This window comes from Petaurus breviceps, unplaced genomic scaffold (genome assembly GCF_028583685.1).
Source record: "Petaurus breviceps papuanus isolate PSGF00001 unplaced genomic scaffold, PetGlider_PUasm1.0 91133, whole genome shotgun sequence".
Lineage (NCBI taxonomy): Eukaryota > Metazoa > Chordata > Mammalia > Diprotodontia > Petauridae > Petaurus > Petaurus breviceps.
This window is the reverse complement of record NW_027187419.1, coordinates 81,424,448-81,496,536: the sequence shown is the minus strand read 5'-3', so window position 1 is coordinate 81,496,536 and position 72,089 is coordinate 81,424,448. Positions and strand designations below refer to the sequence as shown.

The window sequence follows — 72,089 nt, the reverse complement described above, 5'->3', positions numbered from 1 at the left end:
CCAGGGAGTGCTAAAAATAAAAAAATACAGCGGGTAAAAAATCCCTTCCCTCCCTCCCATCCCCACCTTCCCAATTTCCTGTGCACAGGAATTGTGTTGTGAATTGATTGCCCTGGAAGAACCTCACTATAAGACTGTCTCGCTGGAGGAGAATTCATTATTGCTTGGGGTCTATCTTGGATACCATTTAAGGAGTAGAAAGGAGGAGCAAAGAGTTATCGAAATGCAAAAAAGTATCTTTTTATGACTGTCTCCCAGTATGGATAATGGGGGGCATTATTATGAAGTTACAAAGTATTCAGAGAAGGCAGAACCTACCCAGGCATAGTGAGGTGGAGAACTGAGAGTATCGGCATTACTCAGACCAAAGAAGCTGATGCCTCAGAATGGTTTCATTTTTATGCTACTCATATTATCATAATGGATGAACTCAGCACTCTCTATGTGCAGCCCACAAGGAAATTCAATATGAAAAAAACCCTTGGCTGATGGTTGACTAGATAAATCTTAGGGAGTTCCTTGAATCAAAGAGAGGTTAAATTCCTTGTCTAGTGTCAAAAAATAAGTATCAAAGTCAGGATTTGAACCCAAGTCTTCTTGGCTCCAAATCTACTACTTTATTTAATGTTTTATTCTGTCCTTTATACCTTGTCACTGTCTAGATCACGACTAACAAAACTCTGTATTATATATTTTATTATCTTTTTATCCTAAGGTCATATGGTTTTATAAACATATGATGATGTTCCACACCATATTTATGAGGAAAGGAGTTGAACATTATTGTCATTGTCATAATTATATGAATAGAAACAGTGGTCCACAAAGTGGGCAAATGACTAGGTCACATTCACAGAGTCTTTTTTTTTTTACAATAGAAATTGGTTATTCCCTACCCTCTCTCCTTGAGTCACAGAATCAGAGGATTTCAGAAATGCAGAGGTGTCAGAGACTATAGAGTCCAATATATAACAGAAAAAGAATGTCCTTTAAAACATTACTGAGAAATGGTCATCCAGCCTTTGTTTGAAGACAGCCAATGAGGAGGAACTGGTTACCTTCTAGGATAGCCCATTCTGCCTTAGGATTGTTCTAACTGGAAGGAAGTTTGTCCTTCCAGCAAGAATCAATTTGATTTTTAATGACTTCTCACCATTGCTTCTTGTATTGCCTTCTGGGGGTTAAAAAAACAGGTGCAGTTTCTTGTCCATGAGAAAATATTTTGAGTACTTGAAGACAGGTATTATGTTTGCCTGAGTCTCCTCTTACCCAGGCAAAATATTTCTATTTCCTTAAGTTGATTCTCATACAGAATGCACCTGAGACTACTCAGAATCCTGGTTACTTTCCTCTGGATGTTCTTAAGCATGTCATTCCAAAAATTGTGGTGTCCAGAACTGGACAAAATACTACAGATGTCATCTGACCATTGTTGAGTATAGGAGGGCTCTGACCTCTCTGGTCTTGGGTGCTATGTATCTCTTATTGAAGCCCAACATGGCATTCATTTTCTGGGTTCTATGTTATAAAATTGACTCATATTTAGCTCTATATACACTATACATCCATTAAAATCCCCTGAAGATTTTTAGACAAATCATTGTTTAACTAGGCCTTCATTCTACATTTTGTAGTTACGAACTTAATTTTTTGCACCAAAATAATACTTTAAATTTATTCTGATTGTTTTGTTTTATTAATTCATTACAGTTTGCTAGTTTTTTTAATGTCTTTTTGGATTCTGAGTCCAATGTATTGGGCTTTTCTTCCCAGTTTTGTGTTTTTTTGCGAATTTGATGAAGAGACCTTTTTACAAGTTACTGAAAAAAAATTGGGAGAGTGTGATCAAGGACAGATACCTGATTCACTCCACTGGACATCATCATCATCATCTTTTTTTTTCCTTTTTGGAGGGCAATTGGGGTTAAGTGACTCACCCAAAGTCACATGGCTAATAAGTGTCTCAAGTGTCTGAGGCTGGATTTGAACTCAGGTCCTCCTCCAGGGCTGGTTCTCTATTCACTGCACCACCTAGCTGCTCCTGCTGGACATCTTCTTCCAAGATGACATTGAACTCTTAATGTTTACTCTGAGTCTTCCCATTCAACCATTTCAACATCCATCTAGTTATACCATTGTTTAATTCATTTGTTTTCCACAAGAACAGTATGAGTCAACTTATCAATGCTTTTCTAAGTTCTAGGAAAACTTTGTAGTATTCTCCTTAACTAGCAATTCAGTCAAAAAAAAGAGAAGATAGCCTGGAATGACCTGATGATCGAGATGAAGCCATGCTGGTTCTTTGTGACCTCTCCTTCTTTGTGTAGGTGCTTGCTAGCCATCAGTTTGATAAGATGCCTTAAAATTTTCCCATGAGTTGAACTAAAGTTCATTCATTTATATTTTGCTGTTTATATTTTCACTATTTTGGAAATTGGGAAATTTGCTCTTATCCAATCCTGTGGCACCTCTCCTGTTTTTTACAATCTTTCAAATACTGACAAGTGCTTTGAACATCACACATGCCAGTTCTTTTAGCAGAAGAGAATATAATTCACCTGGGCCAGGTGACTTAACTCATCTAGGGCTGTTAAGTACTTTCTAAGGACCTACTTATTTACTAAGGGTATCAGTTCCCCATTAGTCATTTTTTGTTATATTCTTTCCAGTCTGTGACTTGGTTTCCTTGGCAAAGAAAACAGAAGTAAAATTTTAAAAACACCCCCCCCCCCAACTTCTGTTGTTTCTTTGTTGTTAATTACCATTGCCTTATCTACTCCCCTGACATTAGTATAGAATTATGCTATAATTTTTTTTTCTTAAAGCAATTGGGGTTAACTTGCTTAAGGTTACATGGCCAGGTGTTTCTGGGTGGGTGCTAAGTGTCTGAGCTCGGATTCGATCCCCAGGTCATCCCGACACTGGGGCTGGTGATCTTACTCTCTGTGCTACCTGGCCGCCCCTATGCTATACTTTTGAATTCATCTTCTGTTACTTTCCCTTGCGTCACATTTTTTTTTTTTTGTACAAAGCTTTTAAAAATCTAATTTGGTTGGTGAGTTTTCTGTGAGTCAATGTTCCTATCTTCAGATAATTCCCATTTTTTGTTTCCATTGGAATGTATTCCCTTTGTGTGTTCAGAATTTCATTCTTGAGAGTTTCACGTTAAGGTCTCCACCACCACCTTATAATGCTTCTATGCTATATTTTAGGTTGTTTTCTAAACTCCTTTATTTGTTCTTTCTGTCTCAGGGTTCTGTAGGATGCTACAATGACAAAAATTACATTCATTGATCTTCACTCAAATGTTTTCCACCATGCTTCCCCACATTGGTTTCTGTACAGGGAATATACCCATTCTCTTCTCCTCAATACTTTAACTAACAAATATACCTCATTAGAGTCACATTCCTGTCTGTGATCTCATATTGTAGAATCTCAGAGATCCCTATGACAAATTTGTCTTTTTATGTTATGGTCTCTAGTCCATTTTTTTTAAATTTCCTAAATTTTATGAATTTGCATATAGACACCTGAAGTTAAGGCTTTTATTACCTATTCTTCTTGGATTTTGTTTTCTGTGATCTTTGATGTGTCTTACCAGCTATTCTTCCCATATTGCAGTTTTTCTATATTGTATCTAGCTTGATGAATATATGTTCATATATAAATACAAGGTTATTTGTGAAAGGAGAGAGCATTGGCAGTAATGGGAATGGGTATTTATGAGCCCCTCCTTCCAGGGTTTATGAAGGTAATATTGAGCCTTGAAAGAAGGTAAGGATTATGAGAAATGGGGATGATGAATATGTTAGGACTTGGAAGGAGATAGCCAGTTCTGATGTAAAAGTGGAAGATAGGATGTCAAGAAGTTAGAGGAACAGTTAGTTCAATTTGGCTAGTATGTAATGTTATAAAGTGGAATAATGTAAAACAATGCTGGAAATATAGATTGGATACATATAATTTTGTTTTTGTTTAGCATTTTTCAGTCATGTCAGATTCTTTGTGACCCCATTTGGGATTTTCTTGGCAAAGATAGTGGAGTGGTTTACCATTTCCTTCTTTAGTTCATTTTCTAGATGAGGAAACTAAGTGACTTACCTAGGGTCACACAGTAAGTTTCTGAGGCCAGATTGAACTCAGGAAGATGAGTTTTCCTGACTCCAGGACCAACACTCTTATCCACTGTGCCACCTAGCTGCCCTATCTATATCATGAAGAGCCTTCAATGATAGGTTGAGAAATTTATTATTTATCTTAGAACAATAGGGAGTCTCTGAAGGCTTTTGAGTAGGAAAGTGATGTGGTTAGATGTATGCTTTATGAAGATCATTGAGGTAACTGTATGGAATATGGATTGGAGATAGAGGAAAACTGCAGATTGATACCAGTTAGAAGTTCTTAGTCTCATTTACCTCATTCAGAAATGGGGACAAAAATAGCACATACCTCACAGAGGTGTAAGGATCAAAAGACAACTTATATCAAATACTTTGTAAAACTTAAAGTGCTATGTAAATGTTAATGATTGATATTATTATAGGCAAGAAGCAATGAGGTATGAACTAGAGTGATGCCTGGGTGAGAGGAAAGAAGATAGATGTAACAGATGTGATGATAACTTAGGCAATTGATTAGGCAACAACCTTTAGGCAATTGGTTGAATCTAAGACATAAAGGCTGCAGTTAAGCATTCCAGTGGATGGAGTGTTGGTCCTGGAGTTGGGAAGACTTGTCTGGCAAAATCTTCTGCAAAAATAGTACCCAGAGCAGAGAGTGATGAAGAACTATTTTTCCTTTTTTTTTTAAGCAATTGGGGTTAAGTAACTTGCTCAAGGTTACAAGGCCAGTTATTTCTGGGTGTGGTGCTAAGTATCTGAGCCCGGATTCGATCCCTGGGTCATCCTGACACTGGGGCCAGTGCTCTTACTCGCTGAGCCACCTGGCCACCCCAAACTATTTTTCTATAAGACAGTTTCCTCATCTATAAAATGAGCTGGAGAAGGGAAATGGCAAACCATTATAGTATTTATGCCAAGAAAACCCGAAATGAGGCCATAGAGAGTCAGATACAACTGAAAAATGACTCAACAACAACAACAGACAGAATGAAAGAGGGAAAAGTTTAGGATGATTTGGAGGTAGTGAACCTGGTTACTTGGAAGAATTGCTGTTTCCTTACCAGAAATAGTAAATTTTGGAGGAGAGGTAAGTTGTGGGGGAAAATGATGTGTTCTATTTTGGACATATGGAGTTGGGGACACTGATGGGACATGCAGGTGCATGTGTCCAAGTGCAGGTAATGAAGAACTGGAAAGACATTAAGGCTGGATATGGAGATTTGGAAGTTATTTTCATAGTGATGATAATTGAACCCTCTGGAAACTACCAAGGTTACCAAGGGAGGTAGTGTAAATAGAGAAAAGAAATGTGTTCAGGACAAAACACTGGGGTATAATCAAGATTAGGGGGTGTAGCAGCAAGCACCCCAAGCGTCCTCAGGGTTTGCAGCTACCACAGGTTCTTGGATCTGCTTTGTTAAAGGAAAGCAACTCAAAATGGGTTAACAAGCTTACTTTAATCAGTCAGACATATATCGTTTACCTTGTTCAGGAGAAAAGGTCGGCACCCTGAACCTCAAAGTATACAGGCATAATTATCAAGACAGAAACATCAAGTAGACAGATTTTCAAACTGTCCAACCATTACATCCATACCCAGTCAACATCTGGGTTTCCACATTCTGGGTTTTTCAAAGCCGGGGGACTCTCAACAACGGCTTCCCAGAATTCAGATCAAATCACAGAACACTTCTCAAAGTAAGTCCCAAAAACAAAGCTACACATCAGGGCTTATATAGCCTTCTCCTGGCTCAGAGAATGTAACAACCTTATTGACTCACTGGCCAATCAAGAAGTATCTACTGAAAAACAAGCCTCCCTCCCCAGGCTTCAGGTACATTTTAGCCTAGGGGCAGGGAAGATCTTCCAAATTTGCATTCCCATTACAGGGGGCCAAAGGGGCGGCCAGGTAGCACAGCGAGTAAGAGCACTGGCCCCAGTGTCGGGATGACCTGGAGATCGAATCCTGGGCTCAGACACTTAGCACCCACCCAGAAACACCTGGCCTTGTAACCTTGAGCAAGTTACTTAACCCCAATTGCTTAGGGGTGGCCAGGTGGCTCAGCGAGTAAGAGCACCGGCTCCAGTGTTGGGATGACCTGGAGATCAAATCCGGGCTCAGACACTCAGTACCACACCCAGAAATAACTGGCCGTGTAACCTTGAGCAAGTTACTTAACCCTGATTGCTTAAAAAAAAAAAAAGATTAGGGGGGCCAAAGATGGATAACATACCTGATAAAGGGATCAGGAAAGAATCAAAGGTAGGAGAAAAACCAGGACAAAGCAATGTCCAAGGGAAAACAAGAGAGGAAAGAGTAAACAGGAAGAAAAGGGGGTCACAGTGTCAAATGTTGCAGAGAGGTCAAGTAGGATGAGGACTGAGGAAGGGCCTTTGTAGTTAATACCAAAAACACAACTCCTATCCTCAAGGAAAGTACCTTCTAGTTGTGGAGCTCCAATACACTCACAGGAAGAAAAAAATACACAACTGAAAAACCCATTCGTCAAGCAACTGAACAAAAAATTATTAGTCACTTTGGAGAGAGCAGTTTAGGTTCAGTGTTGGAGTTGGAAGTCAGATTGGAAGGGGGTGGGAAATGAGTGGGTATTATGGAAGTAAAGAAGGTGATTATAGAAGACTCTAGGAGTTTGATGGCAAGAAGGAACAGAGATACTCAAGACAATCGCAGGGTTGAGAGAAGATTTCTAAGATCTAGGCATGAAATAAATAAAATGTAAGCAAAAAATGCAACTCAAGAGAGAGTCCTAGATGGACATTAAATTTTTTTCTTTAGTAGGCATATACGAAACTATCCTAGCACAGCAACAATGTCAATCACATTTCACTTTTTGAAAACTTCATCTTGTCTGTCCTTTTCTGTCCCCCCTCCCCCAAACAAAACAAAACAAAACAAAACCTCATTCAGTTTTCCTGGTGTCACCCATCAGTCCTCAGCTGCTGTGAATTAATACTTATGTTTGTCATCTATCTCATAACTGGCAAAACCTTCTGCAAAAGTGGCACCCAGAGCAGAGAGTGATGATGAGCTGTGTTTTAATAAGACAGCTTTCATATGTCCCGGTCACATTTTAAAGCATCAGGCTACATGTACATGGTTCATCAGTGGAATTCTGGTACCCTGTAGAAACAGATATGTTTGTGGTATCTAGACTTTCTTTATTTTTATACATTGTGGTAGTACCTATAAAGATAAGTAAAGCTGTGGAGTGACGGAGAAGGAGGAAGAGGAAAAAGAGGAAAAATCATGTTCATTTTCATAGCTTTTTACATAAACTTAACAAATTCTTACTTTTAAATTGTGACAACGCAAATTATCAGTCTCTTTTAAAGAAAAAAAATGCTGTGGAGGAAAAATGTGTGTGTGTATGTGTGACATGAATGTATGTATGATCCTTTTATGTAGCGGGGAGAAGTATGCAAACACATATGCATCTGAATATATATATGTGTTGTATGTATACATACATATTTCTCTTAAAATAAACATATGCTTTCAAAAGATTAGACAAAATAAAGGATCTCATCTTAAAAATCTGTTAAGCATAAACAACCATTTTGGGGGACTTTATAAAACTCAGAACTCTTCTAGAAAAATCAGACATTTTAGACTTTATATTTTTAAGACTATGATGAAGACAAATGTTTTGTCCTCTGCAAAATTTATGTATTTGGGCAGCTGCTCAAGTTACTCTTTCAAGGTTATAAATATTTACTAAAGAAGAATCAATCTCTAATCAAAATAAATTATAATTCAAGTACAAGATAATATCATGTTTAGAAATTAACAATCAAAAAATCAGATGGAAAGGAGCTGTTATGGAAGACCTTGTTAGAGTAACCTGCATTTTCTCATTATTATCAAAGGACAAAGAATTCGTCACCTAGAAACTTTTTTGAATAGTCATAAACACCACGTGAGCTATACAGTTTTCCTATCTAGAATCAAGGTCCTTTTCACTTTCAAAGCTTCTGGTTAGCCAGTCAGCAAAGCAAATTTATTGAGGATATTGTGTTCTGAGTAGCATAAGGAGATGTTGAAAACATAGTTCTTGTATTCGTGAAATATACCTCAGAGGAGGGGCACTTAAACACAAAGGAAACACACATATACAATATATACATATATATTTATATATATTTACATATACACATATATAAATGAATATATGTATATAAACTAATATATGGTACAATTTCATTTTAACTATTTTATATTGATGTGGGTTGTCCACTTAATCTGTAGCCAATTTTTCCTTCCTATCACCCACCATATTTCTTGGCCATTTCTGGGGCAGTTGATGTGGCTTCAGAGGATGCCAACCAAATTAAGATTATCCTCTGAAAAAAGTAATTAAGAAGGGAACTCTGTTACAAATACAAATAATCATTAGGTAGATTTCAAAGCTAGTGTAATTTTAAAATTATCTGCTATTTTGTGCCACTATTCCTATCTTTTTGCCTAGAAAATTGAAATTTAGACTGTGTGTTGTTCACACTTGATGATGACATCAGGATGTAATTCATGGGCCAGATTCAGGATGAATCCCAGTTAGTTTAGTTTTGGTATTAGAATGGAATGAGACCCTCATAGGATACTTCACAATTAACAAAAGAAGGTTTACTTATCTATAGCATAGAAAGTATATTCAACAAGGATATTTTAGCCCTTTGAGTAGTTGCCCTCTCTTCTCTTCCTTTCCCCTACCTGTTCGCCAACAAAGGAAATCCAGCAGGGCAGGATGTCATGATTTACTAAAATTTTGGACATCTTTTTTCAAATCTGAAGGGCCTCAAATCCACAAGTTAGATTTTTTTTTTTTTATGAGGAAGCTATGCCAATATGGTCAGAGGTCACCATGAAACTGTGTCGAGCCTTGGGTTTGCCTCAGCTCCTGGGACCAATCAAATCTTAAGAACAGCTCCTTTTCCTTAGAATAAAAGAACTAATTTAGTTTACATGGGGATTGTGATTGAGGGACTGGGAATCCCGGTTGATAGAAATCTTATCACTGATGGGCAGTGATCACTTTTTCTGTTAATGGCCCTGGAATCAGGAAGACGAGTTCAAATTTGGCTTCAGATACTTATTACTCCATGCCAAATCACTTAACCTCTGTTTGCCTCAGTTTCTTCAACTGTAAAATGGAGATAATAATAATAAATAATAAAAGTACCTACCCTGCAAGGTTGCTGTGAGGATAAAATGAGATAATATTTGTAAAACATTTAGCACAGTGCCTGGAACATAGTAGGTGATAAATAAATGTATATTCCCTTCCTATCCTCACCTTAGTGGGCATGCCTGAAGAACACATTAACATACACTGATTTCTCACAGCAGAATTGAATAGGAGAAAGAATATAAGTTGGATTGCATTTGGAAAATTACATATCACTTTCAGTGATTCCAAGCTTCTTCTTCAAACAAAATCCCATATTTATCAGCAATATTCTTTCAGAGAAGTTAAGTGGCTATGAATAGTGAAATCCTTTAATCTATGAGGAACTGAAATGGGGGGTCACCCAAAGGCCAATGAAGACATGCATGCAGGGTATAAATAGGCTGCAGCACATTTAACAGTGATGCCTGGTGTGCAAGAATTCACTTCAAAGATATTATTGGGATATACTTAACTGGAAAAGGAGTGAGCTAGTCCTATAACAAGAGCAGAGTATAACAGATGGACAGACTGCCTACTGCGTTGGTACCCATGTCTTGTTATGAAACCAAAAGAAAGCTTCTAGTATGTTGGTTGGAGCCCAATGGAGTTCATTTGGGAGGATGTGGACAAGGACCTCACAGTGCTTGAGCCCCTCTAGAGTATATGATGCTTTCTGGGGAGCTTGGAGATTGAGGTTCTATGGTTAATATTTTTTCATTTAACCTTTATTTTATTTTTCCTCAAATACATGTAAACAAAATTTAACATTTGTTTTTTTTTAAATCTTGAGTTCTGAAGTCTCTCTCTCTTTCTTCTCCCCTCTCCTTGAGAAGACAAGTAATCTGATATAGATTATACATGTTTAGTATGCAGAATATTTCTGTTCTGTGTTAATCATGCTACAAAAGAAAACAGACCAAAAAACCAAAAATAATGAAGAAAATAAAAAAGTCTGCTTCAATCTGCTTTTAGACACCATCAGTTCCTTCTCTGCGGATAGCATTTTTCATCATAGGTCCTTTTGGATCAATGTATTGCTGAGAATAGCTAAGTCATTCACAGTTGATCATTGTATAATATTGCTGTTACTGTGTACAATGTTTTCCTGGTTCTGTTCATTTTACTTTGCACTAGTTCTTGCAAGTCTTCCCAGGTTTTTCTGAAAGCACCCAGCTTTGCATTTATTATAATACAATAGTATTCCATCACATTCATATACCACAACTTGTTTAGCCATTCCCTAACTGATGGCCATCTCCTTAATGTCCATTTCTTTGCCACAACAAAAAGAGTGGCTATACATATTTTTTTTATATATCTGTCCTTTTTATTTTCTTTGATATCTTTAGGACATAGGTCCAGCTAATGCTGGGTTAAAGAGTGACCTTTTGACATAGTTCCAAATTGCTCTCCAGAATGGTTGGATCAGTTCACAACTCCATCAACAATGCATTAATGTCCCAACTTTTTTACATCCTTTCCAACATTTGTTCTTTTTCCTTTTCTCTCATATTAACCAATCAGATAGGTGTGAAGTAGTATGAGGTTAAATTTTTTAAAAGGGTGAGAAGTTGTAAATGATTTCATTCATATACTTACAAATTGGAGAGATCACCTGAATTAAGGAGATAACAAATCCATTAAGTATTTTGATTGACACTTCATTTGTCAATCAGGGTCAAGGATTGAGAAAATTGGGATCAATGAGTTTTCTCAAAAACTGAAGCTTAAGCCTTTAAATGATTACTTTATTGATAGTTGAAAAAAATCTTCCTAAAGTATATTATATTCCTTGACAGTAAAAATACAGGATGAACACAATTAGCCTTTAAGGTAGCTCAGGTCATCATTGTAAGTATTTGTTATTATATTGTGTTATACTATAGTGCTGTCCTCAGAGGACATTATTACTGAAGTGTATTGAGCTCTATTCCCCTACACTAAATGACCCCAGACTAATGTGATTTTGTTGGCAATTTTCCTGCATTAAAAAAAAAACTATCCATAATTACTAAAAATTTATTAGCAACCACATTTATTTTGGTAGTGATAGGCAGTAAGGAATTGTAATTATTTGTTAAGTAGGGGAATTGAATGGTAATCAATGAAGGCTGACAAAGATTATTTTAGCAATAGGTTCTTTAATGGAAGCTCAGTATAGTAGATGGAGGGCTAACTTTGGAGTTAGTAAGATGTGGGGCAGTTAGATGGTGCAGTGGATAGTGTGCTGGGCCTGGGGTCAGGAAGGTTCATCCTCTTGAGTTCAAATCTGGCCTCAGACACTTACTAGCTGTGTGATCCTGGGCAAGTTTTCATTCTGTTTGTGTTAGTTTCCTCACCTGTAAAATGAAATGGAGAAGGAAAGGCCCAACCACTCCAGGATCTTTGCCAAGAAAACCCCAAGTGGGGTCATGGAGAATTGGATATGACTGAAATGACTGAATAACAACAAAAGACCTGGGTTCAAGTCCTAATTCTGACACATTTAAACTATATAACCATGGATGAATTACTTCATTTCCTAGGATCATGAGATTAGAGGTCTAGAACTTGAAGGGACCTTAGAGACCCAATTCCCTTCTTTTACAGATAAGGAAATTGAGGTGCAAGAAGATTAATTGAATTGCCCAGGGTAAGGGAGGCTGGAAAGAGAAGTGACTTAGGGGTATGAGAGTTTTACAGGACTATGTCACAAGAAGAAGGATCAAATAGACAGCTAGAGCTTCTGTGGAGACATTACAGGACAGAGGCGATAGCATACACTGTGAGAACAGGTGAATTCTTTGAAGGAGTTAAAAAGAAAAGAGGGCTTTGTATTAGTCAACATGCTGTATTGGCAAACTTTTATGAATGAGATGACATTTCTAGGTGCCTCACATTTTATCATTTCATCTCCTTCTTACAGCATCCCTGCAAGGTAGGTTGGTACGATTATTCCCATTTTACAGACGGGCAAACTGAAACTGAGGGTGCTTAAATGGCTTGTCTATGGCCACACAGTTGTATGTTTCTGAGGTGGTATTAGAACTTCGGTCTTCATGATGCCAAGTCCAGAGATCTGTTTACTCTGGTGTGTTCACTCTCACAAACCCTTTATTCTGTGTGACTTCAGAGTCAGGAGGTCCCAGACAAGAGTCATGAGACTGGGGGGTGAGTGGCAGAAAGCAAAGCTGACTGAAAATGGATGCTTGGGCCCAGCATAATGGTTTGTGGAGAAGGTGGATAAGGGGGCAAAGATGGTGGGGTTTAAAATGAAGAATGTATTACGGTGGTATAGGATTCTTTTTTCCCATTAGTCTGCTGCTTTTGCCTCTGATCTTGCATGCAGTAGCAGTAGAGCATAGCAGAGAATGAGAGATGAGAATGGATTGGTATCATGTAATGAACGGCCTCTGTAGAAGATACAGAGCCACAGATTCTTAGTCGCTCAGAAGTTGATGGAACATGGATGGACTCACTTTCTTTGGGGCAGCAAGTGATTCTGATGCTTAATATCAGCATCTCTCAGAAATGTGAAATAATTTAAAGTCTGAAAAGTACAATTACGGAGAGGAATTTGGCTGCATTGAAAGGGAATACATTTTCCCTTTAGCAGGAATACTTATGCAGTTTCTACTATGCCCTTTACCTGCCAAACTATATTTGATCTAAGTTTTTTTTTATCCTTGGGGTCTATAATAAGCTTTAAAACAATATATGAAATAGAGCCCAGGGACCCCAAAATACTGAAGCCAGCATTCATAAAGCATTTATAAGGAAAAACTGATGCCTCTCTTGGGTCCATCTCTGTTAACCTGCTGGTTGCTATATATGTCTGAGAAGCATATTAATATGCCTATTAGTAATAGAAATCTGTTTCATTTTTAGGTCAAACAGCCAAAAGAATATTTCCTTCTTTTCTTTTCTTTTTTTTTTTTTTTTCTGATCGCTCTACCTGGGCAGTAACTAAGGGAACATTTACAACTCTGAATGATATAATGCAATTAAGACTCTCTATAACATTCTAATTTGCATATCTCATTATATAGAGTGACACCATTATAAGACATGTGTTGAAGCTTTCAAAATTATTATAATATGTGAAGGTATTAAGGACATGAATATGCTTTGCTGAACCACTACTGAGCAGAATTCTCATGCGCATTTAGGCTCCAAGGTGCTCCCGAGGGAGGTGATTCCTGAGAACTAATGTCAATTAAACACTTGCTTTGCTCTCCTTTTCTATGAATACTACCAGTGAGGTAATATTTTATTCCCAAATCTACTACTAATGCCATGTCAACAAAGTTTTAGGAGCCAATAATCATTCAAACCTAAGCAACTGGTGCCAGATCAAAGAGATGACAGGGAAACACACATTCTGAGAAAAGCCACCAATTGGAATTGTGTATTTCTTCAATAGAAGGAAAGCTGCATTATGTATGCATTTGTGTGTATACATTTGCATATGTATTCTATGTGTATATATATTCTGAGTTTCATATGTGTGTGTGTGTATAAAAGTCAGAATCAAACAAATTATTCATTCCTACCAGTAGAGGTATTTGTTCAAAGAAAATATTAAGTAATTCACAAGTATGGAAAAAAAGAGAATGACTAAAAAGTAAAACCCCTGAAGAATATCAAAATAAACAAAGAAGAAAAATATATTCTGGCAGGACCACCCTTTTCTCATTACCCCCACCCAAATTCCAGAAAACATTAACTAGAGATGACTAGAAAATGCTTAGAAAATAATTAAACATGCTCAGAAGAACTCAAACTAATACAGTAAGAGAGGTAAGAAATGAATGGCCCATCTTTTGGCCTGGGATAGCCCAGCTATTAAATTCCTTGTCATTTTATCATAATTTAGCCACTGAGCCACACAAGATTGTAGTCTTTGAGAATCACCAATAGTTATTTTAGTTACCGATATATGAATTGTTTTTTTGTATTTACAAATAAATCTTTTGTAGAGAATTCTCATTCACTGATCATGTATTTAGAGCTAAAAATGACTACCTTCCTACAAGGTTAAGAGTGAGGGACCTGTAGTGAGACTGCAATGGGAACAGGTAGAGTATCTTTTATTGTAGGTGGAAGTGTCTCTTGCCATTTCTGGGTTTTTGAATCAGCACATAAGATGCTTAATTATGTCACTGTGTTCAACTTCCTTCTTTTGAGGGTATGTATACCTGGTTTCAGGGCCTTCAATCTGGAATGATTTCTCCTCTAAGTCTAGTTCTTAATCCCCTAAGGCCTTGGGTGGTTCCTATGCCAGGGATTCTGAATCTGTATGTGATCAGACTTATATAATTTGTGGAAACAGGTAGGCATGTTTGTTGCATGCCTAGCTAGGTATCAATAACATTTGAATGCTCTATTTGTTTTTAAAGCTAATTTTTAATCTAATATATGCAAATGGACCTCAATTAAAGACCTGAAAGTGACACTGTAGCTTAGCGGTTATCTGGGTTCTTGAATGCAATACAATATAAGCTTGGCATGTTTGATTAATCAGAAAAAGTTTAGAACATGAGCCTGGCAATGAATGGTTGTCCAAGGACCAGCCTAAGTGATTCAATTCAATTCAACAAGTATTTTTTAAGTGCATGCTATGTAATAGATATTATGCTAGGCTCCATAGATACAAAACCAAGAAGGAAACATGCCCTACCCTCAAAGAATTTACTCCAGGCAGTGTGGATATAATACTAGCTTTGGAGTCAGGGAGACCTGGGTTGAAGTACTACATATGTTACTTAGTAGTTATAAGACCCTAGGTAAGTCATGTAATATTTTTGAGCCTCAGTTTCTTTACCTGTAAAGTGGGGATTATATTAACACTTCCCTCTCATCATGAAGAACAAATAAGATAATACATGTAAGGACCTTTGCAAACTTTAAAAGATTACATAAATTTACATAAAATTACCAAAAATTACATTAAAATTACATAAACATTATTATTATTACTATTCTGCTGGGCAAAAATAACATATAAACAAATAAGTCAATACAAAATATATTCAAAGCAAATATGAAGTACTTTTGAGGCAGCAGGGAGGGCCTAAGTCCTTAGTTTCTTTAAGAATAATGAGATGGTGGGGCAGCTAGGTGGCACGGTGAGTAAAGCACCGGCACCAGAGTCAGGAAGACCCGAGTTCGGTTCTGACCTCAGACACTTAACACCCACACAAAAAAACTAGCCGTATAACCTTGGGCAAGTTACTTAACCCCAATTGCCCTCCAAAAGGCAAAAAAAGAATAATGAGATGAAGAAGATACAGAATTACTATGTAACTAATTTCCCAGATTTCCTCCCACTATCTCTGCCCTGCCCCCTTCCATCCTCCCCACCTAAAAAAAACCCCAAAACTCTCCAGAAGTTTGTTAAACTTTGAAATAGTGATCTCTTTCCTTCCCACTCCCATCTTCTTCCTAGGTATAGAGATAGTTCAATCAGTCAACCCCAAATCCACCAAATCACTTATTGGGTTCCATATGTCCTTACTGGTAGCTAGCTGACACAGTGGATAGGGTGCTGAGTCTGGAGTCAAGAAGACCTGAGTTCAAATCTCACCTCAAACAGTCACTAGGTAGCTGTGTGACCCTGGGCAAGTTACTTAACCCTGTTTGCCTCAGTTCATCATTTATAAAATGAGCCAGAGAAGGAGACAGCAAACCACTACAGTTATCTTTGCCAAGAAAACCCCAAATGAGGTCATGAAGAGTCAGACACAACTGAAAAACATCTCTACAGTACTGTCACTAAGAGTTGGACATAACTGAAATGATTGAACAATAATATCCTTACTCCTCCTCTAGTCCGGGATGAGTCAGCCCCTCAGCTTGAGTGCATAGCACAGTCCAGAGAAGCCCTAGAGAGTGCAAGAAAAAGTATCCTCCTCCCTAACAGCTGTTAAAAGAAGCTTGTCACTAAAAAGTTAGCCACGAGGTGAGGATTTTCTTTTTGGCCTCAGCAACTCACGAAGACTATCTATCAATGTGTTAAGGACTCATCATCTGCTCTGGTGGAAGGAGAACCTACAATGGCACAATTACAGATTTTTGAAATTTTGATGTCTGTAATTCAGATGAGAAATAATTATATGGCATTTAGGTGAATAGTCTAATACAATTTGATATAACCCAATTTGTTTTGGTTTGAATTTGGCCTAATATGTTTCATATCCATACATCAAATACATAAAGTTCATTTGCAAGTGCCAGCCGTGGCCCTTTCAGTCAGGTTAGATAATGTAACTTGGGAAGCAGATTGCTTATTAGCATACTGGCTGATCAATCTAATAAACTTTAAGTCAGTTCAGTTTGGCTTATTCCTCCCCAGGGTACAGTATGACTTTCTCCCAACTTGTTGAAGAAAAACTTGAATTCAGTAATTCTCAATGCAGTTCACGGGAACTTACCCAAGACTTCTCAGCCAGTCACAGGTTACACTGAGGGCCATTGATATAGTCACTTCAAATTTGACTGCCTTACTTGCTCAAGTATCTGTTTGTCATTTTCCACAAATGCTATTTCTGGGAATCTAGAGTTGGTAGGTTAATCCAGAATGGGTTATGAATGATCTGTACTATTGATATGGACACTCCAAGCCATTTGGAAATCCCAATATACAACACCTCATCAGTCAGGGTTCTCTTTTATTCTTTGTCTGTCGCTAATATGAGTGTTGTAGGCCAGGTCAGACTTAGGTTAGTCCACTGGTTCAAATTCAGGGCTGGAAGACAATAAGATACTTGTAGACCATATAAAAGTTAACAAAAGGAAATTCATTTACCTATGGCATGGAAAGAATATTCAGCCATTCAACACTGATTGAGTTTTGTCAGTTCCTTTGCATTTGACATGGTGGTAGTAGTAATGTCAAGGGAAGAGCTCCTTACTCTTTGTAGGCTGACTTTTGCCCATAGCCCACCAGGAAGCTACGTCAATAATTTGAGCTTAGTCCCTTGGATCAATTAAGCCTTGAGGATAGCTTCGATGCCTTTCTAGGAAAATGAGACTAGCCTGCTATGGACTAGGACCTTAGGAAAACCTAGCCGAGTCTATCCTGTACAAAGTCTTGTAGATGAGTCTAGTATGCTCTAATATCATAGTGACTAGGAGGAAACAGAAAGAATACACAATAATTTCGGAGAGAGCAAGATATTCCTATCATTATTGTGCTAATAAGGCCTCATGTTTATATAGTACTTTGAGGCTTATAATTTGCTTTCTTCACAACAACTCTATGAGGTAGGTATATTTTTAGTAACATGATCACTTTTAAAACCACAATATTCATGTTCCATATTTGGTCCACTCTGATTTTGACTTTATTTTTTTTGATCAGCCTCATGCAGATAATTCTCTCTTACCTTGTAGAATTTTGAATTTATTTTTTATTCTTCCCCTATTCATTTTAAATAAACAAGAATTCTTCGGGTACCTATTGTGTGCAGAGGACTGTACTGGGCCTGGGAGAGAAAAAAAAAGAGGTTAGCTAGCACATCATCCCACTCCTTCAGGTCTGGTAATTATGATAGCTTAGGCTAGGGAAACACTTGTCATCTTTCTATGTGGTCTATCAATAATAAATCAACAGGCATTTATTAAGTACCGACTATGTTCTAGGCAAACTGCTAAGTGCTAGATATACAAAGAAAAAGCAAAAACTACCTCTGACCACAAGGAGCTTATGTTCTAATGGGATGAGACAACATATAAAAATCATAATCCTTAAGATAAATACAGAGCAGATACTTAGAGAGGATGGTTCTGGCATCTGTGGAGGGAACCTGGAAAGGTTTTCTGGAGGAGGCACTGTTTTAGCTAAATCTTCAAAGAAGCCAAGGATTCTCAGAGTTGGAGATTAGAAGGGAGAGTTTTCCAGGTAGGAGGAAAAGCCAGTGCAAAGACATGGAGATGGGAAATGGAGTATCATGTGCTGGGAAGAACAAGTCGGCCATGATGACTGGATTGCAGAAAGCACAGAGAAGAGGAGGCTGTAAGGAGACTGGAAAGGTAGAGAGGGGTGAGGCTGTGAGAAGTTTTACATGCCAAACAAAGGGCTTCATATTGATTCTTGAAATAATATGTAGATACTGGAGTTTATTAAATTGGGAGTGGTAAGGCGGGGGTGACTTGGTCAAACTACATTTTAGGAAAATCATTTTGGAAATTACATAGAAGATATATTGGGATGGGAAGAGAGTTGCAACAGGGAAGCCAGTTTGAAGGCTATTGTCATAGTTTAGGCTGGACTAGGTGATGGGGACCTGGCCTAAGGTGATATAGGCCTATATATGTGAACAGAAGGGGATGTGTATGTGAGAGACGTAGCAGAGAAAAGAATATGAGATTTGGCAATGAATTAGTTATGGGGCACAGTGGATAGAGCCTTGGACCTGGAGTCAGGAAGACTTGAGTTTGAAGTGAGACTCATATACTTTCTAGCTGTGCGGCATGAGGCAGATTACCTAGCCCCTCAGCTTCAGTTTCTTGCTTTATAAAATGGGGCAGGTTATAACATCTACCTCAGAGAATTATTGTGAGGATCAAAAATGATAATACACATAAAACACTTTGTAGAACTGAAAGCACTTTACAACTGCTAGCAATTATTGTTATAAATTGTTATAATTAAGTTCCATAAAAGAAGGGATCATGCCTTATATAAAGGTCATCTACATATGTATATACACATATATGTTTACACCTATACTTATGTGTACATAAACATACCTACATACGTGTAGACACCCATGTATTCATGTCTCTGTATATTTCTGCGCATGTGTATATTTCTTAGCTCTGAAGATGGTTCTGTTATATACCAATTCCTCAGCTCTTATCCAGTGTCTCATGCAACAGTAACTCCTCAGGTCTAGGGATATTTCCACTCATTATTATGTCTCTGAGTTTTCCTATTAAAATAATAATAAACTCTATCTAAACTTAAAAAAAATCTTTTCCTGTTCTTAGGACAATGCTCTGCATACAGTAGAAGCCTAACACATTTTTTTTTTTGTGTGTGTGGTTTGTCCTTCATTCTCGAAGAAGACCCTGACATCAGGGAGATGATGAGACAACATGCAATTGACTTTGATTTAAGTGAGGGAGGACTGTGCAAAGTCATCAGCCTCACTTTCTCCTTCAGATACATCTGGATCCAGTGGTTAGGACAACTGGAGATAGCTCAGGATACAGTGGGAGACCTTGGATCTTTTTAAGCTAAGGTCTTTTCAAGTTCTCACTTTGAGTGAGGTAAGGCCCACTCAGTGAATAGGCCTCTTTAAGAAGTGAGTCAAAGGGTGGCCCCTTTAATTTAAGAAAAAAATCAAGCTGGGCAGGGAAGACACATTTTTATTGAATAAATGAAAGAATTAACCCTGTACAGCCTCTTTACCTAGCTAATGAGCCAAGATAGTGATGTAATAGTCACATGAGCCTGTCATGCTGACAGTACCAACTGGTTTGCGGAAGGCTGACTTTCACAACTGCTGCTGCTTTCACTCTGACTTGCTGATATAAGTGCCTCCAATAGCTTCAATACCTTTTTCATCTCAGGGTGAAGAAAATTGGCTGTGTCATTGCAGTGCTCATGGAAAGCCTTGCATGAGGAATTTCATGTGATTTAAGGATGTACCATTTATAGTCAAGAAGAAAAGGAGGAGCCATAGACACTCTAATAAGTTTTATCTCTAGGAGAAGTTGTAAGGTAGGTCACGACTATCCTTGACACTCCCAACTTTCATTTTCTGTGCTTCCCTACCCTTCCTCCCCCCATCCACTCAGGAGTGGCCTCATGCTACCCCAGAGACCTTCTGCCATAGTGGAAATCAATTCTATAAACTAATCTGCATTAAATTATTCCTGGCTTTGAAGGTGTGCTCCAGCTAGAGATATTTGTATTTTAAGAGGAGACAATGCATAATCCAAAGAAATGAATCTCAAATAATAGTAACAATAATGATCGCATTTATACATTGCTTTAAAGTTTGCAAAAACACTTTAGACACATAATTTCCTTTAATTCTGTGCTATTATCCCCATTTTACAGACGAAGAGACTGAGGCAGACAGGGCTTAAGTGACTTGTCCATGGTCATAAAGTAAGTGTCTGAGGCCAGATTTTTCTCAAGTCTTCCTGACTTTAGGTCTAGTGTTTTATCCACTATACATCTAGCTAGTGAAATTTTAGGCATTATGGCATCTGAGAATGGGGGGAGATATTTAAGGAGCTTTCTTCATACATATCACATAAGCAACCATCTCCTCTGCTTATGTTTAAGACTATTGACACTATTCTGATTGCACCCAAGGTTTTTGAGAAGGTTACAGTAGTTGTTAAAATCTTTCAGGTGAAAGTTTGGGTAGGCCTCCCCTATTTCTGCTTCAAGGGAAGGGCAAATTGTCTTGTTTTAAAGCTCCTTTCCAGGGATTTGGCCTGTGCCCCTAAGCAGGCTTCAGTTTTTCCCAAGTCAGAAATATTGCAAGCTTTTCTGCCGACTTCCTCAATGACATATGACCTATTCATTGACAGATGACAGCTGTCAGTCTCACAGGGCTGACTAGTCATTCAGAAGTCATGCACCAACGCAGGGGCCAGGCAGACTCCTTGGTGGCAGCTTGGCTAACTTCATTACATACCACTCAACCATTATAACTGTAAACCTTCCCTTTCTGTGACTAGAACCAATTTTTCAGACTATATCAATGAAATATCTTGTTGGGCCAGATGCAAAGAAGTTAAAATTCACCTCCAAATGAACAGACCAATTCTTCTCCCAAATCCCTTGACTGAAGAGAAATTTAAGAACATTTAATTTTTTAATTTATTTTTTTAAAGCAATCGGGGTCAAGTAACTTGCTCAAGGTTACATGGCCAGCTATTTCTGGGTGTGGTGCTAAGTATCTGAGCCTGTATTTGATCCCCAGGTCATCATGACACTGGAGCTGGTGCTCTTACTCGCTGAGCCATTTGGCCGCCCCTATTTTTTAATTAAAAAAAATTTTTTTTTGGCCTTTTGGAGGGCAATTGGGGTTAAGTAACTTGCCCAAGGTTACACAGCTATTTTTTTTTTTTTTGTGGGTGTTAAGTGTCTGAGGCTGGAACCGAACTCAGGTCCTCCTGACTCTGGGGCTAGCGCTTTACTCACTGCGCCACCTAGCTGCCCCTAAGAACATTTAAAAAAAAGATCTAGTCACCAAAATCTTCATTTTAAAAGGGATGCTCTTAAAGTTCTTTTAAAAAGAGGAAAGTTTTCTCTTTGTAGAAGGAGGAGGTAGGACTAGATAGATTTCAAGGTCCCTTTTACTCTAAATCTAGGCCCCTGTAACCCTATGATCTCTAATAAGAAAATTGAACATGTAAGCTATATGTACCAAAACACATCTTTGTGCCATCAATATTTGATCACAGCATTATTGCAGAGGAAATCTCCAATTTTCACATGCAAAAAAACTCTTCAAAATACATGCTCATCTCTTTTTTTTTTCCATTCAGTGGAAGGGAGTAATTCACTCCCAGATAGAGCTTTGCCAGTTGATAACCAACTTTCCTAATTATACTGAAAGTCACTCTTTGAAGTCAGACCACTTTTATGCATCAATTAACCTGATTCCCTCATGCAAATATTTAACAAACATTCAGGAAACAAATATTCAGACATTGATTGAATTAAACAAATATTCAGACATTGATTGAATTTAACTGAACCCATAATCCAGATTCCACATGTTGTTTGTTCTGTCTCCACCTGGAGTGGATGGGAGGGTGTTGGCCTGACTTTTCTTACACTCCAGGGGTTTTTAGCATCATTTTATGTAATTGATTTCTGTACAGACTGACAATTGGATGGAGATGGAGCATAACTATTTAATGCTTAGTCAGAGAAATGGGCCACAACCTCGGAGCACTAGGGCTGATCTTTCTTGACTTGCACTCTATTTTTTTCTGTCATGTTTAACCCTCAGAAAATGATAGACAGACCATAGGAAGTGTAAATAGGGCTAAAATTTGTGGTGCATAACATTGCATATATTTCTGTGCATATCAGTACAAATACTTAAACGTTTTCATAGTGTTACAAAAACTTACAAAATATTAGTGTTTGCAGAACTAAAAAATTATAATAAAGTTGAGCCAATGTTGAATTTGAAAAATTCTACCAAGTGTGTGACAAGGAGTCAGTGTCGCTCAAGAAACACAACTTCAAGTAATTTATTAAATTTTAACACAATTATATTTGATTATATTCTTGAAATATTTTAAATTGTCATACTAACTTTTTTGGAGGGCGAAGAGCAATAGATTGAAGCACATATATTGTATGTTCATCTTTTCATTGTTTTATTGCTCAACAGGGAGATGGGTGCAAATGTGCATCCCTCCATCTGATGCTTACTAGCTGTATGACTCCAGATGGGCAAGTCAGGATGTACTCTGAGAATATAAATGCTCACACCAATGAAATAACAGGCTCATTGAAATTGGAATTTGCTAAAATGAAGTTTAAAGGAAATAAAAACTCATTGTTATCTTTGCCAAATGGGACTATGGAGAATTTTATAAAATTTTTGAGAAAAGTATAACATTGTTTTTTTGGTCAACCTATAAATAACACTTGTTAAAGATACTTCAAAAAGGATTTGCAGCTGTTTATCTCACTTGTCAATATTTAAGAACTGCCAGTTAGATTCAAGCCAAATTAACAAGCATTTATTAAGTGCCTATTATGTTCTGGTTATTGTGCTTAGAGCTAGGAATATAGAGAAAGGCAAAAATACAGTGCCTTCACTCAAGGAGCTCTAGGTCTCCCAACATACAAACAACTATATATAAACAAGATATAATCAATCGATTAACAAACATTAAGTACCTTATGTGCCAGGTACTGTGCTAAACATTGGGGATACAAATATGAGAAAAAAAGACAGTCCCTGCTCTCAAGGAGCTTACAATCAAATGGGGGGGGGGTTAAGATAACACACAAAAGGAAACTGAAATGAGTGGGAGAGGGTGAGACAGTACTTGACTAAGTGCATGGTGCGCGAGTCAGTCAGAGAAATCTCAAAGAAGTGCAGTCAGGTAAGAAGTGATGTACGTAGGATAAATTGGAGACAATCTTAGCAGGAAGATACTAGCATTTGAGCAGCTAGGTGGTTCAGTGAATAGAACAACAAAATAGAACAATAATAAAACTAACTCTAGGCCTGGAGTCAGGAAGACTCATCTTCTGAGTTCAAATCTGGCCTCAGATACTTAACTAGCAGATCACTTAGCCCTGTTTGTCTCAGTTTTTTATCTGTAAAATGAGCTGCAGAAGGAATTGGCAAACTGCTCCAATGTTTCTGCCAAGAAAGCCCCAAATAGGGTCACAAAGAGTTGGACATGATCGAAAATGATTGAACAACACACTAACATTAAGGGAAAGTGAGAAAATCTTATTGCAGAAGGTGGGATTTGATTTAGGACCTGAAAGAAGTCAGGAAAGCAAAGAGATGGAGATGAGGAGGGAGAGAATTCCAGGTTCAGGGCACAGTCATTGAAAATATTCCTAGTAGGAAGATGGAATATCCTGTGTGGGAAACAGCAGGGAGGTCAGTGACATGACATCATTGTATCTTAGAATATGGGAAGGGGTTTAAGGTATAAGGAAATGGGAAAAGGAGGTCGAGGGTATGTTGTGAAAGGTTTTAAAAACCAAAAGGGGATTTTCTATTTTATCCTGGAGGTGATAGGGAGCTATGGAAGTTTATCGGGGAGTGGTGGTGGTGGTAACAAGTTCAGATCTATGCTTTAGGAAGATTATTTTGACAGCTGAGTGGAAGATGGACTGGAATGGGAGAGAATTAAGACAAGAAGACTAACCATCAGGCTAAATGAAAGCTAGTGGCTGTGTTAGAGGAGAACAGGGCATTTAGAAAAGATATTACAAAAGTAGGATCAATAATACTTAACTGAGTGGATAAAGGGGATGAGAGAGACTGACTAGTCAAGGATGATACCTAGGTTACAAGCCCAAGTAATTGAGAATGGGAATAACCCTGGCAATAATAGAGAAGTTGGAAAGAGGGGATGGTTTTTGGGGAAAGATAATCCACTTTGGGAAATGTTGAATTTAAGATTTGTGTGGAATGAGGTTTCCCATAGGCAGCTGGTGATGTTGGGAAAGACGTTAGAGTTGGATAAATAGATATGAAAACCATCTGTGGAGAGTTAATCGTTCAATCCATGGGAACTGATGATATCAGCAAGTGAAATAGTATAGAGCGAGGAGAGAAGAGAGCCTAGTATAGAGTTTTAGGGAACATTCAAGGTTCACCCAGATGAATATTCAACAATGGAGACTGAGGAGAGGTCAGATGTGTAGGAGGAGGACAAGGAAAGAACAGTGTCTTAGAAACTTAGTAATTTATTAAATTTTAGAGAGAAAGATTATTTTAGAGAAAAAGAAACTTAGAGAGAAGAGATTATCAAGGAGAAGAGGGTGATTGGCATTATCAAAAGCTGCAGAGAGGTCAAGAAGGAGGTTTAATAAAAATCCACTTGATTAGTCAACTAAGAGATTATTGGTAACTTTGGAGAGAATTTTAGGTCAGTAAGTGGTTGCAAGCCAGAAACTTCAGGAGAGAAGTTAAATTTTTATTGCTCCCTGTTCTCTCCAGGATCAAGGACATGGGGGCACCTATTGTAGACTTCCTTCTCAAGGAATTTAGTCACAAAAGGGAGGGGAGATATAGGATAATATGGAGTGGACATGGACTGATCAAGTGAGGATTTATGGAGAATAGGAGAGATTTGGGTATGTTTGTAGGAAGTGAGGAAGTAGCCAATAGAAAGGCAATGATTGAAGATTAGTGAGGGAGTGGGGTTGATAGAGGGAACTATCTGCTGGAGAAAATGAAATGAAATGATATCACTTGTTCGTGTAAAGGGGTATGTCTTGGCAATGAGAAGGATTATCTTTTCATGTGAAACTCAAGTAAAGGAGGAGATAATAGCAAAATACATCTGATTGACACAAAATGTGGAGGAAGGGATAGAAGGGAGTTCTTGGTGAGAAGGGAGATCTTAGATTTTTCAGTGAAATACAGTGTGGGGAATGGGAAGTTGTATGAGATTTAAGAAGGGAGGAAAAGGATTGGAAAAGCCACTGTGGTGAACAAATTAATCAGGGAGGTGTAAAAGTCACAACTGCTTTTTGTTGTGGTAAGACCAGTTAAGATTATGTAGCATATACTTGTAATGGACCTAGTCCACATGGTTTAGTGATTTTCTGCAACTTCATCTAGCAGCCCATGAATAGGTAGCAAATGATGGAAGTAATTCATGGCTAGGTCTTGGCAGCGAAAGGCCAGGAATAAGATAAGGAAGCAAGGCAATGAGAGTAGAGTACAGTATAGAGTTGAATTGATGTTAACATGAGAAGGGAAGCATGTGTAGTCAGTAAATTGAGTGATAGTCTTGGAAAGAACAGAAGGTTTGAGTGATTGGAGGTCATAATGAGGATGAAGAATAGGATTAGGGGCTGAAAAGCAGAGGGAGAGGTGGAAAAAAATAGATTATGATCAGAAAAAAAGAATTCCAGAATTTGTGAACATGGAAGTGGAACGTTTGAGGGTGATGGCTAGATCATGGGTATTCCAATTTCTTTATGTAGTTGAGGTGTGGTGGAGGAATAGATCATAATAAGTAAGTTGAGGAACTGGGAGTATTGCTATGTATACTGAAGTATCCTAGTACAAGGGAAGAGTTGGAGAGGAGAGACTGAGCCAAATACTTTTTGAAGAAGGAAGGAGAGTTGAAGCTGGAGAGCTGGAGTTCAATAGATAACAGTTACCAAAATCTTGATTGGGTGATAAAAGATGGCTTAAATGAAGCTCAAAGGAAGAGAGGTTACTGAATGATGGAGGTAAAAAGGGGGAGCTTGGAAATGGTAATGGGGAGCAAGGAGTGTTCTAACTCCCTCACCATGACCAGTAAGAGAGGGGAGTGACAAGTGTAACCAATGCTCTAAATAATATCCAGGGAAACTGTGTTATCAGGAGTGAGTGAGGTCATAGTGTGTGCAAGAAGGTAGAAAGAGTGAGAAAGGAAGAGGTTTAATTTGAAAGTAAGCTTTTACAGATGGAGCAGACATTATAAAGAACACACTGGAAAGGGAAGTTAGTTTTAGAGTGGGACTTTGCAGGGGAAGGTTGAATAGAGTGGGATAGGAATAAGAGAGGGATCATTTGGAGACAGAGAATGGGGTTTAAATAATGATAGCCGTGGGTTCAGAATTACTGGGATGGGCAGGACCTGAACGGATTAAGTAGCTTTTCATTGTCCCTAGGAATTCAGCCTTGAATTACAATTACTTTAGTTGTTGTTTTTAATCCATGTGTCATGTAACTACTTTAAAAAAAAAATATGTGTCTCCTGGTACTTGACATGGTACTGTTCTTTGTGCAGAGTAGGAATGTATTAAATGTTTGGTAAGTTGAATTTGTAGATAACTCATGTTATGGCATTGTCATTTAAAGACTAAAATGTATTTACTCTTTGTGATAAGTTTAAAATTGAGTATATTGGTTACATTAGAACAGCAAATCAACCAGTTACAAATAAAAAATTCTGCAAGGGGGGCTGATCTTTTAAACTGAATTGATCAGTGACTTGCCTGTATCCACTTACATGGTGATACAATCATACTGACTTACAGATTTTAGTTCAAGCATTCTTCTTCAGTTCAAGCGTACTGTTTACATTATGTTACCAGTTGTCTGAAATCCAGGAATAGTAGTTATAGATTCATTGTATCTGGTTGGATTGATATGAAAGTTATACTCCGGAGTTACTGTCTTCATAAGTATTCAATATGTTGATTGGAGTGGACAACTAAGATCTATAGGTAGAACTATAGTGCATTCTAAAGAGGTGTGCTCAATCAGCAAAAATCTACTTTCTCCCCATTCTAATTGCCTTCCACTGAGAAAGAAACCCCCCCAACAAACCTCGGTTACAAAAACATATAGCCAAGCAAAACAAGAGTCTGCATTTTTCATACCACTCCCGCCTACCCTTCCTCTTCCCCATGTGTCTCAGTCCCTTATCTATCAGGAAGTGGACAGCATGTTTTATCAAGAGTCTTCTCGAATAGTGGTTACATAAATTCTTCTTCTGGTTTTGCTCACTTCACTCTATCAGTTCACAAAAGTCTTCCCAGATTTCTTTGAAATCATCCCCTTTGCTATTTCTTGCAGCATATTAATCTTCCATTCTCTTTATACATCATAACTTGCTCAGCTATTCCTCAACTGTGATAGGCATCCCATAGGTGTGCTCAGTAGTTAATCTCTAACATCTGGAAGGGACCAAAACAGGAACCTAGAACTGAATAATCTTTATCCCATTATGTGAACTGTGCATAGAATAGAAGTGTATTATATGAAGAATGAAAAAAAAAGCAATCCTTAAATCTTTTATTCCCAACAATGCTTAACTTAGTGAATCAAAGTAGCCCTCAGAGGAATAAATTCACTGCTTTGACAATCTTAACAGTTGCCTGAATGAATGATTGGGAAATAGAATTTTCATGCAACACAACAAAGTTTGGGTGAGTAAAGGTTTTTTCGACATGGTATTTTATTATTGAAATTAATAACCCCCAATGAGATAGAAATATATATGAATAGTTAGACACCAATGGTACAAAGAAGCAGTCTTCTTTTAACCTCAAGTTTGCAAATTTATTTGCTCGAGGTAGGATTCAGCTCAAGGTAGCAGGCATCTTGCTAAGAGAGCAGGCATACTTAAGCAAGACATTAATTCATGACCAGAGATGTGCCAGAGATTGTTGAATAGATAACGTAATGACAACTCTAAAATTACTTCCAGCTTTTGCCATTTTAGCTTCATCATTATAAGAGAAATGTGGGGTTCTAATTCTTTCTAGCAAATTTAATAATAATTAGGTAATTGAATTTCAATCTTGTAGCATTTTTTTCTTTTAGTATCAGGTATTTAAAGCTTCTCCAGTGCAAGAGGGCCAAATACATGGAACCCTTTTGTGTTTTAGAGGAATGAGCCTAAGCATAAGTAAACTGCTTATGTTTAAGCTATTTTTTCATTAGCTGTTGGGGATAATAGTCAAAATAATGGCTTTACCACACTTCAATTTGAGAAATTTGACAGGTCTTTTGATGACCTTAAGCTTCTTCCCAAAACAAATCTATTAAATAGTATTATTCTTTTGGTGAACAAGTATAACTATAAGACCAGGAATATTGCAGAGCAAAGATCAGTGGAGAGATGAGTTATGGGTATAAGCAGTCTTTGACACCATATAAATTAGGACTGCAATACTTGTAAATGAAGAATTATGCAGGGGCAGCATTGTGAAGGATGCTGTTAGAGAACAGTTTGACTGAAGAAAAAAAAAAGGATGGGTCAATCATGTGAAAAGGGTGAAAGACAACTCTCAGCAGACTGAACACTTCGTTGATATATCAACACTCAGGAGAACATGAAGATGGTCCTTACGATGTTGGGTGGACTTCATGTGGTGAATTTGTGGTGGCATATGGCTAAGTGTTACATTGAGTGGACATGCATGGATGAGTTTGTAATTTGCTTCCTCATCAGTCCTCTTGAATCATAGTTAATCATTGCATTGATTCAAGTTGTTTGCTCAAGGGAATGCTTACGTTTAGACCAATATTTTGGGTTGTTTCATGATAATCTCCTTAAAATATATTACTTTTATTTCTAAAATGTTTATTATTTAATTTATTTTACATAGTACCTACAGCTTTTGCCTATGCCCAAATGAAGATATGTTGAAGTCCATGTTTCTTATGATTTAGAGAAATCTGATGTAGCTATCTTCTGCCTTTCTAAATTTCCACTTTATACATATATATATATATATTTATTTGGTGTAGGAGTATAAAATATCAAATAAAGTTCCATTAGCATAGTAGCCCTGTTCAGGAAAACATTGTCTGCAACCCCAATATAGGGTTTTCTAACTGACAGAATTCTTTGAACCCTGAATCTACAAAAAAGAAAACCACTCTCAAGGACTGTGGAAGAGTTGTCGAATGCATTATACACATAAAGTTATTTTTAAAAATTACAAATACATTGATAATTATCATGGCTATGGCTAAGGGTTCTAGATCTGTAGCTAGAAGGGAACCCTCTCATATTACAAGTGGGGAAACTCAGATCTAAAGAGGTTAAATCACTTGCCCAAGATCACATTGGTTGCCAATAAGAGAAGTAGGATTTGAACTCTGGTTGGTCTTCTATCACCAGATCCTGTGGATCACCTTGGTTGCTTTATGGATAATGCTTCTTTATACAGTTTCAGATGTATCTCCTCTCCAATTTCAACTTCATCTCTTTCACCTAACTCAGAGAGAAATCTCTATGGCAACTTCCTTTCTAATTTTTTTTTTCCCAGAAGAACATATTTTATCTCTTTCCCACCTCCCCTACCCAAACATTTAAACATAAAAACAAAACTCTCATAACTACTATGCACAGTCAAGCAAAACAAATCCCTTCATTGGCAATTACCAAAAAAAAATGTTTTGCACTCTGCATTCTAAATCCATGACTTTGCTGACAGCAGATGAGTAGTATTCTTTATTATCAGTTCGCTGAAATAATCATTCATCATTGCATTGATCAGAGTTCAAGTTGTTTGTTTTTACAAGGTTGTTGTGATTATATAGATTTTTCTCCTAATTCTATTCACTTCAATTTGTATCACTTTATGCAAGTCTTTCCCAATTTCATTGAAACCTTCCTTTTTGTAATTCTTTTTTTTTAAAGCAATTAGGGTTAAGTAACTTGCTCAAGGTTACACGGCCAGTTATTTCTGGGTGTACTGCTAAGTATCTGAGCCCAGATTCGATACCAGGTCATCCCGACTCTGGGGCTGGTGCTCTTACTCACTGCCCCAGCTGGCCGCCTCCCCCCTTTTGTAATTTTTATTGGGAACAATAGTATTATTGGGCACAATAGTATTAAGTAATAATATTAGAATGGCACAATAGTATTAATATCCATTAAATTCATATACTGTAATTTGTTCTTCCACCCCTCAACTGATGGGAACCTCCTTTGTTTTCAGTTCTTTATCTGGCAAATTCCTTAAGCACGTAATCAGGTCTCTTAGTTTGTCACCCTCCTTCACTTATGTGTAAACTAGTCTTTTTTGGACCCTTTGCTACTTTTTATTCACGATGAATAGGATGCCATTGATCTTATGTGGACAGAACAATAGGATTCTATTTAGTCCTGTGAAAGATGATGTGATTATCATGACGAATCTGAATGAACAGACAGAAGTAAAAGTAAGACCACTTGAGAGGGTAAACAGATTTGGCTAAATGACATTGTCTCTTTAATATTTTAAGAAAACTGTCACAAATTACATTTAAAAAAATCCTTGTTGGGATTGGGATAGAATCAGAATCCTGTGTGGTATAACCTTTCATCTTGTACCAATCCTTTCCCTACTTTTCTCTATAGAAAGAGATGCACCCAGTAGGAGGGCTCCGAAAGCTGTCACATTTCCAGCCTTGGATAATGCCAAGTTATCAACATCTAAAGATTTTTCTCCCAGCCAAGAAATGTGATACTTATTAGTAGTTCTCATGTAAAGTTTGTATGAGAAAAGGAAAAATTCAGAAGTCTGTGTTCCTATGGTAATTCAGCTTTCCATTCTGACTAGCTTCCCAGGACTTTGCAACAAGAAAGCTATGGCTGTACAGTCCTTACTCTACTAGACATCTGGTTAAGGCTTGTAGTCCTGAACAGATGCTTTGTTCAGTTGGCTTTACATTTTTTTCCTCTTACCTGTTAAATTGAACTTGTTTTAAAGAAAAAGAAACTCATGCTTATGTGTTACTTCCATAGGATTTGCTATAATATCTATTCTCCCTTATGTGTGTATTTCCTTGATGCTTTTAAGAATTGGTCAGTGTTTTAAAAGTTCAAGTTGTGCCATTTAGAGAATTACATTTTGGATACTCAGATTCTAGTCCTGCTTTTGCTGGTAGCTCACTCAATTTATGTGTAAACTTAGCCAAGTTACCTCACTTTTCAGGTTCCTCCTCTGTGAAATAAGTAAATTGTACTAGATTGCCTCTCAGGTTCCTTTCTGTTATATATTCTATGCTGTCAATGAAGCATAAGGAAAATCAGCTTTAGAAGAGATTGCATATATTAGGAAAACACTGTAGTTATCTGGGATGCCAGAATGTAAAGGGTTAAAAACAAAGTTAGCCTTTGAGTACTGTTCAGTTTTTCATAATCAGTTCCTCTCCATCTTTTCTTCTGACTGAAGGTTCATCTTGGGCCATAGTAGAATACTTTATTATCAGCATTCTTCCCATTCACATGTTGCATCACTTAGGATTTTAAATGGTGATTCAGTTTTCTTGTCTATAAGATAAGGTTATGTTAATTAAACAATTACAATAGTCTTGCAAATATAGCATCCAATTGATTATGATAAGGAACAGTAATAGAAAAGAATCATTTTTCATCGAGTTTATTGTCTATGTACTTCTGTGAAGAAGTCTGCTGGACAATATAAAGGAAATCCTAGACGGTACCATTTTCATACCATTTGCAAGAATGACTTATGATCTCTGAAGTTGGTATCTGTCTAAATTCGTCAGCTATGGTCCTTATGAGTGTGAAGAAGAAAAAGCTCAAGGACAGGCATTTTTTTTTAATTAATTAATTTATTTTTAGTTTTCAACATTCACTTCCATAAGATTTTGAGTTCTAAATTTTCTCCCCTTCCTTCCCTTCCCCCATCCCCAAGACGGTATGCAATCTGATATGGGTTCTATATATACATTCATATTAAACATATTTTCACATTAGTCATGTAAAGAAGAATTAGAACAAATGAAAGGAACCATAAGAAAAAACAAACAAACAAACAAAAAAAGAGACCAAATAGTATGCTTCAATCTGCATTCAGACTCCATATTTCTTTTTCTGAATGTGGATAGCATTTTCCATCACTGCTCTTCTGGAGTTGTCTTAGTTCCTTGTATTGCTGAGAAGACCTACCTAAGTCTGTCAAAGCTAGTCATTGTAAAATGTTGCTGTTACTGTGTACAATGATTTCCTGGTTCTGCTCACTTCATGCAGCATCAGTTCATGTAAGTCTCTTCAGGTTTTTTTTTAAAGTCCATCTGCTCATCATTTCTTATGGAACAATAGTATTCTATTGCATTCATATACCACAATTTGTTCAGGCATTCCCCAATTGAGGGGCATCTCCTCAATTTTCAATTCTTGACCACCACAAAAAGAGCTGAAATAAATATTTTTGTATATGTAGGTCCTTTTCCCATTTTTATGATCTCTTTGGGATATGAACTTAGAAGTGGTACAAGGATATGCACAGTTTTATAGCTCTTTCTGAGTAGTTCCAAATCACTCTCCAGAATGGATGGATCAGTTCACAACTTCACCAACAGTGCATTAATATTCCACTTTCCCCATATCTTCTCCAACATTTATCATTTTCCTGTTTTGTCATGTTAGACAATCTGATAGGTGTGATGTGGTTTCTCAGATGATTTAATTTGCATTTCTTTAATCAATAGTGATTTCAAGCATTTTTTCAATATGACTATAGATAACTTTAATTTCTTCATCTGAAAACTGCTTGTTCATATACTTTGATCATTTATCAATTGGGTAATGAATTGTATTCTTATAAATTTGACTCAGTTCTCTATATATTTTAGAAATAAGTAGGTCAAGGGTTCTTAACATTTTCTGTGTCATGATTAGACAGTCTGATAAAGCCTATTGACTTTTCAGAATAACATTTTTAAATGAATATGGTAAAAACATAGGATTACAAAAAAAGAATTATGTTGAAATATAGTTTTCAAAATATTTTCCCCATCCAACTTTACAGACTCCCTGGACTCTATCCATGGACCCAAGGTTATGAACCTCTGCCGCCTGAGACTTCTCTCTATTTTTACCTTTGATGAGCGCATCCTCTCCTTTGGTTTTGGTTATCATCTCTAACTATATATGTCTCATATTTCTTTCTTTTTAATTTAATTTTTAATTATATTAATTTTTTTGCTTTCTGAACTCAAACACTAAAAAGATAATTTCCATAAACAAAGTAAAACACAAAATAGGAATTCTCTATGAAACCGTGCATTACCATTTCATACTGCCTACTTTAAAAAAAGTATATAACTTCTACATATTACTTTCAAAGCTGTTTTTCTTGAACTTCCTTCTGTGTACTCCTGTCCATTAAAAAAAGTTTCCATGTCCCTCTTTTTTCATCCTTATTACTCACCTTCCCCTTCCCTGACCCTCCTCTCCATTAACCAAGAGAAAGAAAAAAAATACCTCATAACAAATTAGTATAGTTAACCAAAATTAATCCACACAATGGCCATGTTAAAAGATGTCTATCTCCTGTACATTGTATCTATCACCTCTCTGTGATAAACCCATTTCCTGGTGAGTAATATACTTCCTCATAGGTTTTTAGGAGATGTGGTTAGTCATTGCATAAATTAGAATTTATGTCTTTCAAAATTGTTTTTCTTTACAATGTTGCCCTCCTTTTAATAAACTCTCTGGAATTATTTTTTGTGAGTGCTCATGGAGTAATAATATTCTATTATATTGTCATATTGCATTATATTTCTATACTACAGTTTGATCAGCCATTCCCCAGCTAAGATAAAATCTAAAGCTCCCCCTAAGATTCTAGCTCTTTCTCAGTCCTAGTCTTTCTCATAAATTCTGCTCTTTTTTTTCTCCCAGTCAAACAGTTCTCTAATAACATCCTTAATAGCAACCAGTATCCAGCACACTGCTTTGTACACAATACAAATTTAGCATGGTTTTTTTTTGGGGGGGGGTGTTGGATTGGATATTGTGAAGCGAATTTATTCTTTAGGAGGTGCTAGACTAAATGATTTTTGAGTTCCCTTTTAAATCTAAAATTAAAAAAAATAAGAGGCAAGTTATGATTAAAAGTTGCAGAAACAGGAAAGTCAGGAGTAGAAAGAAAAAGTAATTAGGACCTCTTCATCAAATAACATTTAATGGTTGCAAGTATTATTTGATGCAAGTTAGACTTGGTCTAAATTTTGAGATAGGTATTTTAGGTTATGCTTGCCAAGGAACTGAATAGAATTTTTCTATGCTCTTTTCTTCCAATTTTGTATTCAACAGATGTTCTGAAGTTAATACACATAAAATTTGTCTTTAAATTCATCTGTTTAGCTATAACTGCTTAAGAAAGATCTGTTGATGAGATTTGACTTGTTTAGTCCCCTGAGGTTGATGCCTTAATCTTCCTGGTTCTAACTTTTCTATGACAACAGGATATTTTACAAGTGTTATACACAGGATGTGGCAACTGGGACCATAGTATTATCCATTCCATTGATATGACATGAAAATCCTGAACTTGGGAAGATTTTGGATAAAAGTTACTCCTCTGCAGTAGTATTTTGAAAACTTGCCAAATGAGCTTTACTCTGAATCAAGTTTTGAAAATTTTAATAGTCATTGTGTAGTACAGATTACACAAAGAAGCAGAAAAAAAATTGTATTGTGAACATACATTGTGAATGATCTCTCCAAATACTATTACGAAGGTATGTTCTTCATGGTTTGTAAAGATCTTGAGGAAGACATGTCTAGTGAAATAAATGTTAATATAAAAAACTCATTCTAAAAATATTTTTTCTAATTTATTTACTAGATATTTCTGAATACTTACAATGTTCAATGCATTGACCCAGATGATGTGGGGAATGTGAAGATGAGCAGTACATAATTCTTGTCCTCACAGGACTTGACTTGCAATCTACTGGGAAATGGCAAAGCATTCAGACACGTACCTAGGATGCCAGTCAGAAAATGGACAAAAAAGGCTGATAAGAGCACTAGACTGGGGAGTCAGGAGAACTTGGTTCTGTCACTGTGTGGCCCACAGAAGGTTTATGGTCTCGTCTGTAAAACGGACAGCTTGACTTTCTACACTTCATTCCAGTTCCAAAATTCTATGCTTTAATGGTCTAATCAAAATTATATAGAAGTTCAGAGGAGGAAGAGATCATGTCTGGCTAGAAAATAATCAGGTAAGGTATTCAGTTCTGTCCAATTCAATTAACATATTAATTAATTAATTTAACTAACATGCATCTAATACTATGAGCAAGACACTGAGCTGGGGATACAAAAGGCAAGAGCAAAATAGTCCTTGTCTTTAAGGAGCTGACGTTCTACTAACAAGGGAAACTATGAACGAAGAATAATCCAAAAAATGCTCAATGCAAGATAAATTGAGGAGATAGAGAGCACCAACCACTTGGAAGACCAGTAAAGGTTTTATGGAGAAGACATTGAAATTTGACTTTGAAGGAAAACAAGGATTCTGAAAGGCAAAGATGAAGGTGTGTCTTTCATACAGGAGACAGATTGTGTTACTGGATGGAGTTGGGAGAGAGAATGTTGAGTTTGGGGAATTCCAGTTCGATTGGAATGTATATTTGTGAAGGTAAGTAGTATGATATAAATATAATATAATCTATAAATACAATATTATGTAAATATAAATATGATATAAAGCTGGAATGGTAGATTAGATCCATATTAAGGAGAACCATAAGTGTTGAGTGTAGAACCATTGAGGAAGTGATGGCGATTTTTGAATTGCAAAGTGGTCAAACCTGTGCCTTTCAGAAATGATTGTGGCAGCTAGGTTGAGGATGAATTGGAAAGGAGATAGATTAGTAATGATGACACCAATTAGGAGGTTATTATAGTAGTCTATACAATATGTGATGATGGCCTGGATTTGTATAGTAGTTGAACGAACAGACGAAATAGAATGAGTGCAAGTATGAACAGACTGAATTGATAAGAATTAGCAACTGAATGGATATGAGCATAAGAGAAAAGGAAAATTGAATGACTCTGATATTGTCAACTGAGGTGACTAGGAAGATGATTGTTAGAGTTGCTTCTTTTCAGTTTGTTAGTAACATCAGTTCTGATGCTCTCACATCCCCTGGATTTTTTTTTGACCCTGTTTGGGGTATGTGGTGAATATTAATTTTAGGAGAAAAGGAAATTACTTGATTCTGATAGCAGATGGAAATCAATCTCAGCCATCCATGAATAAAATCTAAGGGGACAGAGACTTTATGAGACTTCATCCTACTCTGTCTAGACATCAGTTAGTTAAAGCTTTCTTGTGATGGCTAAGAAGACAAATGTTTGACTAGATACTTTAAAAACAGTACTTTAAATCATTTAAATACACCTGGCCCAAAGAACTTATTTCTCAAATACCCAATATTCTGCACCCTTCAAAATTTAAGCTTCAGAAAAGATGGATGACTGAAAGAATTTGTTTATCAATTTGGGGTATATTGTTAAAACCATAATTTCTTTCCAGTTTTTTCTTTTTAGTTATCAGCATTTGTTTTTATAAGTTTTTGAGTCCTAACTTCTTCTTGCCTCCTTAGCCTCTCCCCTCCCTATGACAGCTGCAATCTGATATAGACTATATATATATGATCATATTAAACATTTTTCTTCATTAGTCATGTTGTGAAAGAAGAATCAGAACAAAAGGGAAAAACCATGAAAAAGAAAAAAAAGCAAAAAAACAACAAAAGAAAGAGAAAATAGTATGCTTCAATCTACATTTGGACTCCATCAGTTCTTTCTATGGATATGGATAGCATTTTCCATCATGAGGCTTTTGGAATTGTCTTAGATTATTGCATTGCTCAAAAGCTGGTCTTCACAAAATGTTGCTATTACTGTGTTCAGTGCTTTCATGGTTTTGCTCACTTCACTTGGCATCAGTTCATAAAGCCTTAATTTCTCTCTTTAAAAAAAAAAAGATTGTGAAATGGTGCTTCTCAAGTTAGGACCTGTGTGGGAAGCTATGTAGGAATTTGTTGGCTTTTGTAACCATGATCTAGGAGAAAATCATTACCTTTACAAAAAGAAAAAAAAAAAGAGTTCCGCAAAAGCAACAATTTGAATTTTCTATGAACTTTCCTTTTAAAATTGGACCCCATATCTATAAGACCTTCAGTTAGAGACTGAAGCAGTTTAAGATGAATTCTTCCCTTTTTCACAATAATAATGATAATGATAAAATTAGCTAATATTTGTATAGCACTTACTATGTGCCAGACACTGTGCTAAGTGCTATACAATTATTTCCTTATCAATCTTCAAAACTCTGGAAGGTAGGAACTGTTATTATCTGTATTTTACAGATGAGGAAACTGAGGCAAGCTGTGATATTTACCACTTAGCACATTGACTAATTTTTCTAAAAGGGACCCTATTAATCCTTATTGAGGAGACTTCAGCAATAAGCCATATCTAAGCTTTATTTGAGATGTTTTCCATGACCAAACTGGTGTGAGGGTGAATGAATGGGAGAGTAAGGGGGAAAAAAAGCATAATCTGCTCTCTTTGGGGTCAGGTTTCACCCAGGATTTAACATGGTCTACTTGAATTTGGACACAATACCCCTTTGTGGGAGAAGAAACCCTCTTCTCCATGATGTAAATGATATCTATCTATCTATCTATCTATCTATCTATCTAATCTATCTATGTATATGTATGTATATATCACATATATGCACACATTCATACACACACATACATTATGTCTGAAATGTTATATGTGTGAAAAGCAATTCCAAGGTTAATTACAAATAAGAATGTTGGTATATATATCTATACCTATAACAATATCTTCTATATTTATCCATATCTACATGCCATGGGAACAAGAAATATGGATAGATATTTCTATGTGAAGAGATAGGTCGCCATTCTCTGCTAAGTAAACCTTGCTATCTTGAATAAATTCCCTTTCGGTCTTTTCTTGGTTAAATCATCTCAATTCCTTTTTGGTGAGAATTATTTTAGACTGTGGTTATATACACAGATAATTTCTAAAAGAAGAAACATAGGTGAATCCAGTCAAACAACTGGCTATCTTCAAATAATTTGAATCAACCATTTAAAAACCATAAAACAAAACCTTTTCCATCTACATAAAATCACCATAAAGTACATAGTTTGGTATTTTTAAAATGATATATTATTTTATTATTTTTCCCTTGTACACATCATTTTTGGTTTGAGTTTGAGTAGATGTCTTGAATCACCTAACTTTACCCTTTTCAGGAGTTATGCATCACTAGGGTGTGAGACAGAATGGTATCCTGTTATATACTGGGCATAAAGGTTGATAAATCACAAAAAAGACATACTTTTATGTGAAAAAAATGCATTCAACATTTTTTTCCTGAGTAAAGTATGCAGAAAACCTGCTTAAATGGGGCATATAATTTTTAATGAATCAGGCCTTTAGTCCTAGGAAATGAACCAAGTATGATAAATAAGATGGAAGTTGGTGACTATCTAGGGTCTAGTAATCATATCATCAGATTTGAAATCACCTGAGGATTTGTATGAAAGGTAGTAGCTCAAAAGGATTAGTCTCTAGACTAGCAGAGTTTGAGAAATGTAAAATAAATTGAAGAAAGTTGATTGTAATCAACTAATCAAAAAATCTCCTCCTAAAAACTGGGAAATACTAAAAGGACAATCAGAGAGGATGCATGGCGTTAATTGCAATAAAGGCAAGGGTTCATTGCTCATAAAAAAAAAATTGTTGATGCCTTTCTCTGGGAGCCATGTGTTATTTACAAGGAGAAGTGTCTGTGAGTGCCCTACATGTTTTCCTTGGTTGTCTTTTAACCTCTGTTATGTCAAATCTTTACTCCCTTACATAGAAACAGTCAAGTTTCATTTCACAGCCTCCACTTTAAAAGAAATATGCACTAGTTAGCCAAGAAGAAAAGCATGGTTTGTGCACATTAAAACATAAATGAATGCACCCATTCTTTTATTTAATCTGATGCAATCCCTTAAAAATTTATTAACAGTTCCTGGAGATCATAAAGAAGGGAGAATGAACAAAATAAAAAAAAACCTTACAATTGACTGGATTAAAAAAGCTTAAAGGGAGGCTATAGCTGGGGGAGAAAAAATATTAAATATATAAGACGTACATTTAATTTTAATGCAGCACCAGTGGGATCTCAAGTATAAAGCCTAGGGATACAATGTTTATTCAAATGTCTATTTATAGGGCATCATCTTTTTTTAGGATTTCCCAAGAACACAGAAGAGACTATGTATTTAATAAAGATTTTAGTGCACAGCAATAATGGGAAAAACGGGAAAGTAATGACTGGACTTTTGAAGAATTTTAGATTAATAAAGTTGAATCATAGGAGATTCAGAGAATTGGAATTTTAGATCTGGAAGGGACCTTGGTGGTCAGTCTTAAAAGTCACAATTGAAGGGGATCTCAGAAATTATACAGTTCAGTGTTTTCCTACTACCAATCCATAGTAATTTCTTTGCTAGTCATTATAGCTTTTCCTAAAGTGTTTTATTTCTTCTTCAGAGCTATAAACTTAAAAAAATTCTGCCTCATTCTTCTTCTTTTCTCTGTCTTCTTCATTTCATTCTCAGAAACTTTTCTCTCTTGATTCCTGTCCCTTGTGGCTTAGGGAGTTGCTTGCTGTGGTTGTTGGGGCCTGAGTGGTCCTGAGGGAAGAATTTTTATATTTTATCTGTCCACAATAGAGTTTGAATTGAGAAACACTGATCTAATTCATCCCCTTATTTTATAGATGAGTAAAGTGTAATATAGAGTTTAGACATCGTCTGTTCCAGTCTCCTAATTTTACAGATGAGGAACTGAAGGGAAGCTAATGCATCCAATAAGTGTTTGAGGTGGGAGAACCCTCATTTTCATGACTCCAAATCTATCGCAAAGTGACAAGTAATAATATTTTTGAATCAAGTAATGAGATATTTTTCCTTTCCCTGTCCTTCGCTTTAGTAAGTGGGGAAAATAACTATGGTTGACTAGAGGTAGATAAAATGACAGGGTGGACTGGTGATTGGGAAAGACTGATCAAAGGAGAAAAGAAGAAGCTGCTGAGTGAGAATGGTAGCAACCAGGGAGAAGAAAAGAATTCTGGGATATTTAGACCTTCTCTTAGGTGGGGAAGTTGACATAAAAAGATAAGTGAGCATTGTTAGTTGCTTTGCCTAAGAAAGTAATGGTCTTGCTAGTTGTATTGTGGTACTGAAAGTGTCATTAATAAATCAAATCAATCAAAAAGTATTTATTAAGTGTCTACTGTGTGTCAGACATTTCCCTAGATGCTGACATCTGAGGAATATAGAACAAAGAATGAAACAATTCCTATTAAAATGAGTTTACATTAATGAAAAAGAACTAGGAGTTGGAGAAAGAATTAAAAAATGGCACCCTTGGACACCCCTCCCCCTTCCTACCCCATCCCAACTGCCAGGAAGCAGCAAGCTAAGCCAAGATTTTTAGTAGCAGGTGTGTGTGGGGAGGGGATGGGAAGGGGCATTCTCTTTTAAAGAAATCCTTGTTTTGGGAAATGTGACTGAGAATTTATATGCATCTTTTTTTTAAGCAATTGGGGTTAAGTAACTTGCTCAAGGTTACACGGCCAGTTATTTCTGGGTGTGGTGCTGAGAATCTGAGCCTGGATTTGATCCAGGTCATCCCGACACTGGAGCCAGTGCTTTTACTTGCTGAGCCACCTGGCCACCCTTATATGCATCTTTTAGACTAATGGCTGCTCATGAAAGATTTTCTGCTTTATTTACAATTTTCTTCTGTTTTATTGTAACCTGTATGCTTGCAAATGAAGGAGGTGGTTTCAGTATAGTAGGAGATAGTAGGCATACATTTTCTCAGGTTTTCTGAGTGAGGATCTGGAGCCAAAAGAGGATAATAAAATCCTTTGAAGTGTTCCTGGGACATTTGTGCCCTGAGATAGTTCAGATATGACAAAAGTGTTACAGGCAGAAGAATGATTTTCAGTCTTGATTTTGAGGTATCTTCAGAGCATTTCCAATTATTTCAAGGGGGTGTCTCTCAATTCTCCAAAACATAAAAATGAAAATGTGATTTGCTTTTATTTAAGGTGAATTTGGAAAGGGGTCTATGAGTGGTGTTAATCAATCAAACCAAAGACAAGGTGTCGTAACTCTGAAAATTTTGAAAATTACTGAGTCAGAGACTGAAGATAAAACCTTACAGCACCAGTTGAGCCACAATGCATAAAATTTATGGATATGAGTATCAAACCATATAGATTGAGAAAGTGAATATGTACCCAAACCTTTATAAATATATATAGATATATTTTCATGAGATATATAGAAATGAAAAAAAGACTATATATATATATATTTTAAATGCAGAGAAATATAACATATATACAAAGACTTGAGGTTTTGGTATAAATAGAAAACATGTCATCTTAAGAGCTTACAGGGTCTAGGGATGCTAATGACAAATAATTCTTTTTAGGTAATGTCAGTTAAATTCCTTTATCCTTAAAACAGGTCCAAAAGATCATCTTATTAAGATCAATGTTACTAGAAAGGATGAAGGAAAATAAGGGCAGTGCATTCTAAACAGAACTTCAGTCTGTTTGTGTTGTCATATCAGGGGTCTATCAGAAATATCCATAGCAGATCTTTTTGTTTTTTGTAACTTTGTATGATCCCTCTAGTGTATAGGAACACATTTTCACTTCTGGTAAAGAAAAGATAAGTAGAAATGTACATAGTCCGTGAGTACTGTCAAACACTTCAGATTTTTATTCTATCCCTCTATCTCACAGTCCCCAAGTATTGGATTCCCCTCTAAGCTAAACTTTCTGGACTTCAACATGATGCTTCACCTACAATCTCAGTCAGCCACAAACATCTATCCCTGGGGACTTCTCAACCTGAAACATTCCTTTGATATGCTGGCCTCCTTCTCCCATTCATGAATTCCTCTTGAAGAAGGGCCCAAGCCAACCTTCATTCTCCTTCTGGCTATGCTTCTGATTTTCCAGATTTCAACTCCATGTCTCATGTGTAGTCTCACCTTGGAAGATCCATCCATCTTTGCAGCCTTCTCATCCTGGAACATCATTGTATCATGTCAGCCCTCTTCTCCCTTTGGTGAGTTTCTCTCAGTTCATTGTCTCCATTTTGGGGAGAGGCCCAGGTTAGGTAACTTTTGTTCCCTTCCTGGCTGTGCTTCTTATTTTCTGGACTTAAACACCATGCCTCTGTATGATTACCTTCATTCCCTGACACCTTCCCAATTCTCTGCTTTTTAGCTCTTTTTTATGTCTTGTCTTTCCCCACTAGACTGTTAAATTCCTTAAGGACAAAGACCATCTTTTTTTTTTTTGCTTTTATTGTATCCCCAACTCTTAACACAGTTTCAGAAGCATTTAATAAATGCTCATTTCCTTGTCTTGACTACCAGAGATGCTATGAAATAGTTGTACATTAGAAAAAATAAGTATGGCCAGATTAGCAACATTGTTCATTGATCATGCTAAGTTCACCATACCTAAAATGCCATAGAAGATCTTGAAATTATGAATTGTCAGCCATGGGGCAGAGCTGGTGCTGATGTCATAATCCTATGGTATTATAATATTAAATAGAGCTAGACAGGATCTAAGGGTTTAACTAGGCCAAACTCCCCATTTTACAGATCAGGATACTGAGACTCAGGTTAAATAACTTATCCAAGGACACAAGTAGCAAATGGCAGAGTCAGGATTAAAACCCAGGTTCTCTGACTCCAGACCCAGTGTCCTTTCCACTATGCCACAAGATAAAATACTATTTTGTATTTGAGCTAATTGGCCCTAATAAAAATGGAGCCTGCTGTTAAATATTCCATGATTTTCTATATATGGCTGACCTACTCTTAAGGTAACTGATGATGCTTATTTTGGCTCATTCCATAAATTGCTCTTCAGAGAGCCAGAAGAAAGTGGAGAGTGCATTTTAAGTACAAGTTGGCTTTTACTGGAAACATTTTTTTTACTGATTCATTAGGGGATGCCAAATTGTGAAAGGTTCACCCAATGTTTGTGCCAGGCTAAGTATGTACCTAGCAGAATGTGGAAATGTAGGTGTATGAAATGAGTGTTCAAGTCCAAAGCTATGCAGGCCTCGCTTATTGAGAAGGGAAAATGATATACATAAAAAGACACTATCTTTGCTGGAGTCTTTGAATGATAGAAGCTGTCATTTGCAGACAACTAAATTGTCATTCACTGACACTCAAGGCTGCTTCTTCCAAAGTATTACTTAATCTACTTAGAATTGCTGTACCCCATATTGGGATGGCTGATTTGCCTTCAATTTCATGGAATCCTTTGGATATATTTATCTTAGTGAACTGTAGTTTGACCCAGGATGCAACATTCTGGTTATCTTTTTCAGGCCACAGCTTGGACTACATTCTCCCCCTCATCACCATCTCCAAAGGTGTTTTCTTCTTTGTGGTCTGTAATTGCCATTAATAACTCATATTGTTATTTATACCTTATTAGCCCCACTCCCATAGGAGTTGAGGATCCAACAGTGAGATTTACTAATTATACTAGAAAACACTGGCTTCATCCTTTTGCTATTATAGCATTATAAATAGGTTTAATGTGAATGGAGATTTTTTTAAAAGGACTGATTCAAATTTCTATACATTTTTTTGCTATCAATTCCTCACCTCTCTGGGAGAGATGATAATGATCCTCATTTAAGAAATAGAAACAGGCACAGAGAGATAAAATGATTCCACTGAGTCAATGATAGTCAGGGGACTAGTGGTGCAAGATTCTGAATTCTTGTTCTATTGATTTTACCACTGATACTTTTGGCCCAACTATCTTCAACTATACATATAAGGATCACGGAGCATTTAAGCTGAAAGGTTCTTTTTTAATTTTTTAGATTTTTATTTTTGATTTTTAGAGGGGGGAAGGTCAGCAATTGGGGTTAAATGACTTGCCCAAGATCACACATCTAGTTTTTGTGTTAAGTGACTGAGGTCACATTTGAACTCAGGTCCTCCTGACTCCAGTTCACGTGCTCTATTTACTGCGCCACCTGGCTGCCCCTGAAAGGTTCTTTAGAGCACATTTAACTTCTCATTCAGTGTGGAACATACCTAATAGATAGGTATGCCCTTAACATCTTCCTGAACACTTCCACCACTGGTGAACTTATTATTTTCTGACACAATTCATTTACTTTTCTGTTCTTTTTTCCTCATTTTGAATTAAAATAATCTTTTGTATAGCTTCAGGGTAATAAGTCATTAGAAACCTCCTCCAGATTGATATCAATCCATTTGTCAATGTTCATTGGACATATCGTTCAAATAGTCACTTATCTGGAGTCAGTTAAGTTGTAGAGTGAATAGACCACTGGACCTGGAGTTAGGAAGTCTGGGTTAACATCGTGCCTAAGGCATTTAACACGATTTGATCCTAGGTAAGTCACTTAACTTAAGTTAAGGTCTAACTCCTTTTCTAGTCATTCATTTTCTTGATAATATCTTTAAAACTTTTCCTGCTATGCAGTTCTCATTGGTAATATGTTACAGCCTGCTCATTTCCACCATTCATCTCTCCGTTGGCCTTTGGGTGATCTATACCTTTAACCATTTGGAGATTTAACAGTTTCCTTATCTGTAAAATACAACATTTATCTCCTAGGGTTGCTGTGAAGACAAAATGAGATATTTGTAAAGCACTCTGCAAACCTTAAAGCATGATATAAATGCTAGATATTCTCATGTATCTATCTCTCAGTTATGTAGTACTTTTAGTTTGCAAAGCTCTGTCTTCTAAACAACCTTACATATTGCACATATTGTTACCTGCATTCCAAGCCCCAAGAAGTCACAACACCTTGCCCAGTGTTTCATAACTAGTATGGTTATGTAAAGCTAGTACCGTACTGTTATTCAGTCTATATTTTTCCATTTTGGTTACTCAGATAGTAAAGGGGTCCCTAAACTGTCCATGAAAATTCTTGTGGACTGAATTTTGACTTAGAAAACTGCATATTAATGTTTCCTATGTACTTTTGTGTTTATACCTATTTTGTTAAATATTTCCCAAATCTACATTTTAGTCTTGTTCAGGAAATACTCAGGACTGTTTGATAAGCAGAGGGTTTGATACCTCTGGTTTGCAACATGAGATTTTGCACATCTGAAGACAGCATGGTACCATAAAAAGAACCTCTGTCTCTGGAGTCAGAAGACTTTGCTTCAAATTTCACTTTTGATGATGTGATTTTGTCATCCCTGGGCCTCAATATTCTCATCTATAAAATGAGGTAGTTGAGCTAGATGGCCTTTGAGACTCCTTCCAGTTATAGATCTATGATCTTATGATTGGTGATTTTGATGTCAGCCAGATCTTTTAAGACATCTTCAGTATTTTCCTTATCTTCCAGTCTAGCAAATGTATTTAAAAAGAAAATGTGATTTGTTCTTCATGAACCTGTTCTACCTTTTAGTTATCTCTACTGGATTTTCTAAGTGATTGTAGACTTGTAGAATATCAGTACTTACAGGACCCAAGTGATTTAGTTCAACTTCCAACTTCTCCTTCTTTTCCTCCTCCTCCTTTTCCTCTTTCTCTTCCTCCTCCTCCTTTTCCTCTTTCTCTTCCTCCTCCTCTTCCTCCTTCTCCTCTTTCTCCTCCTCCTTCATCTTCCTTGTCTTTGTTTTCTTTTTTGTCTTCATCTTCTTCATCTCCTTCTCCTCATAGATGAAGGAATTAAGCCCTAGAGAAGTGAAATGACATTCTTAGGGTCCTGTCACAAAGTCAGTCACAATCTATCTAACTGCACTATCATTTAGCCCAGATTTTTCTACGTTAATATAGGAAAACTGAAAAGTTTTGGGTAACTGAAGGGAGGAAAAGAAATGCTACTGAGAAGGGAAAGAATACAGAATGGAGAGGCTGGAGATCCTTAAGGAATGTATCTACTTTTCATTTCTTTTTTTAGGTCTTTGTTTTTGATCTTCATTAATGTTCAGTGTTATCTGGATATGTGAAGGTGTACTTTCCAGCATTTTGTCCCTTTTCCTATTCTATAGAATTCATCAGAGATTATGTACCTGTGAAAGTACCTGCACATTTAAAAAAATTTCCTGAGATGTGCTTTAATGGCTCTGTAACTGATCAGTGTGAGCATTCTTTATCATTGTGGAGCTCCTATACAGAGAGGGTCTATTCAGTTACTGAGAGGGTCTTCCTCTAAATCTCTTGATATTACATGTGTGGTAGTAGAACTCATGGGCTATACAGTTGTTCTTTACTCTCATGACATAAATGGTCTAACTCCTTTTCTAGTCATTCATTTTCTTGATAACATCTTTAAAACTTTTCCTACTATGCAGTTCTGATTGGTAATATGTTATAGCCTGCTCATTTCCACCATTCATCTCTCCATTGGCTTTTGAGTGATCTATACCTTTAACCATTTGGAGATTTTGATATTCCATGCTTCACTCAGCATGAGCTGAAGATCATAGATATTAAAAAGGGGAGATCTTAGTTTCAGGGAGAGATCTGAGGTAATTGAAAGGATACACCATTTCCCAAATAAAATCCAATTTAGTTTCCTTCTCCTACTCAATTCTGGGTCCAGTTTGTTTAGCCAAGGCACCAATGAACCAGTTTCAAGGGCTATTCACTGAATTACATGATAGATTAGTAGGCATTCTTCAGCCATGTGGTATTTTTTTCTGTGTGGATAGTTAGGCCAAACTCTTTTGAGCAATTATGGAACTTCTTTAAGAGGTTTAAAAACAACCCTAAACAGTGCAACCAATACAGTGTCATTCAAAAATAAGAACATTTTGAAAATTTTAAGGAACCTATGGGGAATTCTAGAATCATAACCAGGATGGGACAATAAGAGCTTTGCCCTAGGGGGGTCAAAGTGCAAAAGGTATTGAAAACATGTTTTCTTTCTTTTTTTTTTTAAATGCTTTATTAACTTCTGATTTACATCATTCATTTCCACCAGATTTTGAGTCACAAATTTTCTCCCCGTTTTTTCCCTACACCCCCCCCCTCCAAATAGCAGTCTTACAGAATATCCTCTCCTCCAATCTGCTCTCTCCCATATTTTCTCCCATACCCTTTTCGACTTTTCCAGTGGATCTCTATGCCCCAGTGCCTGTATATCTTATTTCCCAATTACATGTAAAATAGTATTGATAATAGTATACACACACATATACACATATATATTTGAATATTTGATTTTAAAACTTTGAATTCCAGATTAATTCCCTTCCTCCCTTGTCACCCACCCTTACTGGGAAGATAAACAGTTCAGTATAGGATGTACATGTGTGGCTAATGCAAAACAATAACATAGTAGATATATTGTAAAAGACTGACTATATTTCCCTCCCTCCTATCCCACCTCCCAATTGTTCTATTCTCTTCTTTGATTCCATACCTTTTCAAAAGTGGGTGCTTCCAACTTCCCTCTCCCCCCAGCCTGCCCTCCCTTCCATCATCTCCCCTATCATCCCCTTCCCCCCTACTCTCCTGTAGGGTGAGATACCCTATTTAGTGTGTATTTCATTCCCTCCTCAAGCCAAATTCAATGTAAATAAGGTTGACCCATTCCCTTTTGCCTTCCTATTCTTCCCCTCCATTGTAACCATTTTACCTTGCCTCTTCTATATGAGATAGTTTTCCCCCTTCTGTCTCTCCCCATCTCCTCTCATTATATTCCTCTCTCACCTCTTAATTTCACCTTTTAAGTATCGTCCCTTCCTGTTAAATTGGTCCTGTGCCCTCTATCTATGTATACCTGTAAACATATATACACAATTCACATATGTATTTATATGCCCATATACCCTCATATATAGACATACACACACGTATATACATATTTCTATTCCCTTCAACTACTGAGAAAAGTTTCATAAGTTAAAATTATTGTTTTTCCATGTAGGAATGTTAATAGTTCAACTTCGATAAGTTCCTTATGATTTCTTTTCCCTGTTTACCTTCTCATGCTTCTCTTGCTTTTTGTATCTGAATGTCAAATTTTCTGTTCAACTCTGGTTTTTTTCAGCAAGAATGCTTGAAAGTCCTCTATTCTACTGAATGACCATATTTTCCCCTGAAACATGACACTCAGTTTTGCTGGGTAGGTGACTCTTGGTTTTAATCCCAGCTCCTTTGCCCTCTGGAATATCATATTCCAAGCCCTTTGATCCCTCAGTGTAGAAGCTGCCAGATCCTGGGTTATCCTGATTGTGTTTCCACAATATTCAAATTGTTTCTTCCTGGCTGCTTGTAATATTCTCTCCTTAACCTGGGAATTCTGGCTATAATATTCTTAAGAGTTTTCTTTTTGGGATCTTTTTCATGGGGTCATTGGTGGATTCTTTCAACTTCTATTTTTCCCTCTGATTCTAAAACATCAGGGCAATTTTCTTTGAGAACTTCCTGGAGGATGATTTCCAGGTTCTTACTTTGATCATGGCTTTCAGGTAGTCCAATAATTTTTAAATTATCTCTTCTGGATCTATTTTCCAGGTCAGTGTTTTTTCCCATGAGATATTTCACATTGCCTTCTATTCTTTCATTTGTTTGGATCTGTTTAACAGCATCTTGATTTCTCATAAAGTCATTCGCTTCCATTTGCTCCAATCTAATTCTGAAGCCATGATTCTCCTCATTGAACTTTTGAAATTATTTTTCCATCTGGTAAATTGGACTTTTTAAGGTATTCTTCTCCTCATTGACTTTTTGAGCCTCTTTTGCCATTTGAGTCAGTCTGTTTTTTAAAGTGTTATTTTCCTCAGTCAGGCTGTTGACTCTCATTTCATAATTTTCTTGCATTGTTCTCATTTCTCTTCCCAATTTTTTCCTCCACTTCTTTTATCTGCTTCTTAAGGTCCTCTACGGCCTGTAACCAGCTTGTATTTTCCTTTGAAGCTTTTGGTGCAGGAGTTCTGACTTCACTGTCTTCCTCCTTTTCCATGCTTTGCTCCTTTTTGTCCCCAAAATTGGAGTCTAATGTTGGAATCTTCTGTCTGCTTTGTTTCCTTTGTCTTGTCATGTTGCCCCTCAGTCACTTGACCCCTGGTTTTTTTTTTGCCACAGTAGGACTCTGTCACCAGACAGTGGAGCTTTCATACCAAACGCTGGGGTTTTCTCAGCTGCCAGAGGTATTAGATGGGTACCCTCTCTGAGGTCTCCCCATGCTCTGGCAAGCTGGACACATACCCCAGGACCTCCACCCTAGACTGCAATCCAGATCCAAGCAGGTGAAAGCAAGAGCAATTACCCCTCAGACTGGTGCTTGGTCCCCCTACACACTGCAGGCCAGGAGCTGAAGCTGCCATGTGGCACTGGCTGGCTGTGCCACCAATTCAGCAGTTTCTCGCTGTGGGGACAAAAGCCAGGCACTACCACTTACTGGTCCCAAAGTCCAGACTGCACTGACCTCTCACTTTGTCCTTTGCATCTGTGTGTGCTGATAAATCTGGAAATGGCCACAGCTGCTGTTGTTCTGGAGTCCCTCTGCTGCGACTGGTCAGGTCCGCCCTGGGGCTAAAGCCTCAGGGTGGGTCTGGTCTCGGCTCCCAGAGCTCTGTGCTGGCTGATTCCTGCCGGCCTTCCAGGCTGTCCTCAGCAGGAGGTTAGCTTCTCTGTGTCATTTTGTGGATTCTGAAGTTCCAAAGTTTGTTTAGAGTCCCCTTTTTACATGGATTGGGGAAGGTGGAAGCCGGAGCAGTGAGGAGGCCCTGCTTCTGCTCCCCAAAACATGTTTTCTTATCATAGGATCATCTTGTTTAAATAGGTTAGAGTTGTTTTAATTGTATACCATATCTTTTCATTTTAAATTATTTTTTATAATTTGGTATTGATTTTGAGCTTTTCTCTAACAATGTGATAGTCTATATATTTGTATACTCATACATGGACACACATATATGGAGAGAGAGAAAGAGAGAGGGGAAGGGAGGGAGGAAGAATTTGGAAAGGACTTCCATATTGTATTCACATGTTCTGTGCCTCCTAACTCTCTTCTTGAAAAAAGTACTCATGATATACACATATGAGTGTTCTGTGTGTTCTATAAGCTTTTGGTTTATTTCAATTCTAACTCCTGAGCCATATTTTTCAAACATGTTTTTTTTTTCTTATTCTAGGCTTGCCTTTGCATTTAAATCACCAAGTATTAAAGTAAACTGGACTCAAGTGGATCTGTGATCTAATCAATTTGGATGCTCCTTCCAATGATCACAACCATCTATCACCTGTGCATCCTCTGCCAATCTTGTCCATGTTCTCCCTTCAGTCCAGCATAGATTGTCTGACCGGCATGCATGAGGCTTTCTTAGTTTCTCCTGACACCATCAGGAGGCCGGATGCTGTTCTGGTGCTTATCACATGACCAGTTCATATTGTCTTCCTATCCTATACCTCTTATTGTCCTTTGAAGTTCCTCAATAAAACTTGATTTAAATTGAAAGGTCTAACAAAATTCTTCATGGAAATCATATAACTTCTCATCTTTTACTACAAATTTTGGTGCATAACCTACTAATTTTCATGGTAGTCTTTTTTCAAATATTTATCACAAGCATTACAATATGAAGTTACCAAATATTTCATGAAAACATGTTTCATGCCCAATAAAACCAAATCTGCCCATTTCTTTATTTGCTTCTTCTATGAGTACCTGGGAGTGATCCTTCCATTAAGCTATATGTTCCTTTTGTAATCTAATTTCATTCATAGCAAATTTCAAGATCAATGTTGTTCAGTTCTTCCAGCAGTATGTTCACTCATTAGTCACTAGATAAATACCTCATATTTAGAGTGTTAACAATTAAGTTAATATCTATAGGCTTGACTTCTTTTAAAATGGTTAGATGTTCTTACTCTCTTACCATTCTTGAACTTCAATGTCCTTTTTTTGTTTTTGTTTTTTGGAGGGCAATTGGGGATAAGTGACTTGCCCAAAGTCACACAGCTAGTAAGCGTGTCAAGCATCTGAGGCCGGATTTGAATTCAGGTCCTCCTGACTCCAGGACTGATGCTCTATTCACTGCACCATCTAGCCACCCCATTTCAATGTCCCTTTTCCTGTATTGCTACATACTAATACCACAGACAATATCACTCATGTTGTAGTGATTTGGGGATAACAAAAGATGAACAAGTTTTCAAAATGTACAAATTCCCATTGATTATGTAGTTGGACAAGGTATATAGGTAGGGTAAAGAAATTTTGTTTGAAAGTAGTTCAGTTTAAAAGTAGCAAAAAAAGAGGGGGGAGGAAAAAGTGTTATGACATTGTTTTGTTGATTTTCAGGTTAGGAAAGGGCTTCATTTATGGTGCCATTCCATTTAAACAAACTTTTCCTTTTAATGAGCATTTCCCATAATGAGGCAGGCAAATTCTTGACCTGGGCTGACCTGTGAACCTTGGAAATAAACATTTATTTAGCCATTTGTCTACTTTTCCACTGTATTTCACAAATTATATCTGGTGAGCTCAAACGTTTCATTATCTATGTTTTCTCTAAGGTGGAGGGCAGACTGGAAAATTTGGGAGACATTTTTTACTACATGACTTTGAACTGAATGAGAAATTGTCCTTTTGAAAATTGGCTAATCCTTCCTGATGTTCTATTTTTGAAGGTAGGCCTAACTTCTTGTGGTTTATTAAAAATATTTAGATATCATATGTAAATATTGTATTTATGTAATATCTTTATATCTTTGTCTTTCTGTCATCTTGGGTGATTTTCCAAGTTGCATTGGTGGAGGTAGGTTTTACATTCGAAATTCCTTACACCTGGAAATCACATGTCCATATTCTCTTCTCAGCTTCATCAGGGTAGAGAAGAAGATAAACATATGCAGATTAGACTGTGCCTCTATATTTTCAGACATTTGAAAGAAATTGAGTGATAAAGGGGAAAAAGAGAAAGAGAGGAACAACAGGAAAAGAAAGAGTGTAAGGGGAAAAGAAAGAATACAGAGGAAATAGGAGAAAGTGTAGGAAAGAGAAAAAGGGAGGCAGCCAGAGAAAATGATGTGAGCTTTGGCAGCTATGGTGCAAACTCTTAAAATATAACCACTAGCAGGGCTCATTTAGTCACAACAAAGCTGGGAAATAATGACTAGGAAGGCTGAATTGGTACAATAGGCTTTTCCATCAACATGAGAAGAATTAAAGGTAGGCATCATCTCAGTGGGTCCCTCCTCATGGAAAGTCTTCAACCAAAGGTTGAGATTAGGTATTATAATGGAAAGAGTGCCTCATTTTCTTGCTCTTTAAAATGAAAGGGTTGGGTTAGGTAACCTCTATGGTACCTTCCTGCTATAAATTAATGACTATATGACTGTTGGTTGGGTACATTATAGAGGGGTTTCTTGTTTAGGTATGAGTTGGATTAGATGCTCCTCCCAACTCTTAGATGCTGTGATTCTACTTCGATATACACAGTTAAATAGATAGGTAAAGTCTCTCTTTGGGGGACACCAGAGTTCCTCTGCAAATAACAGCACTGGTTATTTTCCATGTGACTGTTTAAGGAAGATGGCCACTTGTTTTGCCATGTTAATATGTTGGTTGGTGTGAAATCACAGAGGTACACAGGGATGCATTCGTGTAAAACTGGACATTCTGTGAAGAATAGCTCAAAACTATTGGAGGACTTGAATAAAAAAAGGTTCTTCCCATTAATGGGAGAAGTGTTTGGCAGCCTTACCACTCTGAAACCTTAATTTTAAGGGTTTTTCAAATTTAGCTCTTGTAATTTACAACAGGTTGGAAACTGGCAGCTGTTTCTCAGACCAGATGCGGTTTTCATTAAAGGAAATTTTGATTGAAAATGGTTCTGTTTAAAAGTAGCAAAAAAGGAGGAAGGAAAAGAGTTGTAATGGCATTATATTGTTGATTTTTAAATTAGGAAAGGACTTTGTTTTTGGTGCCATTCCATTAAAGCAACCATTTATTAAATACCCACCACTTGTAAGATACTGGGGATATAGTTAGGACAGTGGACAGCTACAGGTCAAGAAGATCAAGGAGAGGCTTGAAATGAGAAGACAGGGATGAGGCAAGGAAATTTACTGGCCTTGGAGAAGTATTCAGAGAAGCTCTCAGGAGTCTGGAGTCAAGGTATGAGGAACACTAGGAGAGCAATTTCTCATTGGTAAACATGTAGGTATTAATTATTCAATCAACAAGCATTTATTAAACAATTATTGTGGGTCAGGAACTGAAATTGGCACTGGAGAGACAAAAACCAAAAGAAAAAACAAAGAAACAGCCTTTGCTCTCAAAGAGCTTACGTTCTATCGGATGAGACAAAATGTGAGTTTATAAGTATACACAAAATGAATAAATATTCACAGAATGAATGTAAGATAAATATGAAGTAGAGAGTAAGGGAATGAATAGTTGAGGGGATAAAGAAAGCCTCTGCAAAGACATTAATGGATGATTTGAACCTTGAAGTAAATAATTCTATTCAGGTATGGGTTGGATTAGATGCTCCTAAAGTCCCTCCCAACTCTGAGATTCTGCTTTGATAGCACACTGGGAAATAAATAAGAGTTTCTCTTAGGGGGATGTCAGAATTCCTCTGCTAATATCAACATTTGTTACTTTCTGTGCTACTATTTAAGGAGGATGACTACTTGCTCTTCCATATTGTTGTGCTGGTTGGTGTAAAATCACGAGGTACATAGGGATGAAAGTGACAAGAGAGTACACTCTATGCATGGGAGTATGGCCAGTACATTGAAAAGGAGATGGGAGCTAGAGTTCCAGGAATGAGAAACAGAGAAAGCCAACTTGATTGGATTCTTGATTGTGAGAAAGGTGGTAATATGTAATGAGATCAGAAGGTTGGAACCAGCTTGTTAAGATCTTTAAAAGCTTGAAAAGAGGATTCAATGTTTTAATCAATCAATAACCATTTGTCAAGAGCCTACTATGTACCAGGATTGGTAACCACTGGAGTTTATTGTGTATGGGGATGAGATGGTCAGACCTGCTCTTTAAAAAAATCATACATACTGGCAATTGTGTGAGTAGTGCAAAGGGTACAGATGTGTGTGATGTTATAAAGGCAGAAAAGACAAAATTTGGCAACTAATTATATGTGGGGAGAGGAAGAATGAGGAGTTGATGATAGCTCTAAGGGTAAAAACTGGAGAGACTAAGGGGTGGTGCTATCTGCAATAGAAACAGTGAAATTTTTTAGAGGAATGAGTTTGGAACAAGATGGAGGAGATAAAGAGTCCTGTTCTAGACATGTTTGAGATAATGGTGGAATGCTCAGTTGGACATTTTAGAGCATAAATTCAGATCCTCTGTGTGAACTCAGAGTATGGAAGCCCAGAGGATGGACAATGCTATAATTGTAGATTAAAGATTTGTTTGCTTTAGCCCCTCTGTTGGAATAGCAAGTTTCTCTTGGAACCATCCCTAGTGTCTGGCTCTGACAGGGAATTTTTGTCTCTTTTCTTCATGAATGCCAGTTCTGATTCTTGAATCAACTTTGTTGGTAAAGAAGACCCTAGAATTGTATTTCTTTCTTTATCATCATTCTGATAATACCTGGCAGTAATTTGAGCCCTTTCAGTAATCACCATCCAGACTGACTGCATTGAGAACTACACCTGTATCTTATGTTCATGCAGTGTCCCAGTCCTACTTAAACTTAACCTAAAGACCTGGCTCCATTGTATAGATAAGTGTTTGTTCTGATTCACTGCAGTGGGATGGAAGGTCTCAAAACTGTGTCACTACCCCCATGGAAAATATAACTATATGGAGCAGGGCCAATGACAATATCACCTTAAGGCACAGTTCTTAATCTTTTTATGTGTGTGCGATGAATGCCTTTGATAATCTGGTGAAGCCCATGACCCCTTTTCAATAACATTTTTAAATAATTGAAGGAAATGGTAAATTTAAGTTAGGAGTTGATAAAAATAAAGATGCAATTGTTTTTCCCATCCAAGTTCACATATCTCCTGAAATCTATTCATAGACCCCCCATATTAAGAATCCTTGTTCTAAGGGCACATGTCCAGGGTTTTGCTTTTTCCCCCCATAAAGTTAATGCCTAAGAAAAGTTTGACATATTTGAATGGCAGATCTACTGACCCACAACCCTACCCAAGTTCTGCTTTGTATGCAATTACAACCAGCAAAATAACTGTTCAATCCAAATTCAAGTGAAGAATTCTTGAAGATCAGAACTTGTTGAAATGACTTAAGAGTTGAGATAAGAGAAAGGAAGCTTCTTAGCTTACATTTAAAACTCTTTCCTCCAATTTGCTTCTAGTTAATCTTTCCAGGTTTATTTGACATAACTTTCCTTCATATATTCTATATTCTGGACAGACTGGCCTATTTGCTATTCCTTGAATTCAGCCTTCCTTCCATCTTTTGCCATTCTCTCTCCACCTTTACCTCTTAGTATTTTCAACTGCCTTTAAGGTTCAGCTCATGGGCTACCTCCTATGGGAAGTCTTTCCTGATTCCTTTGGTTTTCAGTGTTCTATTCTTCCTCCTGAAACAATCCCATGTACCTATTTACCTGATTACATGTTATATCTTCAAGTACACCGTATGTTTCTAGAGGGCAGAAACAGATTTTTAGTTTGTATTCTGTTCCTGGTACAGCACCTTGCACAAAGTAGGTACTTAGCAAATTCTTGTTGGGTTGGACTGGGGCAGTCTCAGAAAAAGCATGTCATCGGAAATGCAGCTGGAGCTATCTCTTCATAACCTTGTCTTTCACAAACTCAGCTTTTTTCCCCCAGCACACCCTCTTCCCCCATTTCAATTTTATCACCAATAGGTGAGATCCAAAGCATGGCAAGAGCACACATAATGCCTGAGTGAGGGCAATGCAGACACAACACATGGCTTCCTTCTTACCTATCAACATGCTGAGGAAGACATATGGAAATGTGCCCACACCTGGGAATCCTCTCAGGAAACCCAGACAACGCCGTCATTTCCTTCCAAAGTCCTGGAGACTAGACTAGGTCTAACCCTCCCTCTAAAAACTAACAAATCCAACTAAGAGCAAGGTTGCAGCCAACATTCACCAACATCTGGTAAGGATGCTTCATTCCCTCTAATAATAGATCTTCTGCATGCTAAGGAATGTATTTCTTGGACTGTGAGCAATGTCATCATTTGCAATGCATGTCAGTTGGTCCCTTTGTGTCCAAATGACTTTTCTCTTTACCATACTAACAGGTGGTGTTAATGCAAGGTGGTGTGGTGTAGTGGAAAAAAATGATGGACCTGGAGTCAAGGAAGACTTTGAATTCCACCTTTAACACTTACAAGCTGTGTGTCTGTAGGCAAACCACTTAACCACCCACTCTCAGGTCTTGTCATCTGTAAAATGAAGATAATACTATCTATAAGAACTATTTATCATGGTAGCTATGGCTAAGTAAGTTTCTTTTTTTGTTTACTATTGTATGACCTATGGATGTTTTGTTTTGTCCAGTATTGAGCCTAAACTGTAAGAGGACTGGCTTGAGTTAGGCCCAGGCCCAAATAGCCATTCTCTGTTAGCTGTTCTCTTCTCTATTAATCAGAATCCTATTTTTTTCAAGGCTCAAATAAAGTACCTCATCCTCTCAGATGAAAGAATTATTTTCCTCCTCAGATTTTTGTAGAGTGCACTTCATGTATCCCTTGTAAGTTTAGCTTTACCTCTACACTTTGTAGTAAGCTTATTTGAGGCAAAGTTGTCAGCTTACATTACAAGTTCTTTGAGGGTGGGGAGCTAGACATTTTTTGGCCTTTGTATCCTCAGTGCCTCACACAGTATTTTTCACTTGTTTTTAGTAGCGGTTAGGGGGAAAGAAGGGACAATATTAGACTTGTGATTTCCTTTTTATAGGGAGCTCCTGGAGAATAAATGTCCTCCCCCAGTGGGGTGATAGTTGTTTTACAACTTATAGTCTCATCAAGTTAGCTGTCTGGGCTACAGAGAGATTTACTGATGTGCCCAAGGTCATGTAGTTAGTGATTCAAACTCAGGACTTTCTTATTCCAAGGACTGACATTGGAAAATTCCTCTGTGATATTATTTAAGGATGGCATCCAGGGAATTTTCATTGTTTCTCACATGGCCACTTTCCTTGATGCCATAATCTCCAGAAACTCATCATTCTGCAGGATGAAATCAACTCAGAAAATCACACCTCCTCAGTCATTTCCCATACCAGCCACATGACTTCATTGTACTGCTACCTTGTCATCTTCTTTTCATATGTGCCTTCTCTATTTGATTGTGAACTCTTTGAGGGTAGGCACTCACTGTCTTATGGCTTTCTTTGTGTCCTCAGCTCTTAGCACAGTGCCTGGCACATAGAAGGAACTTACAAATGTTTATTGACTCTGATTCTGACTCAGAGGCCAGTTCTTTATCTACTAAGCCATTCTTCCTTTTCTGTACTTTCTTTGTACATAGCATGAATTGATAAAAGAATGAAATACAAAGTATTTATTAAGATATTGCTACCTGTCAGGGACACAGAAAAAAGAGTTAATATAGCTCCTGTCCTCAAAAAGCTTACATTCTAGTAAAAAAAACCCAACACACATAGGGGAGTTGCAGACAGGGAGACAATGTTTTGCTTCGGAAAATTGCAGAGATGATGAGTAGAGTCATGGGGGAGTAGACTGATACATACGCATTTTCCAGTAGCTATCATAGTATTGATTTTTATAATGTCTTCAAAGCTGGAAGTGAGTGGCAAGGGAATTGAGGGTATACTCAGCAAAGTGGCTCCTGAGAAGATGGCTGGGGAATAAAATGAAGCTTGGCTAGAGCCAGCTTAGATATAGCAGGTCTTATGAAGTGCTCACCCCAATCAGAAGAGGGGAACCTCAAGGTGGGAGTTCAGATATGAAAGAGCTAACTCCTTCAGGGCATGGATTGTGGTCTGGCCTTCATGGTAGATGTTTCATAAATGTTTGTTGAATGAATGAATGGGATGACTTGGCAAAGGTCTCATAACTAGTTAGCTGCAGTGCTGATGCTTGAAGCCAAGTCTCCTGACTTATTTCAATACTCTGTCTAGCATACTGGGCTGTCTCTCCAGTGTTCTTTATTTCTTGGCTAAGAGACTGGCTGACTAAGGACTTCTGTGTATTTTGCCATATTTGTGATGGGTTCACTGACCTCAAAGCTATAAGCAGCAAGAGGCTCTCCTCTGCCAGGATATCACTTTGCACAAGGAGAATTTTTATCTTCTTACATTTTGATCTAGATAGAAGAGTTTCTTTTAATGGAGGGGTCAGGTTGTGTTGGGGGCACTCTAAAAAGAAAGCTCAGACTTGTTCCATTTTATAGAGCCATGTACTCAGTTTCCATGTCTGTAAAATGGAAAACTGGTGAAGGAAAGCGATTTTTAAATCATAGTTGTGCTTAGGGTAAGGGATTAGCTTTGAGTGGAAGCTATATGTGAGTTCTTTGCTCTCTACTATTAGGAGGAAGAAATAATTAATACATAAGGTCTCATTACTGACCAAAGGATATTTTGTCCAGAAATTGAGATTTGGGAGTGTTGACTTTTACTTTACATGCTGTTTACATACTTTACATGTTTTGGGGTGTGTGATATAAAATCAGTCTCACAGGAATCATAGATTTAGAGCTGGAAGGAGCCTCAAAGAACATTTGTTCCAGTCTCTTCATTTTTAAAGATTAAGAGACTGAGGCTTAGAGTATCTAACTGACTTTATGTTTACAGAGATAGTAAGGATCAGAGGTAGGATTTGAATCCAAGTCAGGAAGATTTGGATCTCTAAATTACAGGTCAATGGCAACTTTGAAAAGAGAAGTTTGTGTTGCATGATGAAGTCAAAGTCAGACAGCAAAGAGTTGAGAGGTAAATGGGAACTGAGAAAATGGAGGTAACACAAATAGAGTTTGCTTTTTTATAGGAATTTGGCTATGCAAGGAAGAAGAAAGACTCATGATGGAAAATGCTATCCACATCCACAGAAAGAACTATGGGGCTCGAATGCTGATTACAGCATCCTATTTTTCTCTCTCTTTTCATTTTTTTCTTTCTCATGATTTTCCCTTTTTGTTCTGATTCTTCTTTCGTAGCATGACTTATGTGGAAATATGTTTAACATGTTTGTACATGAAAAACCTTTATCAGATTGCATGCCATTTTGGGGAGGAAGGAGGGAGAAAAAGATTTGGAATTCAAAATATTATAAAAGTGAATGTTGAAAACTATCTTCACATGTAATTGGAAAAAAAATACTATTAAGTGGGAAAAAAGAAAATAAAAACGAAGAAGAAATCTAGGATGATAACTTGAGGGGATGGATCAAGTGAATTTTTTAATGAGATCTGGGCATGTTTGTAGGTAAACAAGGAAGGAATCAGTGGCTACACAGTCACTGAAATATCAGCAAGAGAAGAGTGGGGTGAAAGAATCAAGGTGCCAGAGAAGCCATAAGAAGACTTGTGTTAAATTAAAAATGCATATATGGCCATTAAAACCTATTACCAGTACAAGGTTTGAGATTTCACTTATCAACCCCAGTCTCTTCTTCTAAGCCTCTCTTTTGTTCCATAACCTCTCCCCCCACCCTTTTTCCCTTGGCATTTTTTCTATTTCTCTGGTCTTGCCCTTTTTAGCCAATTTCTGGGAGTAATTTAAAAGTTCTAAATTTACTACCTGTGAACAAAACCGGTCATATAAAAATGAGATTATACATAAAATAATAAATTCTAAGTTACTTTTAATTTGTTAAAATCCTGTCAATTTTTAACAAAACAGAAAATATGTTGTTTTTTCCATGTTACCTGTTGATCTTTTCTTGTCTTAAAAAGTTAATATTTACATTTAAAATAATGAGTATAATAAATTGTAATAAGTGTAATAATGAATACTTAATAATGATGATGACTACTTACCTGGTCAACATAATGTACATTATTTTTCTTATTCTGCTTATTTCACTGAATATAATTTCATATAAACTTTCCCAAGCTTCTTTGTGTTTACAATATGTCATTAGTTATGATATAGTAATATCCCATTATGTTTTTGTAACAATTTAGTTATACACCAATTGTTGAATATTAGAAGGTATGCTATATTTTCCCTTCTTTGTATCTGTAGCATATAGCAAGCACATAACAAATGCTTGTTGATTCACTGACATGGCTAGGTTTTTGCTATGACAAAGCTGCTATGAGTATTTTTGTACAACTAGAGTCCTCCCCTCCAACTTTAATACTATTCTCAAGACATAATTCTAGGAGTAGTATTATTGGGTCAAAAAAGATAATCAGCTTTATGACTTTTTTTGCCTTTTGGAAGGCAATTGGAGTTAAGTAACTTGCCCAAGGTTACATGGCTAGTTTTTTTTTCTTGGGGGTGTGTGTGTGGGTGTTAAGTAAATGAGGCCAGAACCAAATTCAGGTCCTCCTGACTCATTTACTCACTGCACCACCTAGCCGCTCTAGCTTTATGACTTTTATTATATACTACCACATTGAATTCCAAAAATCGATTTCACCAATTCCTACTTCCCCAACAGTATAATACTCAGCCAACACTTAGTCTTCTCATTTTAATCATCTTTGCCAACTGAATGGATTTGTTATATCATTTTAATTTTAATTCATATTTATACAATTATTAGAAAGCGTAAATAAGTTTCAGGTGAAAAATCTTTTTAAAAAATCTTGATTTTGGATGACAGGTTTTTATTAGATAAGTTTACTACAAAGATCTTTCTAGTCTTTCTTTTCCTCTTCAATTTTTTCTCTACTTATCTTCTTTCTTTTGTCATTTCCTAGGTTTTTCTCTTTCAGTATTCAAAGCTAACCAGTCATTTTGCTTACATTTTTTTCCACTGAATTTTCAGGCTTAGATGACAAGATAAATAATCACTTAAATAATCACCAGGAGAATCTACAAACACTTATAAGAAAGTAATCTATTGGCCAAAGAGCAAACCAAGTATGCCAAAACACGTATTATCTTGTAGTATAAGTAGTAAGTAATGTAAGTAATAAGCAATTATTCAACATGCTGCCTCAAAGTGCTGTAACATTTATACTTCCTTTGATTATCACAAAACTTTTGATTCAATTCTGGGCTCATAGCTCATTTGCATACTGAAATATATAAAATGGTTCTAAAGCTAGTGACAGAGTATTTGATTTCCACAAAGAAAACTATGCTCCTTTTAGACATACTACTAACATAGTGTCAAGAAAATCTGATATAGAGTCAACTTTAGTTTTGTCTAGGTTTAAATGACACTTTCTCCTAAACAGAATTAAGTTCGGCTCTCACATTAAAAACAGAGAAGAACCAAAGTATCGTAGGAGTCACTGAACATACCTAGATTAAATCAAACTATATTTCCTCACCAAAAACACATTAAAAAGCCTCTTTAATTTCATGAAATCTTTTTTTTGATAATATCAAAATTTCATTTGGACTAAAATGTGAAATTCCTAGTGTATTTCAAGGAAAGTTAGAGGATAAAGATTTCAAACTTGACTTTAGCTATTTTTTTTAGCTATAAATGCCTTCTTTTCCATACAAGAGACATTGAATGTACAGATATTAAAGAGAAGGCTGTAAATTAACAATAAATTCTTTACTGACACCCTGTAATCAATAGGAGGAACATAGTTAAAGTAAATATATACACAATACCTGTCTTAATGTACACTTTTGGATTGTTAAATGGACCATAAGACATTTGGAAAGTATCCTAACAAAAAACTGTATTATGTCAATGAAACACAGGACTTATCACCCTAAGGCAGGTAAAGAAAGACAAGCACACCAAAAAGGAGGTAGAGGATTCATAGACATTCTTGAGCATATAACAGATATGCTTGTGGAATGAAAAGACCTCACTTTACCATGCAATAGTAATAGCTGAGAAAAGGTATATGTCACTGGATTTGTTGAGTATAATCAAAAGTGATTTGCCTTCAGATGGGACCTATGGGATGGCTAAGGTCCGAGAAAGAAAGATGTCCTCTGTAGACTATATCCACATTAGTTAGCTAGGTGATATGGTGCAGAGTACTGAACCTCAAGTCAGAGAGACTTGCATTCAAATCCTCCCTCAGACACTTAGTAGCTGTGCGACTCTGGGCAAGTCATTTGCCTTGCCTTAGTGTCCTCAACTCTAAAATGGGGATAATAATAGCACCTCCCAGGGTTGCTGTGAGGGTAAAACGACACAAAATTTGCAAAGTGCTTTAAAAATCATAAAATACAGCTAGTTGTTGTTGCTGTTATCCACATAAAAATATGTTGACAAAGAAGCATCCAAAGAAATGGCTGTGATGAGGATTTATTGTGGATACAGAGATTAATGAGGATGGTTCAGAACCAGGACATTGTCACTAGAAATTATAGAAGGGTTATTCTTAAGGAACCCAGATTTAGTGATCAGTAGAGATTACGTTAAAAAAAATGGTAGGCTCTGCAAAACGTGACTATGAACTATTCAAAATTCACAACTTACTGAGTACTTGGCAATACATGACCTGGCGGCAAGAATTATACATAAGAATCTAGCTATCTTTCATGAATTGATGAATAACAAATTCTCCATACTACAAATACAGACCTCAATATGTCCTGGAAAATTCAACTAATAGTCCCTACTAGAACTTGGCCATAATTACACGCTGAACTGTTGCCCACAATTGCTCAGAAAGCCAGACATTTAAAATAGATGTCTACACATCAAATAATCCTAGCTTCCATAATTACATCCCCTTCCTACCTTTTCAGTCTTTTTTTTTTTTTTTTACAAACCTTACTCTCCCCCACATATTCTGAGATTCAGTAACACTGGTCTCCTTCCTGTTCCTTGCACAATACACTCCATCTTCTGTTTTTGGACATTTTCACCAGCTGTCCCCTGTGTCCTGAATGTTCTCCCTCCTAATCTTCTTCTCCTGGCTCCCAGTGTGTCCTCCCAGTCTCTGCTAAAATCCCATCTTTTTCTAGGGGATTTTCGCTATCCCTCTTCGTGCTAGTCCCTTCCCTCTAACATTATCTCCAATTTTCCTGTGCATATCTTGTTTGTACATATAATGATTTGGGTATTATTTCCCCCATTACACTGTAATCTTCTTGAGGGTAGGGACCAATTTTTTTTAACCTTTCATTGTATCTTCAGCACTTAGAACCATGCCTGGTACACAATAGGAGCTTAATAAATGCCTATTGATTTCACTTGATTATGTACAATGAAAGCTTTCAAAATAGTGAAAGAGTGTAAGGAATCAAAATTATGAGTTAATGCGATGTCATGCTGTCTATTTTTGGAATTCATAGGCTCCTAGATGATCATGGATTTAGAGCTGGAAGGGACTTTAGGGTTATGCTGAAGACACTTTGTTATTCTACAGCAGATGGGTTTATAAACTAATACTTTCATTCAATTCTGAAAATAATTATTTTATCTACCTCTGCAATAAGTCTGAAGAACATTAAAACTAGGAGACAGATTTGTCCCAGGACTGTTTCCATCCATACTCCTTTGAGAAATATGACAATTAGATAATGATATTACATAAAATTTGAGAACAGTATTTTAAATATATGTTTCATTTTTTTCAGTTGCGTCTGACTCTTCATGACCCCATTTGAGGTTTTCTTGACAGATACTGGAGTGGTTTACATTCCCTTTTCCAGATCATTTTACAGATGAGGAGACTGAGGCAAGCAATGTTAAGGGATTTATCCAGGATCACACAGCTAGGAGGTATCTGAGACCAGATTTGAAGTTGGAGAGATGTCTTTCTAACTCCAGGCCTGGCACTCTATCCACTGTGCCACCTAGATGCACCTCTTTATATGTGTCATCATACTAAATACTCATGATCTCCAAACAATGTGTACTAAAACAATTTCAGAATGTAGAGACCTACCAGAAGAAATCAAAACCATGTAGGTACAGGATGAGGTACATATAATGCCTGTCTCCTGGAATTGTCCTGTAGATGCTTTTAATGGCCCTGTAGAATATGAGTTGACTCTTCAGTGCTTTTATTTAGTTACCAAAAGCAGTCTTTTTATCCACTTACTTGATAGCCCACAGAACATTAAAATTAAAAGAATAATGGCACGATAGTGACTTTTTCCAGGATGTTTCTATCTGAATCCCATAAAATAAGATGAAAAGAATAACAGAATAATAATCACAATAACAATAATTAGTAAGTTGATAGTGTGATAATAACAATAATATCTTACATTTATACAGAACTTAAAGGTTCACAATGTTCTTTACACATATTTTCTCTTTTGAACCTCACAACAACCTTTTGATTCAAGGAGTTATGTTAAGTTGTTTTTCAGTCATCTCTGACTCTGTGACTCCATTTGGAGTTTTCTTAGCAAAGATACTGAAATGGATTGCCATTTCCTTCTGTAGCCCCTTTTACAAATGAGGAAACTGAGACAGGCAGAGCTAAATGACTTGCCTAGGGTCACACAGCTAGCAAGTATCTGAGGCTGGATTTGAAATCAGGTCCTCCTGACTTTAGGGCCAGCACTCTAATCACTGTACCATCTAGTTGCCATGTTATGTAGGTGCTAGAGACATTATCTCAAAGAGAAGTTGTGTGACATTATTGTAGTCACACAATACTTCCTAGCTAGTGGTGTTGAAGGCTGAATTTGAAACTACATCTTCCTGACTCCAATACCAGAACTTCATCCACTACCCCTTTGTTAACTGCAACCATATTTGACTGGTAATTTCCCTCCCTCCATCAGCATCTTCTTTATACCTTTTAGTCAATTGTCAATTTGTCAATGGATGACTGAAGTGGCATGGATAGCTTTTGTGACTGCCATAGCATTTTGGAGTAGAGTTGGTGACCTGTCATTGATATCTTTTGCATGAGATCACTGGGGACAAAGTGTCGGAGGCTGGAACCCAACGCAGGTCCTTCTGACACCGGGGCTGGTGCTTTACTCACTGCATCACATAGCTGCCCCCATTCCACCATTTCTTTTTTTTCCCCCACCATTTTTTAAAAAAAAGCAATCGGGGTTAAGCAACTTGCTCAAGGTTACACAGCCAGTTATTTCTGGGTGTGGTGCTGAGTATCTGAGTCCAGATTTGATCCAGGTCATCCCGACAATGGAGCCAGTGCTCTTACTCACTGAGCCACCTGGCCGCCCCTAAGCAATTGGGGTTAAGTAACTTGCTCAAGGTTACACGGCTGGTGCTCTTACTCGCTGTGCTACCTGGCCGCCCCCCACCATTTCTTAAAGATAATTCCGTAGACTGTTAGAGTAAATAATCAGGAAGCATTTGTTAGCTTTGTGCCATGCAAGTTATCTTATGGTATACCATTTATGATATTGCCATTTGCAGGCTTTTAATGGGAATATCATTTTCAAACATATTTATTAAATATTTGGTGGGACTTTGAAGTTTTAAAAAATATTTACATTGTCTTTTTAAAAATAACATGTATAATATATTGCAATTCTCCTGAAACTTGATTAGTCTATTTTTAATGAATTGTTCAGTATCATTGAAAAACTTTTGATAAGTTAAAAAATTAAACATTTCTAGCTTTTTACACCAAGCAAAGAACATTCAGCTTTGTCTGCCTTGCATTTGCATCTGTGACTCATCTTCTTCACCTGGGCATGAATCCAAGAATACTGGCCTTGCAGATTTGTTTTGATTTAGTTAGCAAGAGCTTTATGGGTGAAGAACTTTAAGAGATTTTAATCAAGTAATGAATTAAGCAAAATATCTTTTAAATTTTCCCTTATGAGACACAATTAAGAAAGAAAATGGGATTCAGAGATTTACATAACTATAAATGAGAAGTAGTGTAAAGTGAAGAGAATAAGAAAATCAGATATTAGGTTTCTGCTCCTGTTTAATAACAGTCTGTTAAATACTGCAGCTAATGAATATTCTTCCATGGATATGTAATTTTATTGATTTGGGTACTCCCTCCAGTGATGAAGCTCATAAGCCATCTGATAGTTATACTCATTGTGGGTAACTTGGGTAGGGATCTACCCAACAAAATAATAATAGCTGGCATTTATAAGCATCATCTACTACATGCCAAGCACTTTACAAATGTTATTTCACTTGATCCTCACAATTCTGGGAGGTGGGCATTGTTATTATCCACATTTTACAGATGGGGAAATGGAGGTAGACAGAGGTTGTAACTTATTCAAGGTTATGCAGCTAGTAGCTAGTGCTGGATTTGCACTCAGATCTTCCAAGTACTGGGCCCAGTGCTCTACCTATTGTGCTACCTAGGTGCCAACATTCCAGGAGCCTTTCTCTACTGTTATTGACATAGCCAAAACACTAATGGAGCTCATGGGCCGACCATCAATTATTTCGTATGCTTGCTTTCACTATGTGCCTAGCTCACCTTTTTTTCTCTTTCTGCTTATCTAGATTTCTGACATTCTTTTACTACTTTTATATGATTCCTCATTTGTAAGATGTTGTAGCTAGAAATCTTTCATGATGGTGGCAAACACTTTGAGTGAGCCTATATCCCTTTATCTTATGTGTGACTTGATATTAATTACCAGGCCATTGAACAAAGTTCTGTTTCTTGTTATATCTTTCAAGGAAGCTGGTGGGATTTTAATAGATTCACAGGAGGAGACACCTTTTTGGAGGAGAGCTTTTAAGGCTGTTTCTTTCTACTAAAAATATTTTCTTAAGAAAAAAAAGAAGGAGCAGCTAGGTGGTGCAGTGAATAGAGCACCCGACTCTGGAGTTAGGAGGACCTGAGTTCAAATTTGGCCTCTGACAGATACTTAACACTTACTAGCCATGTGACCTTGGGCAAGTCACTTAACACCAATTGCCCTGCTTTCCTCCCCTCCAAAAAAAAAGCGAAAAAAGAACAACCCTGTCAATAAACAATAAGTATATAGGCTCCCTGATTTTCTTCATACCTTTTAGTTAATTGTGTAACTATTAAGAAGTTGCCAAAAGTAGATTGTTGATTACAAAAACCTGTCTATTCTCTTCTCATGCTATTATTAAGCATAACCTCAATGTGTTCATCGGCTGTTCTCATTAAAATGATGTAGAGATGAGAAAATAGAAAAAAACAAGTAGGTAGTTATTGATAGTCTTTCAGTTATCTTTTTTTAAAGTAACAAAAAAGTTCAAGTTATTTTCTGCACCTTTGATATTCATGACTTTTTCAGATAGTATAACAATCAGTTCCCCAAAGCTTTCAATATTATGTCATTTAACACATTTCCATATATATTTTATCTGATTTAATTGCTCTTTCCATCTTCATTTCCTTCAGTGCTACTTCTACTTCTTAATGAAGAACATCTGGGACTATGATATTAAAGTCTAAAATGTGGCAGACCCATATATAATGTTAATGGGATATAAGATCTTCTCCACCCATTAATAGGCCTCACATGGAACCCATTAAGGGAAGCTTGCTTAGGGGAGGCTTGCTTGTAGGAAGACATGCACACCTTTTGTTAATTTTGAATTAGGCACTGAGTCATGAGAGTTGTGATGCCCTCTGCCTCAAAAAATTTTGTGTTGGGGTTCCCTCATTGGAAGAGTGTTCTTATGATTTGACCAGATGAGACTCTGGATAGCCATTAAGGAGACCCCTCCTGCCCCCCCTTTTAAAAACCCAGATGTTGGTGCTTCTCTCTCTGGTAACTGCGCATTTATTGCCTTGGTCAGACACTGGGATCTGTCTGTTGATCTGTGCTAATTTCTCAGACAGTTAGAAGCCCTGTCTGTTGGTATTTATTTCTCTGCTTGTATTTTTTCTATTTCCTTTGTTTGGATTTTCTCTGAAGTTCAGGGAGCTGATTTTTCCCCTGAACTAATGAATATAATTAAAATAAGATTATTGACACCTTTTGGAGCAGTCTTTCCTAGTAAAAATTTGCTATATAAATGAATTAAAACTATTTATTTATTTTTACATTCTTTAAAAAAAATTTGACTTCCAAATTCTCTTTTTTCCCCCCTCCCCTCTCTCACTGAGAAGGCAGGCAAAATCACATTAATTTATACTGTAAAATCACGCAAAACATATTAGCTGTATCACAAAAAGTAAAAAGAAAAGGTAGATAGTGAGAAAATTATACTTAAATTTGCACTCAGAGTTCACCAGTTCTCTCTTTGTAGATGGATAGGATTTTTTTCACCATGAGACCTTTGAAATTGTTTTGGATCATTGTATTGATCAGAGTAGCCAAGTCTTTCATGGTTGACCATTATTACAACAACATTATGACATTATTATATAATTGCTGTTATTGTGTACAATGGCTTGGCTTTTCTCACTTTACTTTGCATCAATTCTTATAGGTCTTTCCATGGTTTTTTTCTGGAACTATCCCCCTTGTAATTTCTTATAACACAATAGTACTCCATCACAAGCATGTGCCACAACTTACTCAGCCATTCCTCAAATGATGAGCATTCCCTCAATTTCCAATTCTTTGCCACCACCAAAAGAGCTGACTTAAATGGTTTTTGTATGTATGTATCTATCTATCTATCTATCTATATATATATATCTATATCTATATATATATATATATATATATGTATGTTCTTTTCCTGTGATCACTTTGGGGTACAGACCTAGTAGTGTCACTGGGTCAAAGGGTATGCATAGTTTTATAGTCCTTTGGAAATAGTTCCAAGTTGTTCTCCAGAATGATTGGACTAGTTCGCAACTTCACCAAGAATTTATTGTACCTATTTTCCCTCATCCCTTCTAGCATTTGTCATTTTTGATAGATGTGAGGTTGTACCTCACAGTTGTTTTCATTTGCCTTTCTCTTATCAATAGTGAATTAGAACTTTTTTCATATGATTATAAATAGCTCTGATTTCTTCTTCTGAAAAACTGCCCATTCATACCCCTTGACCATTTACCAACTAGGGAATGGCCATTTAAAAAAATAAATTTGACTCAATTTCCTATATAATTGAGAAATGAGATCTTTATCAGACACCTTTCCCCTTAATTTTTTTTTAAAAAAATATTACTTCATTGTCTATGATACATTTGAGCAAAATGTAGTTTCCTTGATTATCTCTTTTAATTAGGACTATTTTTGTTTTTGTGTTGTCTAACATCATGATTGCTATCCCTGCCTTTTTTTTTGCTTCAGCTGAAACATAATAGATTGTCTTTAACCCTTTATTTTACTTCTCCGGGTGTCTTTCTGTTTTAAGTGTGTCTTTTGTAAATAATGTATTGTTGAATTCTTATTTCTAATGAGAATTTCTGCTATCCACTTCCATTTTATGGGTAAACTCATTCCATTCAGATTCACAGCTACAATATTAAATGCTTATTTTCCTCTATCCTATTTTCTTATGTTTATTCTCTTTCTCTTTTTATCTTGTCCCTTCTCAAAAGTCTATTTTGCTTCTGACCACCACCTCTCTTAACCACCACCCTCTTTTTAAAAAATCATTCTCCCCCTCCCTGACTTCTTTCCCTCTTATTTCAGTCCTTTGGGCAACATAAATTTCTATACCAAACTGCATGTATATGTACATTGTCCCCTCTTTGAAACAATTCCATTGAGAGTGAGGTTCAAGTATTATGCTTCCACCCTCCCACTTTCCCCTCCACTATAAAAGTTCTTTGGGTTCTTCTTCAATGTCAGAAAATTTCCCCATTCTACCTCTCCCTTCCTCCTTCTCCCAGTGCTTCCCTCTTTCTCACTCTTTTATTTTTTAAGATCATCTAAACATAATCAACTCACACTCCTGCCTTCTATGTAGATTACTTTTAACTGTCCTAATAATGATAAAGTTCTTAGGAGTTACAGGTATCCTTTTTTCTCATATAGGATTGTAAACAGCTTAACTTTATTGAGCCCTTAGGATTATTCTTTCATATTTACCTTTTTAATACTTTTCTTGATTACTGTGTTTCATTGTCAAATTTTCTATTCAGCTCTTGTCTTTTAATCAGGAATAAAGACAGTTCTCTCTTTATGTTAAGTGGATTGTTCTGCAGACTTCTTTGTAAAGTGATTTTTATGTAATGTGAATTTATCTGGCTGTCAGGAAAGAAGAAAGGGAGGGAAGGGGGCAGGAAGGGAGCCACACACTCTGTGGAGGTAGAAAGGTGGCGCATGGTCTAAAGGCACATGGGGACTTGGGACAGAGAAGTGAGAGTAGGAAGAGGAACATTTTGGGGCCAGGGTAAGCCATTGTGGAGTCTTGTTGAAGCCAATAAGAACACATCAGGGACAGACATGGGACCAGACATGGACACAGCCAGGAAAGGATGTGGTGACATGTGGAGACAGGGACAGACATGGTACCTGAATACAGACAAATGAAAGATAGACATGGGATGGGTGGGGTCAGACAGACAGGCTGGTGGGTGGAGTTGGGAAGAGGTCTCCTTTCTTGGTGACAGATGTCTCAAGCCAAGCCCCTGATCCTGCTGCAGCAGTCTTTCTGAGCATCTGTTCTTCTGCTTTCACTTACAGAGCTTTTTTAAAAAAGGATTTTATTTTTATTGGGATGGGGGAAGGAGGCTGTGCCCAGGGGCAGGAAAAAAGCAAAAGCACAGTTTTGTACAGTATAACTAGGACAGATTTTCTTTTTGGAATGTGAATGTCTTTAAGAATTCTTTATGTAAAGTTCAATTTGTGTAATGCAAATTTAGGTAAAGTGTGTACATGAAAACCTTCTATTTCATTAAATATCCATTTTTTCCACTGAACAATTATACTTAAGTTTTTCTGGGTAGGTTATTCTGATCATAATCCTACCTCCTTTTCCTTCTAGAATGTCATATTTTAAGCCCTTTACTCCTTTAATACAGAAGCTGCTAAATCTTGTATACTCCTGATTGTGGCTCCATGATATTTGAATGGTTTCTTTCTGGCTGCTTGCAATATTTTCTCCTTAACACAGAAGTTCTGGAATTTTACTATGATATTCCTGGGAGTGTTCATTTTGAGATCTCTTTCAGTAAGTGACTGGTGAATTCTTTCAATTTCTACTTTACCCTCTGGTTCTAGGATAAAAGGACAGTTTTCCTTGATAATTTCTTGAAATACCAAGTCTAGGCTTTTCTTTTTTTTGATCATGACTTTCAGGTAATCTGAGAATTCTTAAATTATCTCTTTTTGATGTATTTCCCAGGTTTTCTCAATGAGATAGTTGATATTCTCTTCTATTTTTTCATTTTTGGACTTTCTTATTGTTTCTTGACATCTCATGAAGTCATTAGTTTCCATTTGCCTAATTCTAATTTTTAAGGAATTATTTTCTTTGTACCTATTTTTTCATTTGGCCAATTCTGTTTCTTAAGGAGTTATTTTATCAGTGAATTTTTGTACCTCTTTTACCATTAGGTTAATTTTGTTTTTCTAGGTGTTCTTTTCTTAAAATTTTTTGTGCCTCTTTTACCAAACTGTTAATTCTCTTTTTGTAATTTTCTTGTATCATTCTCATTTCTTTTTCCAAATTTTCCTCTTTCATTCTTATCTCTTTCTTTAAATCTTCCAGTAATTATTGTTAAGCTTGGGTCCAATTAGCATTTTTCTTTGTGGCTTTCCTTGTATATGTTTTCAAATTGTTGTCTTCTGAGTTTATATCTTGTTTTTCGTTGCCACTGTAAGTAGCTTTTTTATGATCAAATTATTTTTCATTGTTTGTTCATTTTTCCAGCCTATTGAGTTCAAACTTTTTGTTAAAGT

The 72,089-nt window shown here is 36.8% G+C and overlaps 1 long non-coding RNA gene across 1 annotated transcript; it reads left to right on the top strand.

The window, feature by feature from the left end:
* Positions 1–19,784: 19,784 nt before the first annotated feature.
* On the top strand, positions 19,785–50,772 carry LOC138155282 (uncharacterized). Its single transcript, XR_011166791.1, has 3 exons — positions 19,785–20,018; positions 42,324–42,432; positions 50,486–50,772. It is a non-coding gene; the product is annotated as an uncharacterized lncRNA (long non-coding RNA).
* Positions 50,773–72,089: the final 21,317 nt, after the last annotated feature.